We start from the raw sequence: 72,089 nt of genomic DNA on the forward strand, positions 1-72,089 counted from the left end.
TTCCATAAGTTTTCTTTTATTTTTACTTCTTTTTTTTGTAAGAAACTTTACTACATTGTAAGAAATTTTGGCTTTGCTCTAATAACAGGCAAGTCTGCAGAATCAGTTTAATGGAATTTTCTATGGCTTCTCTCAAAGCTTAATTCACCTTTGCTCTAAATAATAATTATAAATATGTTTAGTTTTATGTAGTTTGAACATTTTTCTTACATTATTGCTGAGGCATTACTGGGAAGTTATTAGTAGCTAGGTTGTATGGATTTAAAAGTACTAACCAAATAGTGGGTTACAAAAAAAAGATTCTACGCTCAAAGTTATTGAAGCTATAAGTTGGCTCATTTTTCCCGTAAAATAAATACGGTACATCAACTCCAAAAATATTAAGCCGAATAATAGAAATATACAATTAAATATCTCAAATATAAAAGAGACAAAATAATTAAATATTCTAAAATACGCTATTAGCTCATGTGTTCATACTCGAACCTTGGATTGATACGCTTAAAAAATAAAAGGATCATGTGCGCATTCTGTGCCTTGATACCTTTTAACTTCACAATAATTATGCTTTCACCATGTGTACATTTTCGTACCTTTGTTTAACATCCAACTTCAAAGAAGAATACCTCGTGTGCATACTGCATCTTGATGAAAACAGTTAATAAAATATAATAATTAATTAAGCGGTAGTAGGCAAACCACAACCAATAAATTACAAGAATAGCCATCAATTGATTTAAGCCTTACATAGTCAATAAAAGAGACTGTGCTAGAACCACGGGACTCGATGGGTGCCTTACACCTTCCCATTGGTCAACAGAATTCCTTACTCAGTCTTCTGTTTTCGTAGACCATAAATTAAGAGTCAAACCTTCCTTTTGAAAGAGGATTCAAATAAAAGGTGACCTGAAACACTAAAACTCAATTCCAATTGGTGACTCCAAATAATAAATAATCCCTTTTTAAAAAAGAGACATCAACTCTTTACGTTGCTCGAACTGTAGAGGGGTCTTACAATGTCAATGTGTATGTTAGCACAACAGTAGCAGATGATCAACCAGCTTTCACTTTGTCTTTAGTACTTTCTGCATTCCCGATGCTAAAGATACTACTCAATCCTCGTGTTTTGGCATGTCGCTCCAGTTCAATAACTCTGTTCTTAAGAAACTCAATCTCTCTACTCAGCTCTTCATCTCGCTGCTTCATTGCCTAGAAAAGCAAAGAATTTATGAATTAGTTTAACATGGAAATATAATAGGGGGCTGTGATATCCGTGATATTAGTTCCTTGCAATAGAAATTTTTAGTAACATATCTCCTCAATTAAGACAACATTTGTATCTCTGCTCATGAACCATGAGTAAAATGCTTAGCTCATTGCAGTATTAAAGAAAATAAGGTTGAAATAAGTGGCGGAGGGGGTTCAAAAAAAGGAAAAAGTTAAAGAAGGTTGTAGCCGGTGGGAATAGAACCAATGACCTTACAAAGGTTTTGAACCCCCTTGACCACTAAACTATGCTTCTGGGCTGTGTCAAGGGGATTCAAAACATAATATATAAAGGTAAAAAACAAATTTTGCAGTATAAGTTTTCGACGAAGGGAGTTCGATGAACACCCTTTCGCTCCCTAAATCCGCCCCTGGTTGAAACAGTAAATAAGGTGAAAAAAATAAAAAATAAAAACAGCTCTAAAAAGTTTCAAGTATAGCACACCACCAAGTGAAAAGGTAAATTCACATTCATTGATGGTTTCATTTATCCAGTTGAAAACTATGTAAGTTCAATATTAAGTGTTTCTGACTAGGTGCGGTGTGGAGAAAATCTCAAACAACCTAAACTTACGACAGGAAATTAAGTCGTTAACTCAAAATCTAATAATACGTCATAGTGAAGACACTCACCTAAACCTGATCTTATCCATGTGGAGAGCAATAATAATTAAATACGTGCTTATTTTTAGCATCTCAGTTGAGATGTTTCCTCTCGATCTTTAAATTCATTTCTATGAGTTCTATGGAGAATATTTTATCTATTTTCATAAAGAAAATAGGGTGTAGGGAGAGGGACGTGGTAAATTTTTCAGGCACAAGAAGATCATTGTTATGAATGTCGATATGCACCTCTAGTTCCTGCTTTCGAAGTTCCTCCTTTCTAGCTTCAGATCTGGAACTTCTTTGCACCTCAAAGATAACAGCAGCTCCAGCCACCTAATTAAACAGATTTTTAACAAAAAAGAAGCATAAGTTGATGGATTCTGCCTTTGGTGGAGAAAGAAGAGAAGACTGAACAAGGTAATCCTATCCACATTCTAAAAGGAGCAGCTACGACATTCTGCTGCAGATCAAGCAAATCCAAATTTCACTTTTCAGTTCACATCTATACACGTAGTGTTTTCGGTGATGCCAAATATGTATGGGAAACCAAAAAAAAGAGAAGGAAAACGAAGAAGGTGCCACACCAGCCCATCTTCAAGTTAGCTTCACTCAACCAAATCAAGCCATCTTGAGCAGTTGGGATTTGGATTCATAAATTGTAGGTTTCCATCGTACTAGAGAGGCAGTTTGATAACCCAACTACACGAGCTCCGTAACAGAAACAGAAACATACGATCACATGATGCCAGTTCAAATGCTTTCAAAGTTTTAGTTTGTCACTGGATATGAAATTTTCTAACGGATCAGATATCAAATAGTAACAGTAGATTCACAATTAGAAGGCACCATATTGATACATTTAACCAACACTTCCTCCGTCCCAGTTTGTGTGATTAGTTTGATTTGGCTCAATTATTAAGATAAAAGCTGAAACGTGAACCATTTACTATTTGTAAAGAAACATGTGAAGCCATTTTTAATTTTGTGCTGCAGAATAGTGGCCTAGATGAGCATGGACTAACGGTCAATGAAGCTGGAACGAGAACCATAGGAGCATAGGGTTCAAATCCTAACAGAGGCAAAAGGCACAGTGGTTTCTTCTCATTTGTTCAGCCTAAACCTTGACGGGTAGAGTTACTCACTACCTATACCGGTGGAAAGATGCAAGTATCAATATCTATATATTATATTAAAAGGAGAGGAATAAGCCCTCTCCTTAAGCCAAGTGACAGCCTAGAAAAAAGTCACATAGCATAAGTAGTTAATAATTAGTTATCTATATATTATTAAAAGGAGAGGAATAAGCCCTCTCCTTAAGCCAAGTGGCAGCCTAGAAAAAGCCACATAGCATAAGTAGTTAATAATTAGTTATTTGGTTAATAATTAGTTATTGGTTATTGGTTTTGAATTTAAATTTCTATAAAATAATAAAATAAAATATTTTATAATAAAAACGAAAATTAAAAAAACTGTCCATTCAAATTGGAGAGTAGTTTCAAGTTGGAGTTTTAAAATTATTTTAAAATAAAAAATTAAAATTACACAAAAAAAAAAAGAACTGCCAATTTAAAATTTCTTTGTTTTTTTTAATATTTTTTTTTTCTTTTTAAAAGGAGAGGAAAAGTCCTTCTCCTTAAGCCAAGTGACAGCCTAGGAAAAAGCCACATGGCATAAGTAGTTAATACTTAGTTATTTGGTTAATAATTAGTTATTGGTTATTCTTTTTGAATTTAAATATCTATAAAATAAGAAAATAAAATATTTTATAATAAAAAACGAAAATTAAAAAAATTGTCCATTCAAATTGGAGGGTAGTTTCAAGTTGGAGTTTTAAAATTATTTTAAAATAAAAAACTAAAATTACAAAAAAAATAAAAAAACTGCCAATTTAAAATTTCTTTGTTTTTTATATTGGTGGCCATATCCTTTCTTGGAACTTAACACTCCATGGGCACCTTTGTGGTATCTTGGTTTGGCTGCGGTCCACATCCCCTGTTATGGAATATATGCTCTGCTAATCAAAGCAAAGGGCCGACTGTTCTCGAGAATGTTTCCACAGACATTTCTTAGGTCATATTATTGATCTTCCTGCCGTTTATGAAAACGCAAAAAGGCCCAACAGCCCCTAAACTTGCATCAGATTTTAAAGCCGGAACATCAACTTTGGTCCTTTACTTAATGATTGAGTACTATTAAACACATATGACCTTCGTGGTGTTCAATTGCTACTGATGTGGAAACAGCCTCTTTGAGCCGAGGGTCTCCTGGAAACAGCCTATCTGTCCCTCGGGGTAGAGGTAAGGTCTGCGTACATATTACCCTCCCCAGACCCCACTTGTGGAATTACACTGGGTTGTTGTTGTTGTTGTTGTTGTTTTGTTTTTTATAAGTTTTGTTTTTCTTTTTAAAAATAAAAAGTTTATTTATTCAAAAAATATTATTGAGAATAATAGAATAAAATATAAAATAAAAAAAATATGTATCATCTATTATATTATAAAAAGAAAGTAGCATACAAAAATTAAAATAAAGTAACATGCTAATAAAAGTTTCTATTAACAATTCAATAATACTAAATATTGGATATATATTATTAAAAGGAGAGGGAAAAGCACAAGTTAGTTAGGTTGGGTAATAATTATTTTTTTTTATTAAAAAAATTGCAAGCAACAAAATAAAATTTTAAATAAATATCTCTATTATAGAAGTAATGTGAAAGTATTTTAATAACACTCAAAAATATTACCTGAATATTTAAATAAATATCTCTATTATATCTATATCTATATCTATAAATTATTAAAAGGAGAGGAAAAGCGCTCTCCTTAAGCCAAGTGGCAACCTAGAAAAAAGCCACATGGCATAAGTAGTTAAAAATTCGTTATCTAGTCTAGTTGAATAGTCAAGGTTAAGCCTGGACACCACCGTTATTAAAATGAATTAAAAAATGGCGGAGAAGATGATAAAATAGTACAGAGAGTTTAAAAACAAGGTCGGAATTTTGAAACTTTTTGCGGTATGTAACTATGTGTAATGTATTCAAAGTTTCTAATCAAAAGTGGAGAACATTTTCAGACAACTGAAAAAGGAATGTAAAGCAAGATTTTCGGTAGATGGAGCACTAGAAACTATATGAACGCACTTTAATAAATACTCCCTCGTTTTAATTTTTGTGAACCTATTTGACTGGGCACGGAGTTTAAGAGAAAAAAGAAGACTTTTAAACTTGTGGTGTAAAATGAGGCACATATATTTTGTGTGGCTATAAATCATTGCATAAAGGTAAATTGTTTCCAAATGAGGAAAGGGGTCGTTCTTTTTGACATGAACTAAAAAAGAAATAAGTTCACATAAACTGAAACGGATGGAGTATAACATATAACACAATTGAAACATAGCATCAAACACACAGGCCAAGGTGGAGGGCTGCCTTTTGGGATGACAAGTGGATAGGACATGGTCCTCTAGAAGATCAGTATCCTGATCTGTTTCTGACAGCATCAAACACACATGCAAAGGTGGAAGAAATAAGCGGACAACAGGGCTGTAATTTGAACTTCAGAAGGATGCTCAATGACTGGGATGACAGAGTTGCTGCATTGTTAAATCAACTTGATCATTTGCAAGGCCTCAGAGGATGCGAGGATTCCCTGGTATGGAAAGGGTCAAGTGCTAGGCTTTTCTCAGTGAATTCAGCTTACAAAAGTCAAATGGACAACATCCACATTGGTAGAGGCCGCCTTGGAAACAGATTTGGAAGGTAAATGTACCCTCTAAGGTGCTAGTCTTCGTCTAGTTAGTGGCTAGACAAGCTTGTCTGACACATGAAAAACTAATGAGGAGGGTTTATTATCTGAGTTCCAGATGTTATTTAAGTGAAAGGGAGGCTGAAGATAACTCTCATTTGTTCCTACACTGTGTGGTTACTTCTCATTTGTGGCACTTGTTTCTGAGTATAGTCAGAATGAATTGGGTCATGCCAAAGGATACAACTGACCTCTTGAGATGTTGGAGTGGTATGACTGATGGTGTTAGGCAAAAGAAATGGTGGCAGATGATCCCAACCTGTATTTGGTGGACTGTCTTGAATGAAAGGAACTCCAGATGTTTTGAGGAGTGCCCTATTTATGTTGGAAGAAAGAAAGTGGTATATTTTGGGGATTTTGTTGACAAATTCTCCAAAAGGCTACAGGGCTAGCAAGGAAAAATCTTATCTTTTGGTGGCAGAGCAGTTTTAATCAAAGCCGTGCTGCTTTCTTTACCTCTCCATGTTTTATCTGTGACTCAAGGGCTCACCCTGTTTCCAAAAATGGGCTGCAGGACAATCTCATACTTGGAAGAGAATTTTGGGGCTCAGAAAGGAATGTGAACAGTTTATTCTCCGGAAAGTTGCTACCGGAGATCTCTCCTTTTGGTGGGAGAATTGGGTGGGACTAGGCCCCCTAGCTCAATTCTTTCCTCATTCCTATAAATCCAAGAAAATTAGAGTGGCTGAATTTATGGAGGATAGAACAAGAAATTTGGCCAAACTACACGAGCATCTTCCTGATCATCTAGTGTCAAAAATTCAGGGGGTCACAATTCATGAAGAGTCTAACAACTTTCCAGTTTGGACACTTGACCAGCAAGGGCTTTTTTCTTGCAAATCAGCTTGGAAAACTTTGAGGAGGACCAAGAATGTCACTCTTTCTACAACCAAGATATGGCATCACAAAGTTCCTTTCAAAGTTTCCTTTTTTATGCTCAGATTATTATCCCATAAATTGCCTACTGATGATGTTTTGCCAAGGAATCATTGGACCTTCTAAGTGTCTTTGTTGTATAAATGCAGATACAAAGAGTATTGATCATTTATTCAATAATGGGGACCTAATTTTCTCTGGAACTTGTGGGGTTAGCTTAAATCAAAGTAGTATTAGATCAACTCTGATGAAGTGGTGGCTCATGAAACCAAAAAACAGGGTACAATCTTTTCTGCTCCAATGCTTACCTTCAGTCATCTGCTGGGAGTTGTGGAAAGCAAGGTGTAGCTCCAAATATGAGGATACAAGATGTACTCCAGGGAGAATTATAAATCAAGTTATCTACTAAATGAAATTACTGATTTCTTCCCAATTTCCTTCACTTGTATTGGATGAGCAATGGCATGTTGCAAGTGATCAAGTTGAAAAACTTATGCCTAAGCTTGATATTCAGTGTTTGAAATGGATCAATCCCAATCCTTTGATGTATAAATTAAACATTGATGGGTGCAGTAAAGGCAACCCAGGCAGAGAAGGAGGTGGTGGTATTTTGAGAGATGATAAGGGTCAGCTAGTCATGGCATATGCAAATTATTTTGGGGCATGTTCCAACTTCTAACAATGTGGCAGAGGCTCTAGAAGTGCTTATGGGAGTTCAATGGAGTATTAACATGGGCTGCTTGAATGTTATAGTTGAATCTAACTCTTTGGTCTATTGGAATGATTAACGGGACACATGCTATACCATGGCAAGTCAAACATATCATCAGGAAGATTTTTAGAGCTAAAAGTGCGAGGTAATTTTGTTTTCCAGCATTGTTACAGGGAAGTGAACTGTATAGCTGACTTTTTAGCTAACTTTGGAGAGCACACAATGCAAAGTTCATTCTTCACACAGGATTTAACTCTCCCTTTGAAAGCTAAAAACAATTTGAAGAATGGCATCAATGGCATACTAGTCCTTCAGATCAAAGCGCAAAGAAGAAACTTCACTTTTGATTACGGGTAGTTACAATAATATATTTCTATGGTTTTTAACTAACTTTAACCTAGAATACAAAGTTCATAGTGTAAAGGAGGAGAGTTCCTTTATTTTGTTGTATTCTGAACACTTATGTAATTGTATTGGAGACTAGGGTCTACATCCTCCTCCATGTACTCTTTTTATGTTATAATTCACTAGTCGGGGTGTCTGCCTAAACCTCCCCCCACCCCCACCCCCACCACCACAATGGTGGCTTTTGACAAAAAAAAATGCCCTGTAAATGATAGTGACTCCATACTTGACATCATAGAATCCTTGTAAGTTTTTGTTGTAGGGGGATTCTTATCTTTTTGTTTTTTCTCTTGGAGTATGTATTTTGTCACTTCTAACTGCACAATCTTTGTGCTGTTCTTTCTGAAATAAATAACATAATTGAAACATATATGCTGCCAGTAACATGACCATATTAGACATATAAAGTCAACATCTTTTACGCTTTGGTGCACATATATAAAAGAGACAACTTGGTTGTTACAACAAATCAATATTTCGGGTACTTAAGAGTTCAGTGATTTTGGATTATTCAGTGATACCGATTTCAGAAGACATCAGTGTTCAGATTTCAATTTTAAAAACTAGCTGCTTGATATATGAATTCTGAAGCATAAGATGCCATGCATTCTGCATTACACCTAGAATATTAAATTAAGTTTTGGATAACTAACATCCTGGCTACGGTCCACTATGAAAATATGTAAAAGAACTTGTTGGTTGCATCATAAGTGGAATAGGACATAAACAAGGGTGCTCAGTGCTCTCATCAGTAAATAAATCAGCATCTCCAAACACATTGTCATGATGATCAATAATCATTATCCCTACGAGAAAATATCTGTGCAATATAACAAATTAAGGACATAGAGACAACATTACCGAGAACACAAAGAGTTCACCTAGAAGATCAGCAGCAGCTTGAACTGCCTTTTCTTCATTTAGAGGGCGAATTGCAACATCAGTTGCATGACCATATATACGTCTTTGCAACTTCGTTGAGAATCTATGGTTTGCCTGGATTAAAAAGGGAAAAAAAGAAAGAAAGAAATCAAATATGCATATATTCCATGAATTTCCATTTCCAATTACCTTCATTTCTAATGGACAAGAGGAATTATATCAACTTAGATCACACATCCCGGAAAAATAATGCAACACTGAAGCACAACTCAAGGATATTAAGTTCCATGGATGTGACAATTTTGACTGTGTGCCTGCATATGTTTTTTCTTTTTTTTTTCTTGCTCTGACAGTATCTAAGGCCATCTTGCGAGCACCTCGACTATTCCACCGGGTACTTGCTAGTCGAGCTTTGTCTTTGTTTTGTTACAACTACTTTAGTACACCACTTAGTGTCTTTCGTGTGTTTTCGTCTTCCTAGACTTCTGCTATTACGTGATGTTGCCTTCGTTTTGGTTTTCTAATTGCAGTACCTAGTGTTAGTTTTGTGTTTTGGCTTGGTTTTCTAATTTGTTTGCTTGCCATTTCCCCTCCCCTATTATCTTTTCTGAGCCGAGGCTCTACCGGAAATAGCCTCTCTATCTTTTAAAGGTAGGGATAAGGTCTGCGCACAGACTACACTCCTAGACCATATTTATAGAAATACGCTTGGTTTGTTGTTATTGTTATTGTTGCACTGATTCTTTAGTATTTACAAGATTAGGATTTTATTATTTTTCTGTGAATAATACCACCGTGCAATGAGATAGTAAGATTAGATTGTTGAATGTCTTATTCCTTATTCCTACTGACTTATTACTTTTAAAATTGAGATCATTCATTGAAATTTTAATGCATTCAGAGTTTGAAGAGTGTCCTAGCTAGTTTCTAAAATTCTAAGTTTAACAGAGGTAATGGGTGACTCTGTCGGAAAGGTTTAGGCAGATGGGAAGAAATCACCAAGTATTTTTTTTCTCTGTTGTGATTTGCAACGTGGTTTCCAAGGTTTGCATCCACCTCATTGACTATTAAGCTACCCCTTGCATGCAATTTTAAATGTGTCTTAACAAGTTTATGGAAGCTAATTAGTTGTTTTACTTTGAGCGTATTGAAGAATACTGCAAACAAGAATTGCTTAACTAAGGTAGCAGCAATAAGCCATTCTTTTCCCTTTTTTTGGGTGTATATTGCTCGCGAGCAGAGCGACGGTAAGTTAAACCTAATACTATCATGATCAGCCTTCGACGCTTATCTCCTTGTCTTCAAATTTATAAACTATAACTTACTTTGACGTTTTCAATTTCCTATAGAATCATAATCCCTTTCCCTAGTCAAACAAGATGAACAAAAATGTATTTATCTATATTACAGTTTTGTATTTAACTAAATACACTTAGAATGCTTTTCTATTTGCTATTCTTTTAGGCCCTAGTGGTAAGAGCCATTGAGTGATGTGTAGTTAGGTGCACGTCATGAGTTTGAACCCTACACGTACAATAGTTTGGTACGTAAGTGGAGAAGGGTAGAATATAGATGGCCCATTATGCACGAGTTTTGAACTGCGGGCCACTGGTTGTCGGGGATTTGTTGGTTATCAAAAAAATCTTCGGTAAGTACTTTTTTAGCATCACCATTTTTAAGTTTCCTGATTCCAATCTATTAGGTAATTCCACCCGACGGTCAATTATTCATCCACCTACGATAATTATCTTCAAATTCAGGAAATGAGCTCAGTCAAGGAGACCTTTCAATCAAGTAACCGTTTGTGCGAAAGCTATGTAGTTTCACCACATAAGTAACCGCTTAAACTCAGAGTGATCTCAGTAATTATTAAAGGGGGATACTGTTTGACTCCTAAAATTTACATTTAATTTCTGAAAATCCTCCAATAATGAAAACTCCAGTTCTTTCTAAAAGTCATCTCTTTTTTTTTTTCCATTATCATCACTATTTACCATTGACCATTTGGTAAAATTGAAGGAATTGAAATTGAAGAAACGAAATAGAAACAAAACCTGGGCGATGTTGATGATGAAAGTTCGGAACCTAGGGTGATAGCCAGCCTCTTTCTTAATGCGACGGCCGATGGGTTTGCAGAAAGATCTGAGGGCAAGTGTCCCTAGCTTGAACACTGGTAGTATCATTCTTACTTCCTATATCTTCCCAAAACTAACAGAGAATTTTTGTAAAAGTACTGAAGAAATTGATGGAAACACAAGGGTTTTGATGAATGATGAGTCTCTGATTGGCACTCTCAATCATGGAAGGAAATGCTGACATGGGTTTTTGGAGAGACAATTCGTGCTTGGGGAAAAAGTAATCTGCGGGTTAAAGGCTTACAGCAAGACTTCTTTCTTTTTCACTTTTTTTCTTTTTATGCTAATGCGAGATTCAATTATTGGATTTAATAAATTCAAAATGTTTTATATAAATGCCGTTTGTCAATCCAAAAAAAGGAGGATATTTCAGATTTTACACTGTCCTCCCGCAGTCCCTCACTCAGTCGCAAATAGTATAAGGAAAGGTGTACACCTTGAACTAACCCTAAATTTGGTTCAAATTATTAGTATCCTTCCTAAATTATTTATCCCCTCAACTTGGCCTTTTGAGGGTCATTACCCCACTAAACGCTGATGTGGTAAAAAGTGTGGGTGCACTTGCCTGCCACGTGTATTTTTCTGTCTATGTGGCATTTTTCTGAAAAAATAAAATATTTTTTTACCTTTTTAAGAATATTACTTTTTTAGATAATTTTTTTCGAATAAAATTTATAATAAAACTTGGATGTAACTACATTATTTAGGCTAAATATTTTTCTTTGGCCAAAATTAATAAAGTTTTAGTTAATCTTTTTTTTTAAATTTGACCTGAAAATAAAGATTTATACAATTGAAATAAATAGTCAAGGTATCTAAAAAGTTATAAAAAAATGCATAGTTGAAATAAATTATCATTGCATCAAAAGAAGAAATAAAAGGAGTGTACAATTGCACTTGTAATTTCTTGCAATTGTACACTCTTTTTATTTCTTCTTTTGATGCAATGACTATTTATTTCAACTGTGTATTTTTACTTTTTTAGGTAAAATATATAAAATAAAAAAAATAGAGCACCGTAATTTAGAGCTATATAAAAAATTATAGCCAAATAACTAATTTCAAACTATGTATTTTTATAACTTTTAGATGTCTGACTATTTATTTCAATTGTATAAATCTTTATTTTCAGGTCAAATTCAAAAAAATAAATTAACTAAAACTTTATTATTTTTGGACAAATAAAAATATTTAGCCTAAATAATGTAGTCGTATCCAAGTTTTATTATAAATTGTATTCGGAAAAAATTATCTAAAAAATAATATTCTTAAAAATGTAAAAAAAAAATATTTTTCAAAAAAAATGTCACATAGACAGAAAAATCTACGTGGCAGGTGAGTGCACCCACACTTTTTGCCACATCAGCGTCTAGGAGGGTAATGGCTCTCAAAAGGACAAGTTGAGGGGGTAATTAAGACCGGGCATAGTTCGGGGAGGATATTTATAATCTGAGCCAAGTTTAGGGGTGGTTTAAGGTATTTTGACTATAAAATTCTATAGTGCATCATTAATGGAACAATTGATTTCCTTTTTTATTGTTTGTATTTAGTTTATCCACCAAAAAAGTAACTCTTTAAAATTGTAAAGAGACGTGATATACAAATAGCACGAAAAAGTGAAATTAAGCAAATTGCTTTAGTAAATGAAAACAAAAACTATGATAGTGTTTTGTGTATACACACTTAGGGAATTCATAATAAAATTGACTTTGATTTTTCTTAAAACTAAGATTTTGCTTCTTTTTTTTGGACAAATAAAAATATTTAGCCTAAATAATGTAGTCGTATCCAAGTTTTATTATAAATTGTATTCGGAAAAAATTATCTAAAAAATAATATTCTTAAAAATGTAAAAAAAAATATTTTTCAAAAAAAATGCCACATAGACAGAAAAATCCACGTGGCAGGTGAGTGCACCCACACTTTTTGCCACATCAGCGTCTAGGAGGGTAATGGCTCAAAAGGCCAAGTTGAGGGGGTAATTAAGACCGGACATAGTTCGGGGAGGATATTTATAATCTGAGCCAAGTTTAAGGGTGGTTTAAAGTATTTTGACTATAAAATTCTATAGTACATCATTAATGGAACAATTGATTTCCGTTTTTATTGTTTGTATTTAGTTTATCCGCCAAAAAAGTAACTCTTTAAAATTGTAAAGAGACGTGATATACAAATAGCACGAAAAAGTGAAATTAAGCAAATTGCTTTAGTAAATGAAAACAAAAACTATGATAGTGTTGTGTGTATACACACTTAGGGAATTCATAATAAAATTGACTTTGATTTTTCTTAAAACTAAGATTTTGCTTCTTTTTTTTGGCAATGGACGATTTTATTGATACAACAAGAACTAAGAGCTATTACAACGAGAGGTCAGTCTAGATAACAAAGTGCTTAGACCTCTCTTTCTAGTACATGTGAAACAAAAGAAGGAGGGGATACATAAGTATGCAAAAAGCAAAAAGTGCCCAAGTTACATCCATTCTTAGCTAATAGGCCGCTACTCCGTTAGCCTCTCTAAAGACGTGCTTCAAAGGTGGATCATTCACCTTCCCCAATAGGTACCTGCAATTGTCAAGCAAATTTTGGTAGAGACAGTTGTTAGATTTAAGGAGGCTTATTAGTTCCAGACAATCGGTCTCAATTACTATTGGGAGGAGGTTTTCCTTAAGAGCTAATTTAACACCATGTAGCAGGGTCAGGATTTCCATGTATATGTTAGTAGCGTGTTCAATTCTCATGTTAAAGCCCAAGGTCCGCTATCCCTAAATACCCCCTGCTCCTCCCACCCCCGGATTCCCTTCGCAGGATCCATCTATATTAAGTTTATAGAAATTTGTGACGGGAGTTCTCATTTTACAAGAATCGTTTTCTTGGGAAGTTTTATACCTAGGTTTTCTGCCATGTATATGAATTCAACAGTTTTGCTAATGTGATGGTCTACGGACGGGCGGGATTTGTTTCCTTGGAAGAGTATCTCATTCCTAAAGTTCCAGATATACCAAAGTAGGAAAGGAAGAAGGACTGCCCAAGGAAGGTGACTATTAAAAGATTTCTTAGATGCAAGCTATTTTTTTAAGTCAATTAAACTAGGAGTCTTTATCCAAAGAGTTTACAGGGAAGAGGTGGTCAATTCTCGTTTGTGACCAGATGGATCTTGCATAGTTGCAGCGGAAGAAGATGTGTTCAGAATCTTCTATCTCCCTATTGCATATGCTATAGATGTCGTCATGACATATTCCTCTTTTGGCTAGCATATGTTGACATATTCCTCTTTTGGCTAGCATATGTTTGGTGGGTAGCCTATTCCATATGACTGTCCATAGAAAGTATTTTAATTTGTTTATGGAATTAATTTTCCAAACAGGAGTAGTCCTTGGTGTTTTCAGGAAGTATTTTAATTTGTTTATGGAATTAATTTTCCAGATTTTGCTTGTACACAAGTGATTGAAGTCGACCTGGGTCTTGTCGTCACACAAACTAAGTTTTAGGAGGCAAAAACACCAAAGGATAACATTGTTTTTTATCTACTATATGTAGACCTTTTTAGTGTTTTAAAGATCCAAATTCTTCAAAATTAATGAAATGAAAATATACAATTATTTGTCTATATTTTAATATGAATACATGTGTTCTATTAGCTGTAGAGAAATTAGGCAGGCGCATGGCAAACCGGCAAAAAGCACTTAGAAAGAGAAGAAACACTGAAAATAGAAACAAATTCACATCCACTGTAATACAGACAGTCTGAAAGTGTAATAGGGTGATCGGGATAGCAAACCATCAGAATACACCAATTTATGGTAGTTGCACAACATAACGTGTAGAGAAAAACATACAATACACTAAATTCCATTTAAACCACCTCTTCTGAGAGAGTAGGTAGTGGAAAGCAAAAGAAAATTACAAGGCAAGAAATGAAAGAAACAATTCGATCGAGCTTTGATCCTTGAGAGTCTTCTTTTAACACCAGCAAGACATTATTTGGTTAATGGTGTTACTGCAGACAAAAGGAGCAACCTGGTCATAATCCAACTTCCATGACTTCAATAACCACTGCATTCCTGAAAGTAAGTAACATCCATCCACGGCTGATCTTGCGAGTGAATTTGCCTCAGAAAAGACCTTTCCATCCTCATCGGCAAAGTGGAGCCCAAGGCTCCATCAAGATCTGTATACCAAAATCAAAATATGGATCAGAAAAACAGCCCTCTCACTATTATATTATCTTCCATCTGTTACCTAACAGTCCAGAGGAAGAGGTGAAACTGACACTGTTACTATTGACTCCCATCATTATACAACACACTTAATGTTTGACAACCTCTAACTTACAACATGCAAAATCAACTGCAGATGACAACTTAAGTGGCAAGATTGTGGTCCCTAAACCTCAAGAACTTCAGTTCAACTCTCCCTATGAGAGGAGCAATAAAATGCATTTGTTCCTCCTTCAATACCATATGACACATGATCATATTACAAAATGCTGAAAAGTTGCAGTTGACATTACTAGCAATTGCAGGATGCAAATGGCAGAATAAAATACTACTCTAATTCTCGTGGCCTCATGAACTAACTGCATTAAATTGCAGTTGCCTAAGAGAGACGCTTCTAGCAATTGCATAATGCAAACAGAAGAACAAAACACTATACTCTTTCGTGCTGACACACATGACCTAACTGCAATACTTACATAACCCCCCCCCCCCCCACCAAAACACACACACACAAAAAATATATTGCAGGAAGATGCGCAACCTCAATGGTTTGTATTACACTGTACAAACGTTCTTCAGAAAACATTCAGCTTGTTCATCAGCTACCTTTCCTCCTATTGCAGAAAAAAGATCTTTTACATCTACAGACTAGAGTTTTGGTATTCAGGCACCACATAAACCAACAAAAATCTAATTGAACCGGCACTTGTTTAACCAAAAATCTGAGTCTTTGGTCAAAGCTAGAAAGAAATTCGAGTTACTGATAATCAGGAGACGAAAATAAAATATTTTTGAGAATGATGGTAAAGCAGTAAATAGTTTTGTATTTCAGTAAGATCTCAATAGTATTTCGTGTCCTTACAGATGTTGAGTCTCTCCCTTTTTATAGTTGATTCTAGGAGAAGATATAATGCTTTTGTCTTAATGAGACAATTATGAGCAATAAATGATATTTAAAAGAAACGTTACACAATCATTTCTATTTAATTCAGATTCTCTAACGTATTTGACATTTAATGCTGTATTTAAACTCTTTTACGTCATCAGATTCGTATCTTCAACTTCTTCTGATCTTTGATCTTTAAACGACTCGAATAGGTACGAGACTCGTACCTACTTTAGTAACGGTCCACACCTATGTTGCTTTCTTTTCCCCCTATCTGTTGTCGCCCGTGCCTCTTGGCTATTTATTGCGTTTTGACCTTTTGACCAGTCCACGTGTCATGACACGTCATCTTCAATATTCAGACTCAGTTTTTTCCCAATACAGATAGTCCCCACGCTTTCCATTTATTTATCCATTAAATATTTGGGAAGTGGACCTTCACAAAAAGGGAATTTTTTGCTGTAATCAATGCTATGACAGTACTGACGCCCCAGTTGTCTTTTCTATTTAATGCTCTGCACACGTGTCACCTTCCGATTGGTTTCGTAATTCTGCAGCCTTTTTCCAAGGTTTATTCATCCCTTATATTCACGAAGCGATAGTTGCCTTTATTATAGGCTTTCCATCATTACACTTCTTTGCTTGACGGTTGCTATTATATACATATATATACTGTTTCTCTTTGTCCTTTTCTTCATAAACCCTTAACAGATTCTTTACTCTTTATTTCTACTCCTTTCTCCTTGAGTTCATCCTTTTCTCTGCAATGGCATCTCCGAATCCTAACCCTAAAAGAATCCCAATTCTTGATAGCTTCCCCAATGCCCCTGTAAGACATAGAAGAGGAAGAGGAGGCAGGCTTCTTAGCCTAGGATCCGTTCGTGGTGGTACCTCTGGTTCTGTCATGCCTTCTTCTAGCTCCGGTACTATTTCCAGAGGTTCTATCACTAAGATATCTTCCTCTAAAGGTAAAGAACTTCCTGAGCCTCTTCAAGAGCCTTTAGTTGAGGAAATAGTACCCAACGACCTATCTTTTGAGAATGATAGGAAATCTCTTCGTGAGCAAGTTGTCAATTTAGAGAAAGCTGACACTTTTCCTTCTTTAATCACTGAACCTTTGGTTTCTATTGTTCGAAAAGATTGCAACTGGAGAAGTGATTTTCGTATAGTAATCCCTAATCCAAATCAAAGAATATCTTCTTTTAGGATTGGATTTTCTTTTGTTTATACTTACCCCTTCACTTTGGGATTTATTCCTGCTATTGACCCAGTCATACTTGATTTCTGTCGTTTTTTCAAAATTTGTTTGGGACAAATTGGTCCCCTTGTATGGAGAACAGTGGCTTGTTTGAGGTATTTATCTGTTAAAGCCGGTGTTGATTTTTCCTTTCCCCACCTTATTCATATTTACCACCCCAAGTTATTTCGCAATGGAGTTTTTACTCTAACTGCAAGAAGTAAAAGGGTCTTAGTAAGCCCTGAAGATGACAAGGACCGCGGGTGGTACACTCGTTATGTTGCGGTACGCACAGTTGATTTGGTGGGAGAAACAAATATCCCCTTCCCTGAGAAGTGGAACTTTGCACGTAAGCTTTTTTTTTTTACTTACCGTTCTTACCTCTTAAGAATTTCAACTTCTTTTCTAATTTCATCCTTTTTTGCTTTTCTATAGCAACCATGGGAGATGTGGAACCCGTTCCTAATTTCCGTGGTTGGGTAGATTTAATCATGAAAGTCGTGCCTATGGAGGCGAGAACGTGGAAATCCATTTCCAATTTACATGGTTGGAAAGTGAAAACTCACGGTATGCATCTCTTTATCATTTTTCGTATGACAAGTCCTTTATTTTTCCTAACTTCTTTTTTTTTAAAATTCTTCTTTTTGTCAGGATTTGCTATTCGAGGAATGACAACCGAAGTGGCTACTGCCCTTCGAGCCTCTTCTGGTACTTCTCTTTCTGTGGAGAGAACTCAAGCTAGGCTGTCAAAGAGGAAAGTTGTAGAAGAATATTCTGAGGACGATGAAGACAAAGACACCTCTTTGATAGCTAGACCAAGAGCCAGGAGACGCATAGTTTCCGAGAATGAAGTTGAAGTTACCCCTGTCTGTGCCTCTCTTACTGAACCAGTTCACATTCCCTCTAAAGATGAAACCTCTCCGAGGGAAACCAACGAATCTATTCATCGTCTCTTCGTTGGTGGTTTTGAAAGTGGAGAACTAGGTCCAGTTTTAGATGAAGTTCCTCTTTCTTCCTCTGTTCCCATTCCTTCTTTTCCTGCTTCTTTACCTACTTCTGCTCCCTTACCTGCTTCGAGTCCTATGACTCATGTTATTTTCACTTCTTCTACCACTCTTCCTTCTATAGTTCCCCCTTCCTCTGTTCAATATGCAGAGGGGGGTTCTAGTAGCAGAAGCTTGTCTATGAGGAGCATTACGCTTGAAGTTCCTGCTAACAACAGTCTTTTAAGGAAGTCTGGTGGAGCAGATGACTGGCTTAGGCCTTTGATTGGAGATATTGAGAAGAAGAAGATGGACAGCCATAGCTGCTTAACTTTGATGAATGACATTGTTCATTCTACTTTGAAGGTATTCTTCCTTCACTTACTAACAAGTTTTTTTTTTTTTTAAATTCTTATTTCTATGAATTGTCACTGCAGGCTAACCTCATTGGTACAAAATTGATGGGAAGAATTTCCCTTATGGAAAAGAAAGCCCGTGAGTCTGAAAAATCTATCCACGAGGCTGAGGAAATAGCCAGGGGAGCACAGCTAGAAGCAGCCAATTGGAAAGAGCAGTTTGAGAATGCTCAGGGAACTATAGAAGAATTGCTAGATAGTAGAAATCTCCTGGAGCAACAAAAGCGAGGTTTGACTTCTGAGCTAGCAGTTGCCAAGGCTTCTTCAAGCCAATTTGAGAAAGATAAGGAGCGTTTTGAGTGTTCATTTTCAGAACAACTATCAAATTGTAGTGAAGAGATCAGAGAACTTAAGGTACTCTTGGCCAAGAAAGAAGAGTATGCAGGGGAGTTAGTGCAAAGCTTGACTCAAGCTCAAGCTGATTTAAAAATCTCTTCTGATAAGGTACGTACCTTAGAGAGTTCTCATGCCTCCCTTGAAGCATCCCTTGAATCCTCTTTAGCTGAAAATCAAGTGTTAAAGAATGATCTTGCTATGTGGGAAAGGGAGTATGAACTTCTTGAGGAGAATTTTAACATAGAGGTGAGTTGGGCTTTTCTAAACTCTCGTCGTGATGCTTTAATGGAGACCAGTCAAGAAAACTTTGATTTAAACTCAGAGTTGGCCAAAGTTTTAGAGACCATTGAGAGAACCCAACAACCACTTGACTTTCTTTCTCCGTCAATTGAAGCTCCCGTGACTGAAGAACCTTTAAATGAAGAAGTCGTTGCTATGGCAGTTGAAGTTGAAAATGTTGCAATTCCAGCTTCAGAGGGTGAAACTTCTATGACTCAGTCTGTGGAAGTTGAAGCTTCCGTGACTCTTGCTTCCCTCGTTGATTCTAACATTTCAAGCTCAATTGAAACCATTCCTGTTGCTGCTTCTTCAGAAGTTGCCACCGTGCTTGTGGCTAAAAGTGAAATTAATATTGCAACTTCTGATGTGCTAACCCCTTCAATTGGACGATGGTTTTATCCGTTAGCTTTTAAGGGATTTTTTGGTGAAAGTCCCCAGTTATCATAATGGGGCACTTGTATAAACTTTTATTGACTAAGTTTCTACTTAGTCTTTTTAATTATATTAAGAAGTTTTGTTAGTACTTCAATGTGTTCTATTCTTGCCTTTTCCTTACTTATTTAGGACTTATAGAATAGTTTAGCATTTTTATCCTTTGAAAATGCTTTATGATTCTTCTCATGACTTATTAACATGAGGTTTATAAAAGAGGGCCCTTTTATTTTATCGACACTTAATGAAGAAGACGTCTCAACTTCACAATGGTGTTATAATACGATGAAAGAAATAGGAATACACATGTTTTGTATGAAACAACTGTGATAAGTTTTATTCATGAACTTTAACAAGTTTTTTTGACTATTACATGTATTAAAATCCATCTATGACTTTCTCATAACTGTTTTTCTTGTAACAGATTTTTACAGCGGTGAAATAAACAAGGTTTTTCTTCATAACCTGTTTTAGTACATAGCCTTTATGAGTTTGAGAGATGACTCTGTTGTTCTCATGGGAAAAACATTATGATGAATGTCTTGTGTTTGTTGAACATGATGATGAATGCTGAAGACTTCGTAACTTTTTCTCAACACTTGTCTCTTTGTGGTCGACTTTTGTTCGATTTCGTATCTGTTTATCTACACATATTTGTGTATAATATGTAGTCCCCCAAGTGTTTGAGCGGTGAAGTATGAAGCCTCGAGCACTTGTTATTTCTTTCTATTTGGTCCTTTTCCTGAAACAGAAAAAGATACGGGACTCGGAGGTGTGATTATAGATGAAGACTGCCTAACTCGTGTGTATTTCCATCAGATTAATTGTAACCCTGGGCTTGGAATTTTAGAACACTCCATTTTGCCTTGCAGGTCGTGACTCATCATTTGGCACGAGTTAGGGTTTTTGCCTAGCATCTAAAATCGTTAGTAAAACTTTAATAATTCAAAAGAAAAAATTTTAACATGGCGATACCTGACCGTGGGTACTTTTTCAGAAGTAATACCTCTTTAAATGGACGGCATTCCAATGTGAGGGTAAAACTTTGCCGTCCATTGTCTCCAACTCGTATGCTCTTTTTCCCGCAATGTCACGAACTTTGTATGGTCCTTCCCACGTTGGACTTAGCTTTCCTGAATTAGCAGCCTTTGCAGATTGGAACACCTTTTTAAGCACGAAGTCCCCAATTTTGAAAAATCTGAGGCATGCTTTCCTATTGTAATATCTTTCAATTACTTGCTTTTGTGCTGCCATTCTTATCAATGCAGCTTCTCTTCTTCCTTCAAGCAAATCAAGGTTGACCCGCATCTCTTCATCATTAGATTCCTCCGTTGCCCGAACGTACCGTGTGCTTGGTTCACCTATTTCAACTGGAATTAAGGCTTCCGCACCATAAACCATTGAAAATGGTGTTTCTCCAGTGCTTGTTTTTGTCGTTGTACGATAAGCCCATAATACTCCAGGTAATACCTCAGGCCAATTACCTTTTGAATCCTGTAACCTCTTCTTCAAGTTGTTGATAATGACTTTGTTAGTGGATTCCGCTTGTCCATTACCCACGTGATAGTATGGCGTAGACGTTATCCTTTTAATCTGCCAACTTTGAAGAAATTCTGTGATTTGAGCTCCTATGAATTGTGGTCCATTGTCACACACGATCTCCTTTGGTGCTCCAAAGCGGCATATTATATTTCGTCATATGAAGTCTTTAACTTCCTTCTCTCGTACCTGTTTAAATGCTCCTGCTTCTACCCATTTAGTGAAATAATCTGTGAGTACAAGTAGAAACTTTACCTGACCTTTTGCTTATGGAAGTGGACCTACGATATCCATTCCTCATTTCATAAAGGGCCACGGGGCTATAACAGGGTGTAGTAACTCAGCTGGTCTGTGCATATTGTTGCCGTATCTTTGACATTTATCACATTTGGACACGAAACAGTTTGCCTCTTCTTCCATCTTAGGCCAATAATATCCTGCTCGAATCAATGTTCTTACCAGCGACCTTCCCCCTGCGTGATTTCCACAATGTCCTTCGTGCACTTCCCTCATCACATATTCTGTTTGAGAGGGTCCGAGACACCGTGCTAGTGGTCCACCGAACATCTTTCGATAAAGATTTCCTTGATAAAAACAATATCGAGCGGCTTTTTTGCGAAGCGCGTGAGCCTTCCCTTTGTCAATAGGCACGGTTCCGTGCTGTAAAAAAACAATAATTTCGTTTCTCCAATCCCATGTTAGATGATTAAAATTTACCTCATTCTTATCAGGTTCGAGAACGGAATGAAATAAATGTATGACTGAAGCATTTGCGTCGTTTGCTACGTCAGCTGCAGATGCGAGATTAGCTAAAGCATCTGCCTCCATATTCTCATCTCTTGGGATCTGCATTACCTTCCAAGTTTGGAATTGCTTAATTAGTTCCCGTACCTTTTCGAGATATTCTTGCATTCGAGTTTCCCTGGTTGTATAAATCCCCAGCATTTGATTGACCACGAGTTGAGAATCACTCTTGATTATAATTTGTGTTATGCCGAGTTCTCTTGCCAATTCCAAACCTGCAATTACAGCTTCGTACTCTGCTTCATTGTTAGTTATAGAATGACATTTTATAGCTTGCCTAATAATTTCACCCATAGGTGGTATGCGAACTATACCTAGACCTGCTCCTTTTATATTGGATGATCCATTAGTGAATAAAACCCAAGTCCCTGGGTTTGCACCATTAAAAACTTGTAATTCTTTTTCTGTTTCTAAATGCATCCCCTGACTTTATCAGCCACGAAATCAGCTAGTACTTGAGATTTTATAGCGGTCCTGGGTTGATAAATGATTTCATATTCACTTAATTCTATAGCCCATTTTGCTAATCTTCCTGACAGTTCGTGTTTATGCAAAATATTTCGAAGCGGAAAAGCAGAAACTACAATAATGGGATGACATTGAAAATAAGGTCTTAATTTTCTAGATGCCATGATCAAAGTTAATGCTAACTTTTCTAGCTGTGGGTATCGTGTCTCAACATCTAATAAGGACTTACTTACATAATAAATAGGAGATTGTTTACCTTGGTCCTCACGGACTAAAACAGCACTTACCGCAACTTCAGATACAGCCAGATAAATGAGAAGCTTTTCTCCCACCTTTGGTTTTGCCAATAACTGTGGTTTTGACAAATAAGCTTTCAAATTTCTAAGGGCTTGTTGATAATCTTCATTCCATTCAAAATGATCTTGCTTTTTGAGTGCAGAGAAAAACTTAAAACACTTTTCTGAGGATTTGGAAATAAATCTCCCCAAGTCTGCAATTCTTCCCGTTAATCTTTGAACTTCCTTTTTATTAGTAAGGATATCAGGGATTTCTTCTATTGCTTTGATCTGAGAAGGATTTACCTCAATACCACGGTTAGAAACAAGAAAACCCAAAAACTTACCTGACGCAACTCCAAATGCACATTTTTCTGAGTTGAGTTTCATATTAAATTTTCGCAAAATTTCAAATGTAACAGATAGATGAGAAATATGATCATGAGACTGCTGGGTTTTGACGAGCATATCGTCTATATATACCTCCATTGTCTTTCCTAAATGTTCTTGGAACATTTTGGTGACCAACCTTTGATAGGTTGCCCCAACATTTTTGAGACCAAAGGGTATTACTTTATAACAGTAAGTCCCCCTGTCTGTGATGAAAGAAGTTTTTCTTCATCACTAGGGTCCATTTTAATTTGGTTGTACCCTGAATATGCATCTAAAAAACTTAAAAGTTCATGTCCTGCAGTTGCATCAAGTAATTGATTTATATGCGGTAAAGGAAAAGAATCTTTTGGACAAGCTTTATTAAGATCTGTATAATCTACACAGACTCGCCACTTACCATTTTTCTTAGGTACAACAACTGTGTTGGCTAACCAATTAGGGTACTTTACCTCGCGGATTGACCCAATTTTTAATAGCTTTTGGACCTCATCTAGAATCACCTGGTTTTTGAAAGCCCCTTGCTTTCTTTTCTTTTGCTTTATTGGTGTAAATGATGGGTCTTCGTTTAATCTGTGAGTCATCACATCCGGTTGTATCTCTGTCATGTCAGCATGGGACCAAGCAAAACAGCCCACGTTAGATTTTAGAAATTCAATTAACATGCCTCGCATGTTTGAGTTTAAATTAGCTCCAACATAAACTTTCCGTTCAGGCCATTGCTCAAATAATATCACAGCCTCGAGTTCTTCGATGGTTGTTTTGATATTTTCATTCTCCTCAGGTTCTTGAATTGTATCAGGTCTCGAGTTTAAATCTGTTTTCTCTCGCTCAGTTGAGGTTTGATTGCTGACATCTTCAACTGTTTCCTGTAATTGCTATTTTTCTTTGTTTACGGTGCTCGTATCTGTTACAGTATTGATACTCCTCACTGTTTGCTGATCCCCTCGAATTTGACAAATCCCCCACGGTGATGGAAATTTAATAACTTGATGTAGAGTTGACGGAACAGCATCCATATCATGGATCCAAGGCCTCCCCATGATCATATTGTAGGCCATTTCCATATCAACTACCTGAATTTAGTTTCTTTAACAACACCTGCAGCAAAAGTTGTTAGAATTACCTCTCCTTTTGTTATCACACTTGAATTGTCGAAGCCTGACAAGGTATGCGCCTTGGATATCATTTTGTCTTCAGCTTGCATTTCACGTAATACCCTTTAGTAGTATAATATTTACGGAACTCCCTGGGTCAATCAAAACTCGTTTTACATTAGTATTATGTACAAGTAAAGATATTACCAGTGCGTCATTATGGGGGGTGATCACTCCTTCGGTGCATCATCGAATGAAATACTTTCATTTTCTAAAACCTACCGTACTCGTTTCCCGTGTGTAATTGTTACTTTAGAAACCTTGTTGGAAACTGTGTAGGTTACGCCGTGAATATCTTCTCCCCCACTTATCACATTCACTGTTCTCTTGGGTGAAGGAGGCTTTGGTGGCTCTTGCCTATTTTTCATATAGGCTTGTTTACCTTTTTCACTAAATAACTCAGTGAGGTACCCTTGCTTCAATAGATGATCCACTTCACTCTGCAAGAATCTACATTCTGAAGTTTTGTGCCCGTGATCATTGTGGAATTCGCACCAATGATCTGGATTGCGTCTATTTGGATTTGACCGCATCTCTTTTGGCCACCGCACCTTATCTCCCATACTTCTCAAAACAGTCACGAGCTCGGAGGTAGTGACATTAAAGTTATATCCGCCGAACCGTGCCTTTAATCTTCTGTCATCATCTCGTGACTCTTGTATGTTCCGATCATTTCTGAATTTCGATGAAGAACCAGAGTCCCTATTCTTCGATTTTTGATCATATTGCTGGCTATCTTGTTTTGACCGTGGGTCTTTTCCTACAGGTCCCATATATGGATCGTACCTGTTTTTACCTGATCTTTTTTCGGTTTCTGATCTTCTGGAACCACCCCTTTCTTCATGATGAAACTTAGGTACGGTATCTTCTTCAATTCGCAGCTTCGTACTATACCTGTTGTAAACATCATTCCACGTGGTTGCAGGGAATTCTCGAAGGCTTTCTTTGAGTCTTCTCGTGGCTTCAGAACTTTTGTCATTTAAATTACTTGCAAAAGCTATTGCAGCCCAGTTGTCAGGCACACGGGGTAGAGTCATTCTTTCACGCTGGAATCTATCAACAAAGTCTCTGAGCAACTCTGAACCTCCTTGTTTGATTTTGAAAATATCTTCCATTCTTTTCTCAACCTTTTGTGCTCCCGAATGTGCTTTAATAAAAGAATCTGCAAGCTCAGCAAAAGAATTTATAGAATTTTCAGATAAAAGAGAATACCAGGTTAATACACCCTTGGTGAGTGTTTCTCCAAATTTCTTGACCAGTACTGATTCAATTTCTTGTTTGGTCAAGTTGTTGCCTTTTACGCCTGTTGTAAATGCAGTCACGTGGTCACGTGGGTCTGTAGTACCATCATATTTCGGGATGTCAGGCATTTTGAACTTTTTCGGAATTGGAAAGGGAGTAGCACTTGGCTTCCAAGGTTGTTGTGAGTATTTGTCCATGTCAACTCCTTTTATTACAGGCGGAACTCCAGGGATTTGCTCAATACGTTCATTTTGTTCCTTAATCTGTTTCTGCAAGGTTAGTACTAAATTTTGCAAATAGGAATTATTTGAATTACCTGGTTCCCCTTCTTGTGGTTCACTGGTGATTCCTCCATTTCCAGAATTAACAAGACCAGAACGGGGATTCTCCAATGTATTATTATTAGGAGTTGGTGTGGGTAGTGCAGCAGGCAATCGACTAACTAGAGCCTGAAGAGCTTTGCCGACCTGTGCATCAATTAGCTTTTGTAAAGCTTCATTTGTACCACCTTCAAAGTGTTCAGATTGTTCTTGTTGATCAGCACGAGATTCAGGAGTGCCTTCACGAGATTGACGTGGTGAATTTTGAGGGGAGGGAACCACTTCAATGTTATGTAAATCTCCTTGATTTTGATGGATTTGATTTTCAGGGTTTCCTAAAGTGATTTCATTGTTATTGTTGGTGTTGTTGTTTGACATGGTGATAACAATGGACAAGATGTAGCTTAAAAGAAAAGATTATCAGATTCCCGGTAACGGAACCAATTTGTTTAACCAAAAATCTGAGTCTTTGGTCAAAGCTAGAAAGAAATTTGAGTTACTGATAATCAGGAGACGAAAATAAAATATTTTTGAGAATGATGGTAAAGCAGTAAATAGTTTTGTATTTCAGTAAGATCTCAATAGTATTTCGTGTCCTTACAAATGTTGAGTCTCTCCCTTTTTATAGTTGATTCTAGGAGAAAATATAATGCTTTTGTCTTAATGAGACAATTATGAGCAATAAATGATATTTAAAAGAAACGTTACACAATCATTTCTATTTAATTCAGATTCTCTAACGTATTTGACATTTAATGCTGTATTTAAACTCTTTTACGTCATCAGATTCGTATCTTCAACTTCTTCTGATCTTTGATCTTTAAACGACTCGAATAGGTACGAGACTCGTACCTACTTTAGTAACGGTCCACACCTATGTTGCTTTCTTTTCCCCCTATTTGTTGTCGCCCGTGCCTCTTGGCTATTTATTGCGTTTTGACCTTTTGACCAGTCCACATGTCATGACACGTCATCTTCAATATTCAGACTCAGTTTTTTCCCAATACAGCACTCTTTTATGAAAAAATGTGATGAAAAAGTAAACGGCCGTCTTAATAATTATATGGTTGTGCTTCTCTCCAACCAAGCATAGTAAAAAAAATATATTTTGCATGCTCAAAAACAGGCAATGATAAAACCTCAGATGAAAAATTGTAGTCATGTCATAGCCACTCAACAAGTACGTTTCACCTTCTGGGAGAATGGTCAAAACATACATGAGTAATAAATGTAATATGGCTGGAATATAGGTCAAGTCAATGCTCAAGAATGGATATGACATAAGATGGAAGTTGTACATGAGCATAATATAATTCGAAAAGTCTTATTACAAGCATCTCAAAAAATGACAAAGGTCTGAATTGGCACGCAATAAGACATGCATGGCCTCACAAGCATTGGACTGGTACTTGCCAACCAATAAGGCAATAAAAAAAATACGTCCAAATATAAGCAGAAAACAAACCAAGCTTACATACTCTTTTCACCAAACAATCCCAAATGATTAGGAAAGCAGCACCACTCATCACACAAAAATTCATTTCAACTTGGCAGCTCTAGCTAGTCACAAACGCTCATAATAAACAAAATCACACACTTATGAAACAAATTTTGAACGTAAATCCAAGCGAACTCCAAGAGGAAACTAGCACAAACAAATATGGAACGTAAATCCAAGCGAACTCCTAAAGGAAACTAGTACCAAGAACATGGAAATTTCAAGCATAGTGCACAAAAAGAAAGCAAAGTTTATTCATTATGAGAAATTTTTTTCCCTTTGAGAAGGAAGCGAAGTTGATTCATTAGTACCACATTTCTAGAAAAATTCCTACGAGCATATAAACGGAAAAGCTAAACGACCAGGCCCTTATGTAAATATGAATATGGAGCTTAAGTTACACTATCAAATATTTTAATTACCTATATTTAATAAACATTGATTGATAAGTTAAGTTACACTACCAGTGTAAAAATTTAAAATTGATTAAATCATGTAACTTAAATCCATATGAATACGAGAGATGTTAGAAAATGAGGCATCATACCATGATGACATCATCCACTAGAGCTGGGCCGAGCCCCGCTAGAACCACGCCGGTTCATGAAATCCACCGAATCAGCCTCCCCAAATCCCCTCCTCGTTCGCTCATACCCACCTCCCGATTTGGGCCTACCGTTCTCTCCGAACCGATTAGGTGACGACCCAAGATGTCCCCCCTGACGATGCAGCCCAGGCCCAACCTCCGGTCTGGCTCTCACTCCCTGACCATCCGGGACCGGTTTCTCCTCCCGGCCCACAAATCCCGGACTAAGATGTGGCGGCACGAACCTGTTCGACTTTGGCAAAGGCGATTGCAAAGGTGAAGGGGGGTTCACAGGAGAAGAAGAAAGTGTTGTAGTGGGCCCGGAACCAGTACGACCCTGTGGACGAAGCGAAATGGAGTCCGATTCAGCTCGGGTTTGATCCGGTGGGCTTTGTAACTTCGGCTGTTGCTGGATCGGAAGAGGCTGAGGCTGGGGTTGCGGAATGGAGATGGGCTTGGGAGTGGGCCGGCTCAGGACAAGCATGTGTCCATGAATACGAGAGTTAGAGATAATAGTCTTATTGGGACCATTAAAAGAAGATGATGAAGAAGAGTGCGGTCTGCCGGAGGCGGCGGAGCTGCTGCTAGTGGTTTTCTTTTCGTAGATGTCGTTGAAGTTAAGGGAGGTATATTTATTGGTTCTTGCCATCCACCGACCGCCGCGTTCCGCCGTAGTAGGAGGAAATTAGGGTGGAGAAATGTCACGTCCGGTGATCGGGAAATGAAATTAGGGAGCTAAGAAATATTTACGATCGAGTCTTTTGGATCTGTGAGAGGAGGAAGGCGAAATAAAGTGTGGGGAGGTGCACGGTACTTATGTGGAGTCGGTGAGGAGGTTGCTTGTTACGGGCAATTTCTGACGTGGCAATAACTTTGACGTTGATTGGTCTGTATTGAAGTGCCTAGATCTTGTGCCACTTGGCACTTTTCTTTTCTTTGGGTGTTTGTGGCAATCTTGTTCTTCTCTTCTTCTTCTTGTTCTTTTTTTTTTTTTTTTTTTGTGTGTGTGTGTTTTTAGAAACTGTTTTTGGTTAGGAACACTTGGAGTCATTTGTCTCGTTTTAGTTGACTTTATAGTTCCTTTCCTTACAATTCAATTCAAAATAAACTTGATCCTAAAGTTGGGCAACAGTAAGAGGCGTATGTATTTAGTTCACTGGCCGTTGGTATTATATTATATTAATGTGTTTAAGGGTGACTAATATTCTTTTTATGCCAAAAGACAGCATAACTTGTTGCACTAGAGTCTAGAGCTAATGGATAAGGTTTGGATAACTTGAAGTGTAACTAGTCTGAAAAAAACTTGATTAATTGGGGGTTTATTTCCTAAATGTTGACCTAAGAACAGTAACCTTAAACCTGAATATTGAGTGTGTTTTGGTAAAACATACTGACTCAAATCAGTATAAAATTCGATGAATTAGGATCCACTTTGAATCGATAATTTCATAAATAAACAATCTAAGTCAAACAATCAACAGAAATAATAGTTAAGGATTCAAGAGTGTTGTAATGGAAAATGAGAAAAGCTCACATTAAATGTGGATATGGAGTTATTATTATTAATTAATGAAAGATGACAAAGGTGCTTTCATCAAGTAAAGTCGGAGCTATTGGACATCCTATGGCAAATATAAGTATAGATGCTTGGTTAAGTATCTTTCACATAACTTAATAGCTAAATTATTCTTATACGAGTATAGTTATATGAATTTATGAAATGTCCAAAGTTGGTACTTGGTACTCCCTCTGTCTTAGTTTTGTTTTCTTTTCTTTTATCCAGAGAAAATATATCTAAGTTTGAAAGCTAAATTGCACTATATTCCGTTTAAATTAAAATTTAAACATTCAAATATTTTACTTCAAAGTAGTCCACTGCTCATTAGCTAGTGACAAGTGAGAGGACAACAAATGAAACTTAGCTATGAAGTAGTGCATAATATTTGACCAAAAAAGTATGGGACCTTTTTGTTAAACTAATTAAATAAGAAGATAGAGGGTAAATTCTAGTTAAGGATAATTAATTCTAGATCTGAGATGAATAACATGAATAGAAAAATATAGTTGAGTATAAATGTTGTCAGCGTTTTGGCTAGATTTAGTAGTATGAAAAAGATGCATTAAGTAACACTAAATGGCAATAAAATATAAATAAAGGAAAAGATTCACTCAATCTTGAGTGAAGCGGATCCTCTTTCATTTGATAAAGATGAATAATAGACAAATACAAGAATCTTAGGATCCTTTTCGGATCTGATGGAGGATATATGATAACAGATAATCTAATCTCTTTAGAGAGATGTGTTTGTATATTTTCTAGAGAGAGAGCCTGTTTGTATATTTGCTCAATCTAATCCATTTTCATTCTTCTCGCATACCCTTTATATGCGATATCCCAAGGAGCCCTAAACAGTATAATTAAAGAGAATACTGAATATTCCCTTTAAAGATTCCAAAGCAAAACGAGATGTTACTTCTATATGTACTGCTCGACCTCGGCCTTGTTGTTGATCACTGCTCGACCTCGGCCAGACAGCTCAATTCGATTCGTAAGTTGCTCATGACAATTGTCTCTGCATGTCGAATTTCTTTGATTTGATTTTGACCCATACAGTTAGTCCATCCACTTATCGAGGTCGTCTTTTGGTCGAGTTCGGTGAGCAGACTTCATTAATTGCAGTTCAAGAAATTCGGATGGGGAGGTCGACTAGTGAGGATCACGGCTGAAGGTGCTGATCTTCAAGTCAAAGTGGTATCCCCGCGGACTGAACTTGAGCAGAGTTCAATCAGGGCCAATGACTCGAGTGATGAGTTGATCAAGAAGACAGTAGAGTTGGAGAAGGCTGACGAGTCTAGGATGGCGGCTTTGGCAAGGGGTGGCGGCATCGGAGGAGGTCATCCGCGTCCTTAGATCTGGACGGGCGATTCGGCCCTTGTAAGATGCCTTTTTCTGATACTTCTTTTAATTTGGAATGCTACTTTTGCTGCTTATTTCTAATTATATTTTTCTTTTTCTTGAACGTTTTCTTCGATTAATGGTTTCAAAGGAATCGTTGGTAGGCGTTAATTCGAACGTGATCAAGTGTCTTTGATTAGTCTGAGCGAAGTCAAACATTGCCATATTTAAATCGAACGAGGTCTAGATGTGAATCAAGTTCGAGCTAAGTCGAATGTGAGTTGAATTCGAGCGAGGTCGAATGTCACTCAACTAATTTGGACTGTCAAATGTGTCTTAATCAGTTCGAACGAGGTCGAGTGTGAGTTAATTCGAGCGAGGTCGAATGTTAGTTAATTCGAGCGAGGCCGAATGTTAATTAGCGCGAAGAGGCTGAATGTTAATTAGAGCGAGGAGGCTGAATGTTAATTCGAGCGAGATCAAATGTGATTCGAGTGAGGTCGAATGTTGATTCGTGCGAGGAAGTCGAATGTTAATTCGGACGAGGAGGTCGAATGTTAATTCAAGTAAGATCGAATGTGATTCGAGCGAGGTCGAATCTTGATTCGGGCAAGGAGGTCAAATGTTGATTCAAGCGAAGAGACTGAATGTTAATTCGGGCGAGGAGTAGGGGTGGGCATACATCGGGTAAAACCGATAACCCAAACCGTTAATTATTTATTGGGTTAACGGTTTGGTAACGGGTTAAAAAAAATTACTGGGTTATCGGTTCGGGCTCGGTTTGGCAATTATGTTATTGGGTAAAACCGATAACCCAATAAGGATTAACTAATTTACTAGGTTACCCTTAGGTATATACATACTAGGGTTTTATAATTCATAGTTCACTCTTTGATTTCCCTATTCTTTCTTAGTTTCTCTGCCTCACGCCCTTACCAGTCAGCCCGTCAAGACTCAGGCCGGCTTAGTCATATCACGCCATCACCATTCAGCCCGTCAAGACTCAGGCTGGCATCAGTCGCATTTCTCAGCTTTTTTCTTTCACTCTTCGGTCGCATCTTCACTTCATTTCTCAGATCCATTAGATTCTTCAGTCGCATCTTCACTTCACTCTTCAGTCGCATTTCTCAGTCGCATTCTTCAGCTTCATCTTGATTCTTCGTGTAAGTTTTTAGTTGCTTCATCTTCATCTTATTCTTAGTTTGTTTGAAAACATTCTGGCTCTGAATTTTTCTTAGTTTGTTTGAAAGCTGAAGTGAAATTTGTCGTGTGCTTTAATTGTTGAGCTGTTACAAAATTGTCTTATGTCAGTTATTATAACATTTGTATTTCATAACTAATAAATTTTTTAATCTATATACATAATTTTGTACTAGAGTAAAAAAGTAGATATCAATGTAAAAAGAGTTACTGCTAGTCGTTTGAACAAAGAAGATCTTAAGAACACTGATTTTACCGAAACTATTTTATACATTGCAAATCTTATAAAACTGTTTTAGCAAAACGGTTTTATACATTGCGGAATTATTTTAGTTGTTTTATCTTATCGGGTAAACCGACAACCGAACCGATAATGATCAATAACTGATTAACCGATAACCGATAACCAATATCTTATCGATTTGGTTATTGGGTTATGATATTTATAATCCGATAACCGATAGGCAAAACCGATAATATTCATAACCAAACCGAACAGACCGATGTCCACCCCTAGCGAGGAGGCCAAATGTTGATTTGCGCAAGGTCGAATGTTGATTTGCGCAAGGTCGAATGTTGATTAGAGCGAGGTCGAATGTTAATTCGGGCGAGGAGGCGGTATGTTAATTCGGGCGAGGAGGCAGAATGTTAATTCGGGCGAAGAGGCCGAGTGTTAATTCGGGCGAGGAGGCCGAATGTTAATTCGAGCGAGGTCGTATGTTGATTCGAGTGAGGAGGCCGAACATTAATTCGGGCGAGGAGGTCGAATGTTGATTCGGGCGAGGAGGCCGAATGTTAATTCGGATGAGGAAGCCGAATGTTAGTTAGAGTGTGATCGAATGAGAGTTAATTCGAGCAAGGACGAATGTTAATTCGGGCAAGGAGGCCGAATGTTAATTCGGACGAGGCCGAGTATTGGTTAGGGCGAGGCCAAGTGTTGGTTCGGGTGAGTCCAAGTATTGGTTTGGGCGTGGCCGAATGTTGATTCGGGCGAGGCCTAAAGTTGATTCGGGCGAGGAGGCCGAATGTTAATTCGGACGAGGATGAATGTTAATTCGAGTGAGATCAAATGAGAGTTAATTTGAGTGAGGTCGAATGTTAATTCGGGCAAGGAGGCCCAATGTTAATTTGAGTGAGATCGAATGAGAGTTAATTCGAGCGAGGTCGAATGTTAATTCGGGCGAGGAGGCCGAATGTTAATTCGGGCGAGGAGGCCGAATGTTAATTCAGGCAAGGCCGACTGTTAATTCGGGTGAGGCCGAGTGTTAATTCGGGCGAGGTCGAGTGTTGGTTCGGGCGAGGGCGATTGTTTGTTCGGGCGAGGCCGAATGTTGATTCAGACGAGGCTGAATGTAACTTGTGTAATTGATGCAGCGTCGCTTTGGCGAAAATGCGGGTGAGCTTTATGCACTTATGCTTTGCTGACACATATTAGAGTGATTTACATGTTTTCTGGTCTGGCAATCCAATCCCAGTCTATATAGTCTCTTGGCGTCTTAGGATTATTTTTTTTTTATATGATGGCGATCATTCCCTGTCCGCGTATCTGGGAGAATGCTCCTGCCTCTCAGTTAAACCAAATGAAATCATTCATTGCCTCTATTTGATTGGTCGGCAAGTGGGGAGGAGTGACCACGTTCCCTTCTCCGGTTATGCTTTTAGTGGCCGCTACCAGTTTGGCAAGGCTGTCTTCTTCGATATTCTGTGCTCGAGGGATTTGGTCGAGCTGACATTCGTCGAACTCGGGCAACAGCTTGAAAATCTCACCCTGGTATTTTTGTGGTCTCTGTTCCTCGATTTGAAAAGTCCCTGTGACTTGATTGACAACGAGTTGAGAGTTGCACCGTAACACGACTCGTTTTGCTCCGTACTCGAGTGCTAGCTTTAGACCTGCAATCACGGCCTCGTGCTCGACTTTGTTGTTAGTCATATTTGGGCATTTTTTTGGATTGGCAAATTACTTCGCCCGTTGGGACCTCAAGTTCGAGTCCCATTCCCGATCCCGACGTAACTGTAATCTAATCCAATCTTGAGTGCACAAAACTAAATGATACGTAAGCCATACCATAAACATAAAGGTAGGACAAGTTTATCATTTCAAAAGAGTCACACAATAAGCTATCATCCCTCTCTAAAAGAGAGAGCAGTATATATAAGACATAAATTGATGCCTAGCATTAACATGGCAACAAAATTATGGACATCCTTAATACATAATGGCCATAATCTTACACTAGCAATGACATACCAAAGCCACTATTACAGCAAAACGTAGTTTTCATACTGATATCAAACATAATTTAATTTCTCGTTTTTACAAAATCTTCATAAGTCACAACCTTGTTCCATTTAGCATAAACAACATGTTTTCCAGCATCATGCAGCAACAATGTAATCGACTAAAAACTTGTAATACATTTCATACATATATATAAAGATCCAATCTTGATTGGTCTAATTATTTCAAGAGCTTGTCTACAAATTTCTCAAGTTCGCAATAACGAAAGCATGAAGCTACAATGAGCAGAAAGTGAAACTAGAATTGAATTTAGATCTAGAGGAAACTAAAATTTTAACTAAAAAATTCCCCAAACGGCACCAAATTGTTTGACCAAAAAAGTATGAGACCTTTTTGTTAAACTAATTAAATAAGAAGATAGAGGGTAAATCCTAGTTCATGATAATTAATTCTAGATATGAGATGAATAACATGAATAGAAAAATATAATTGAGTATAAATACCGGCAGTGATTATGGCCAGATTTAATAGTATGAAAAAAGATGCATTAAGTAACATTAAATGACAATAAAATGTAAATAAAGGAAAAGATTCATCCAATCTTGAGTGGGGAGGATCCTCTTTCATTGATAAAGATGAATGATAGACAAATACAAGAATCTTAGGACCCTTTTCGGATCTTATGGAGGGTATGGGATAACAGATAATCTAATCTCTTTAGAGAGATGTGTTTGTATATTTTCTAGAGAGAGAGTCTGCTTGTTCAGAAGTCTCCCCTTTTCATTCTTCTCTCGTACCTTTTATATGGGATATCCCAAGGATCCCTAAACAGTGCAATTAAAGAGAATATTCAGTAGAATATTCCCTTTAAAGATTCCAAAGCAAAACTAGTTGTTGCTTCTATATGTACTGCTCGACCTTGGCCTTGTTGTTGATTACTGCTCGACCTCGGCCTTGTTGTTGATCACTGCTCGACCTCGGCCTTGTTGTTGATCACTGCTCGACCTCGGCCTTGTTGTTGATCACTACTCGACCTCGGCCAGACAACTCAATTCGATTCGCAGGTTGCTCATGACAATTGTCTCCGCATGTCGAATTTCTCTGATTTGATTTTGACCCATACACATAATAGGGCAGGGCAGCCGGTGCATAAAGTATCCCGCATTCATACAGTCTCCGGGAAGGGTCACACCCTAAGGGATATTTTATGGACAACCCAATCTAATACAAGCATTAATACCTGCTTCCACGATTTTGAACTCATAACTTATAGGTCACACGGAGACAACATTGATCGAAGTGTGCCAATAGTTACTTTTAAGCCCGCTATTTAAGATATATCCATAATTTACAATATATTTAAAGATTAGCCAATTTGTCCAAACTTCAGAACTAAGTATCCTGAATTTTTGAGCTGCTAATTTGGAATTCAGGACTTAGTATCATAAATTTTTGAGCCACTAATTGAAATTCAGGACTAAGTGTCCTGAATTTTTGAATTTCTAATTTAAAATTAAGGATATAAGATTCGAATTTTTGGACACGATTTTTGAACTTTAAGACACAATGTTCTAATATTTGAATCTTGAGGTTTAAACTTCAGGTCGTTGTGTCTTGAAGTTTGAGCGAATTGGCTAATCTTTAGATACGTTGCAAACTGTGGATATATTTCAAACAACATGTTTAAAAATGGCTGTCACACCTCCTTTTTACATACCCGAGAGGGGGTGAAGGAGTTTTTCCAATTAAAGGACAATCGAAACGGGATTTGTTTATTTATTTCAGAGTCGCCACTTGGGAGATTTAGGGTGTCCCAAGTCACCAATTTAATCCCGAATCGAGGAAAAGAATGACTCTGTTTAACAGTCCGCGAACCAGAAATCCGGATAAGGAATTCTGTTAACCTGGGAGAAGGTGTTAGGCATTCCCAAGTTCCGTGGTTCTAGCACGGTCGCTCAACTGTTGCATTTAGCTATTATCTGATTTTTACATGAATAACTTATGTGCTAATTCTACTTTTTATTGCTTTTACATATACATATTTATTCGAGAGAGTGAACGCCGTTTAAGGTATGTTTTCAGATTGCGCCGCATCAAATGAACCCGCAATCTTAGGCACACCCTATTCAACGTCTTAGGATTTGGATTCGGGCCGCATAAAATGCCCACCCACATTTATGAATGTAATTTACTAAAGCCGCGCCTAAAGATTCTAGCGCGTTATTATCTTTTGGGAGGGCCGTGAAATTCGCTAAACGGCCCTTCCGACTTCTAAAAAATTCTTAAACCTTTAATGTGGGTCCTGCAATTTTTATTTATTATTATTATTTTTTTTGTTTTTATTTGACGAAGCTCGTCTCATTTATTTATTTATTTATTTTTTAAAAAAAGGAAAGTAACTACATTTCTATTTTTTTATTTTTGTCCCTAAATAAAGAAAAATCTTGTTAAATACATGCTAAAAAAACCGTAGCTTATTTAATTAATAGATTACAACAGATGCTAACGAAAATTGTACTTGAACTTAAAAATGGAAAATTGTTTCGCGCCTTATTCCATAAGCTAATATTACTAAAACTGGAATTATGCATATAAAAAAACGTACAAGATTGACTAACGTTACTATAATTAACCATTTTTAACTGTGGTGAGGTTAACTAAAACTAACTAAAGATATGCTACTTATCATGATTTACCCCATTAATCTAACAAAATTGAAAGGTTCATGTTATATCAGTGCATGACCATTTATACGATTCCTTCTTTTTTCAGTTCAATTATACAAAAAAACAAAAATTAAAACAGTTCACAAAGAAAAAAAAACAAAATAGACCAGATTGTCTACTATCTACTTTATTGAAGCGGTTGGATTTTATTGTTGCATTTTAACTTCAAAGCTTTATCACTACAAGATTCGAATGTGTACCTGGAATTCGAATTACAAATAGAGAGAAAAGAGGTCAGGAGTAACAATGTACAGCAGTAGCACAACAACAGAATCCCACAGCAAATAACAGCAACAAAAACCAGCAATAACCAGTGTAACAATGGTCAGAACCAAACTGAAAAACCCCGGAAAGCCTGACTGAAAATCAGTAACACTAAACGCAATCCACAGAGGCAGTAACAAAGTTCTGATTTCAGTAGTAAAGAAAAGGACCTCACTTTCAATTTTTAGCTCTCAAAGACTGACTTTTAATTCGGAAAAATTAGCCTATTTCTCACTTTGAAGTTTCTGAATTTTTTTTTCTTTAAATTTCCAGTCCCCTTTTCTATATCAACTCCTCCTATTTATAGGCTAGAACTAAACATTATTTATTCAAAGTTTTCACTTTCAGCCTGTATATTCCCTCCCATGTGCATCTATACACTTTTATCATTAATCTCATACTTATTTTCTGATTTTCCACCCTTAAAGATACCAGACATGGTGTATTCTGCACTACTAATTCCCTTTTCATTAAATAATTCATTAATTATACACTAAATATTCAACTGGCAGACTACTAACACTAAACATTTTAAATCTTTTAACACCCAAAAATGCCCCTGAAAATCCCCTATTATTATTGCCTTGCCCTCACTCTTAGCAATCTGTATTTAAACCTCTCTGATTTACAACTACACCAAATTACTACACAGCTACAACCAATCCTTAAGTCAAATCACACAAAAGATTCAAGCATCAAAACAGACCTAAGAAGTGATTCATGTTGTATTCGTCCAAACAAAGCAATCATAAACTAACTATTCGACGAAGTTGTTCAAATCGAAGGTAGCTTATAACGCACACTCAAACAAACAGAAGAAAAACCTTGACCAAATAAAAGGTCTTGAAGAAGAAAGAGAACTAACGAACAAGACAAGATTTACAAAAATAAACACTTTAAACAAAGATTCAATAATCCGAAAAATAGAACGAACAAAACAAGATTACGAACAACACTTAAAACCAAAAACCCTAACGGAAAATAAATCAAAGGAATAAATAATCTTGAAAAAAAAATCTAAAACTTGAACGAACCCAAGTCGAACTCGGAGTTGAACTATTGGAAGTCGAACGGACTGTTTTGTGGACGTTAAAAAAAACGAAGCAGCAGCTGGACGTTTTGGACTGGCAACGCAAATGGAGGGACGAGGGTGGTGATCGTGAGGGGGACAGTAGCGGCAGCAGCTGGACTCGCTGCTGCCATGGTCGACGGGGCAGCAGCAGCGACAGGTCACGAGGAACAGTAGCGACGACAGGTCATGAGGAGCAGCGGCAACGGCAGTGGTCGTGAGGAGCAGCAGCAGCAGCACTGCTCGCTGCATGGTGGCGACGCGACGGGGAACAACAGGGTGGTGTCGAGGTCGACGGGGGCAGCGGGGTTTGGTCGAACAGCTGGAGGTAGGGTCGTTGGTTATGGAGATGGCGAACGACGCAACAGCAGTTGCTGCTGCTCGACGGGGGGGGGGTGAGCCTTTTTGGTTTCGTTTCTTCTTCTTCAAAATGAAGAAGAAGATGAACAGTTGCAAAACTCCTTTTCTTTTCCTTTGGTCCGTGCATGTGCATCCCTCTTTTCCTTTTTTACAAACGTGTAAGTCCCTTTCCCTTTTTTTAAAAAATTGTTTGCTTTTAAAATTCTTTCAATCCTTTCTTTTCTCACGTTCTTCCCCCCTTGTCAAAAAATTTCAGCCTTTTAAATTTCCCATCCCCCATGTGTTTTGCCTTTGTTCAAAGGACATGGACCCCACACGTGTAGGGGTCCAAGACATGTGTCCCCCATGCGCGGTGGGGTTCCCCGTGTATGGTGTTCCGTCCGTGTTCCCCACGCGTGTCCCCCATGTGTGGTGGGCTCAGATTATTATAGGCTAAGTCCGAAAATTAGGCCTAAAAACGGGTAGTTTGAACCCAAATATTATTCTTTTGCCCAGACCCGAAAATAAAACACAATGTTATTCAATTAATCCTATGCAAGCAAAATAATTACAAAAATAAGACTAACTTTTAAAACAAAACTATTTCTTTTTTTTTTTTAGTATTTTTTCAAGATTAAAATAGCTACAAAGCATAAATAAAACTATTTTTGTCATTTTCGTTTTTATATAAAGAAAAATATAAAGTACTATTTTTTGTATTTTTCAAGATTGAAATGGCTACAAAACGTTAATAACTCTTCTTTTTTTTTAAATTTTCGAAATTATACAACGATAAAAATATAAAGTACTATTTCTATATTTTTTAAGTTTAAAATGACTACAAAACATTAATAAAACTATATTTTTTATAATTTTTGAAATTATATAAAGTATAAAAATAAGGTACTTTTTTTTGTTTTGTATTTTTCAAGTTTATGAGAAATACATAAGTTAAAATTTATATATATATTTTTTGTAATTTTTCTTTTGCGACGAAATAAAGTAAAATAGTCAAAATAACTATATTAGACCCAATTTAAATATTCACGCTAAAAATGTGAAAATTCCCGGGGAGGGTCAAAAATCACACGTCTACAGCTGCCCCTCTTTGACTGGAAACACGAAGAGTTTTCCGACAAAGAACGACTAGACGTGTTTTTGCTATTTTTTGTGACTTTCATTTTTGTAAAACAAACTTAATTAAATACTAAACGAAAATGTGATATATTTTATATTTTTATTAATTAAAACAAACATGCACTCATAAAAATACAAATAATTATACAAAAATACCACAAAAATAACAAAAATTGCACACAAAGGAAAATTATTTTATTTTGAATTTTTGGGAGTAATTCTTTCATAGGGAAAAAATCGCGTGCTTACAGCTGCCCTCTTTGCCCGAAAAAACGAAGGGTTTTCGTGCAAAGATAAAGTGAGCGGTTTTTGCCCATCCGAGTACTCCACGTGAAGCATTTTTGAAAGATTTGACCGAACCTTTGCTTCAGAGGTTTCCTACATATCCTGGGCTAAACAGGAATCAGGTCAATGTAGTTCGGGAAGTCTTGGTAGTTGGGACTACCGGGGAACTGTGGTTCTGCTGTTACTGCTGTTGTATACTGGTACCACTGCCTTACTGATCTCCTTATTACACCGTATCCAAAAGAAAATAAGAAAATCAGAAGCTAGGCTAGCCTATGGATCACAAGATCTTATCTATTTTCAACTTGTCTTTGCTGTCTTGCTTTCTTGTCGGATTGTGTTTCTTCCGGCGCTTCCTTCTTCCGAAAACTTGGGGATGGCACTGGCCTTTTTCTTTTCTGAATCCCAGTTCTCACTATCTTGTTCGGTTCGCTGGGATATGGCTTCCTTCCCTAAATATTCAAAGGTTTCTCTGGGGATACGACTTTTATTCATCAGATTTGTTATGCTGGGATCAATTGAGGTTCAAAGGCCGCTTCTTTTGAGATTTGTCTTATTTTCCCTTTGACTCATGCGCTTGAATTCGTGCTGGACTTCTCGTTGTAACATTCTGCCTTCTTTCTGATTTCTGAATTTGGACTATGCTAGGACCTCTTGTTGCAACCTTCTGCTTCCCGGTGTTGGGGATTTTTATTATTTCCTGCTGGGGATTCCTGTTGTAACCTTCTGCCTTTCGGAGGGGTTACTGATTTCAAGACCTGAAGTATAAGACTGAAAAGTATTCCTTTCGTTATACAGGTGGGCGCCTGATACACAAAATGTAAAGACTGAAAAGTATTCCTCTCGTTATACAGGTGGGCGCCTGATACATAAAATGTAAAGACTGAAAAGTATTCCTCTCGTTATACAGGTGGGCGCCTGATACATGAAATGTAAAGACTGAAATGTATACCCTCATTATATTGGTGGGCAACCTAGGACAGGAAATGAAAAAATGCATACCCTCATTATACTGGTGGGCGACCTAGGACATGAAATGAAAAAAATGCATACCCTCATTATACTAGTGGGCGACCTAGGACATGAAATGTAAAAACAGAATTGTATACCCTCATTATACTGATGGGCGACCTAGGACAGGAAATGAAAAAATGCATACCCTCATTATACTGGTGGGCGACCTAGGACATGAAATGTAAAGACAGAATTGTATACCCTCATTATATTGGTGGGCAACCTAGGACAGGAAATGAAAAAATGCATACCCTCATTATACTGGTGGGCGACCTAGGACAGGAAATGAAAAAATGTATACCCTCATTATACTGGTGGGCGACCTAGGACATGAAATGTAAAGATGCATACCCTCATTATACTGGTGGGCGACCTAGGATAGGAAATGAAAAAATACATACCCTCATTATACTGGTGGGCGACCTAGGACATGAAATGTAAAGACAGAATTGTATACCCTCATTATACTGGTGGGCGACCTAGGACAGGAAATGAAAAATGCATACCCTCATTATACTGGTGGGTGACCTAGGACATGGAAAAAATAAAAAATGCATTTGGATTTGTTTCCTCGTTCCTCTGAGAAAGTTTTTTTAACAACGGCAAAAAATTTTCTGCCCCGGTTTTGGTGACCTTCTTTGTGGCGTGTTTTTCTGCCATCATCAACCTTTGTTTTCCTGTAAAAATCAAAGAAAACTTTGTTAGTTTTAACATGGTGAGTGATGATGTCACTCCTGCTGGGGGATGATTTTTCCTTTCCCTTTCCCTTGCTCTGTGCTCCCAAAACTGGTTGGGGATAAAGTTGCTTGCTGGGGATGATATTCCTTCTGGGGATGGTATTTCATTTATCTCTTCCCCGCTTTTGTTTCAAAACATGCTGTGGGAGTTCTCTTCAACTCCAAAGCTACTCCCTTAAAAGTTTATTTTTCTCCCGGCACTGCAGGGCATAAAATGTTATCATCTGGGGATAACGTTATTGAGGATAACACTGTTAGGGTTATCTTGTTGCGGATTAATTCTCTCTCCCTCTTTCCCCCTTTCTGTTTTGTCTTACCCCCTTGGACCTTGGTCAGTGATCTATCGAAGTTCTGTCGGGGATATTTTGGAACTTGGTTCATAAGTCTTTAAACCTCTGATTCCCGCTTTTCTTCATGTTCCCCTTAACTTTCCAGGACATTTTGTCATTTTTTTTTGCAACAAACGCCTTTTGTCTTATTGTCTTGACTTTGGCCTGTCCCCTTCGTATTTTGCTTTGTACCCTTTCGGCCCCCGGTAGTAAACTCTGAAAAATCCTTTTCGAAACAAATTTCTGGAAAAAAATCTTTTTAGACAAAGAAAATGAAAAGATAGAAAAAGAGAAAAAATCTTCCTGAGCAAACACTGGGGGAGAAGAAAAGGAAAGAACTTATCTGGACGGTATGACTAGTCTCAACGATCATGTCATGCATTACGGATTAATCAACCCGGTCTATTTATATCAATCAATCTTCCTGATGGCCTCACTTGATGGGGATAAATAGGTGCTCACCTCTTCGCAAATCCAGATCCTTTTTGCCAATCTATCTTGTTGCCTTATATTGCCCTTCAAGGGGTTTTCACTAATAAGACTCTCTCCTTTCCCTCAGCTCCTGTCGCCTAATGGTGTCTGTGAAGGTTTTCACCGATAAGACTCTCTCGTTTCATTTCTCTCATCCTTTGTCGCCTTATGGTGTCTGTGAAGGTTTTCACCGATAAGACTCTCTCATTTTATTTTTCAGCGGGGAATTGGAGTGTTGCCGATATGACTCTCTCTTCTGGAGATTTTTTCGGCTATCAATTCATTTCCAGTTTATGATCCTCTTCTTGCTGGGGATTAGCGCATTATCCTCGGCTTTCATTTGCCTGACTGGCCACCTCTCGGATATTGATCGGGAGGTCTTTTTTGGACATCGATGTTGGTTTCGGCGTGGGGCTAAAAGAAAGGCTATCAAAAATTCAAAATAACTTTGATGGGTGAACTACAACAACTCTTGGAATCAAACCTTTTTTTTTTGAAACTTTAAAATCTAACTTCTGCCCCAGTTTTCTTTGCTTGGGGGATTTTTTTTTTTTACACTATGTTGAATTATGCACACTGCGACCGAGCCGTGAGGCGCCTGCGTATCCTCTTTGAGGAATCAGGTCAAACGTAGTTCCCTCTGCTTTTGTTTTTCTTGTGATCTTTATCTTTTTCTTTTTCATTTTTCTTGTAATTTCTTTTTTTCTTCTTATTTTTCATATCTTTTCCATTAGTGATTCCAAAAAAGGGGTATGAAAGAATAACTTAAGGCTCAAAAGGGGGAAACAAGGGTTAAAAGTGTTTGGATAGAAGAAAGAATTGTCTCCGTCATTTCATTATCCAATAAGTACCAAATACAAACAAACGAACCAATAACTACCATAATCAAAGAAATTACGCATAATATCTTTTGACTGCATCAGAATTGATAGCCATGTCGACACATCTTCCCTCGATATCTATTAGACACAAAGCACCGTTGGACAACACTCTGGTCACGATATAAGGCCCTTGCCAATTTGGGGAGAACTTGCCTTTTGCTTCGACCTGATGCGGGAGGATCCGTTTCAATACCTGCTGCCCTACTTCAAATTTTCTGGGGCACACCTTCTTATTGTATGCCCTTGCCATTCTCTTCTGATACAACTGACCATGACACACTGCTGCCAATCTTTTTTCGTCTATCAAGCTCAACTGCTCCAGTCGAGCTTTGACCCATTCATCATCATTAATCTCGGCTTCAGCGACAATCCGGAGGGACAAAATTTCAACCTCCGCTGGTATTACTGCCTCAGTCCCGTATACCAACAAATAAGGAGTTGCACCTATTGAAGTACGAACAGTAGTGCGGTATCCCAACAATGCAAATGGTAGCTTTTCATGCCATTGTCTGGATCCTTCAACCATTTTCCTCAATATCTTCTTTATGTTTTTGTTGGCTGCCTCAACCGCTCCATTCGCCTTGGGCCGATACGGGGTGGAATTACGGTGTGTAATCTTAAACTGTTCACATACTTCTCTCATCAAGTTGCTGTTAAGATTAGCACCATTGTCCGTGATTATTACTTTCGGGATCCCAAATCTACAGATGATATGGGAATGGACAAAATCCACCACTGCCTTCTTGGTTACTGACTTGAAAGTTTTGGCTTCAACCGACTTAGTGAAATAATCGATGGTTACCAGAATGAATCTGTGACCGTTCGAAGCTGCCGGCTCAATAGGCCCAATGACATCCATGCCCCATGCCATAAATGGCCATGGTGCTGACATTGTGTGTAATTCCGTTGGTGGAGAATGAATCAGATCTCCATGTATCTGACACTGATGGCATTTTCGTACGAAACTGATACAATCATGCTCCATAGTGAGCCAATAATATCCCGCTCGCAGAATCTTCTTTGCCAATACATATCCACTCATATGGGGCCCACAGACTCCAGCATGTACCTCTGTCATCACTATCGTGGCTTGACCCGCATCAATACATCTCAGCAATCCCAGATCTGGGGTTCTTTTGTACAACATTCCTCCACTGAGGAAAAATCCATTTGCCAGTCGTCGAATGGCTCTCTTTTGATCTCCGGTTGCCTGCTCCAGATATATCCCCATCCTGAGGTATTCCTTGACATCATAAAACCATGGTTTTCCATCCACTTCTTCCTCTATCATGTTGTAATAAGCATGTTGATCACGAACCTGAATATGCAACGGGTCAACATGGATCTTATCTGGATGGTGCAACATCGATGCTAAAGTGGCCAAGGCATCGGCAACATCATTGTGAACTCTCGGGATGTGTCTGAACTCCACTGATCGAAATCGCTTGCTCAGATCGTGCAAGCATTGTCGATATGGTATAAGTTTTAAATCTCGTGTTTCCCATTCACCCTGGATCTGATGTACTAGGAGGTCCGAGTCTCCCAAGACCAAGACGCCCTGAACATCCATGTCTTCAGCCAATCGTAGTCCCAAAATGCATGCCTCATATTCAGCCATGTTGTTGGTACAATAGAAACGTAGCTGAGCTGTAACAGGATAGTGATGTCATGTTTCCGAAATAAGTACTGCTCCTATTCCAACTCCTTTTGCATTTGTAGCCCCATCGAAGAAAAGCTTCCACCCTGGTTCCTCTTTCAGTTCTAACTCCTCTATATGCATCACTTCTTCATCTGGAAAATACGTCCTCAAAGGCTCGTATTCTTCATCAATAGGATTCTCAGCCAAGTGATCGGCCAATGTTTGGGCTTTCATGGCCGTCCTAGTCACATAGACAATGTCGAACTCTGTGAGTAATATCTGCCATTTTGCCAATCTTCCTGTAGGCATAGGCTTCTAGAAAATATACTTCAAAGGATCCAGGCGTGAAATAAGGTAAGTAGTATGTGACGACAGATAATGCTTAAACTTCTGTGCTACCCAAGTTAGAGCACAACATGTCTTCTCGAGTTGAGTGTACTTATTCTCATAGACTGTAAACTTCTTGCTGAGATAATAGATGGCTTGTTCTTTCCTTCCTGTGATGTCGTGTTGCCCCAACACGCAACCAAACGAGTTCTCCAGGACTGTCAGATAAAGAATTAATGGCCTCCCTGGCTCAGGTGGAACCAATACAAGTGGATTGGACAGATACCCTTTAATCTGGTCGAAAGCCTCTTGACACTCCGCCGTCCAGTCTACCGCAACGTCTTTCTTCAACAGCCGAAATATGGGTTCACAAGTCGCCGTGAGTTGAGCGATGAACCTGCTGATGTAATTTAGTCTCCCCAACAGACTCATTACCTCTGTTTTGTTCTTTGGCGGTGGTAAATCTTGGATGGATTTGATCTTGGATGGATCCAATTCAATACCCCGTCGACTGACGATGAATCCTAACAACTTTCCTTATGGAACCCCAAAGGCGCATTTGGCCGGGTTGAGCTTAATATCATACCTTCGAAGTCTTTGAAAAAATCTCCTTAGGTCTGCTACATGGTCTTCCTGACGCCAAGATTTTATGATCACATCATCTACGTACACTTCAATTTCTTTGTGTATCATGTCGTGAAACACAGTAGTCATTGCTCGCATGTACGTTGCCCCAACATTCTTCAGTCCAAACGGCATGACCCGGTAACAGTAAGTCCCCCGTGGTGTGATGAAAGCTGTCTTTTCTGCATCTTCTTCGTCCATTAAGATCTGATGATATCCTGCATAGCAGTCCACAAAGGATCCGATCTCGCGCCCAGCGCAATTATCGATCAGGATATGGATGTTGGGCAATGAAAAATTATCCTTAGGACTTGCTTTGTTGAGATTGCGGTAGTCGACGCATACCCTGATTTTCCCATCCTTCTTCGGCACTAGTACCACATTGGCCAACCACTCGGGATATCGAATAACCCGAATGACCTTCGCCTGCAGCTGCTTAACCACCTCTTCTTTGATCTTCACACTCATCTCTGTTTTAAATTTCCTTAGCTTTTGCTTGACCGGAGGGTATGCCGGGTCAGTGGGCAATTTGTGAACCACTAGATTGGTGCTTAATCCCGGCATATCATCATATGACCATGCGAAAACATCTTTGAATTCCACGAGGGTTTTGATCAATTCCTCCCTGACATTTGGCTCAATGTGGATGCTGATTTTGGTTTCTCTGACATTATCTGCGTCCCCTAGATTTACAGCCTCAGTGTCGTTCAGATTAGGCTTGGGTTTCTCTTCAAATTGGAATAGTTCTCGGTTTATTTCTTCGAAGGCTTCATCCTCGTCATATTCAGACTTATTGTCACGATCGACCTCTTATATCATTAAGTCGGAGTTAGATTGATTTATTAGACTAGGTCGAAGATCCGCTGTGCATGCCATGTCATTAGAACCAGTAAAAAGAGAATTGTTCAGAAAGAAAAAGAACAAAACAAAAATCAAAATGAGGCAAAAAAAGAATTTTATTAAAATTTGGTATAACAGGGTTCACACTTTTACAAAAAATAAAAAATGAAATCTGGATTACACCCTGGAATAATCCGAAACAAGAAAGCAAAAATCAAAGCCTACTACTAGGACTTCCCCCGGATAGGCGGAGGGGTAACCGTCCAATTGTTGGTTTTGGCCTCAGGCCCCACAAACTGTATGTCTGCTCCGCTGGAACTCTCTCCAACTTCTACCATATTGACATCAACGAATAGCCTCTCGAAACTCTGATTCAAATCCCCGTCCATCCCAATCAATGGTCCGATAATTTTTGGGACCGGTGACCCCTTGGCATTTGCTCTAACAAAAGATCTTGAGAGGCGTGGCACAGGTTTGGGAAGAAACCAAACTTTCTTCTTCATTTTCCGCACTCGCTTTACATCTGCCGCAGTCGGTTTGAACCCCAACCCAAAGGTCTCCAAATTCTTGGGCAAGGAAACATGTTGGACAATCCCCTGAAGCTCAACTCCCAGGCCTTTTCCCGGCACAAACCCATTACCCAGCATTTTCGAAACCATCATGACCGTAGCGGAAGCTACCCTAGGGTGCTGAATGATCTCACCCTTGGAAATCTTGTTTGCCGACACTGCATCAAAAATCTGGTAAACCCAGGGACCTTTGTCATAATTGGTCTCTATGAAGGGCATAATGGCGCTTCCCATGGTGCACGCAGTGTCCTCGCCGTGCAGTACGACCTCTTGTCTATCCCACTCGAACTTGACAATTTGATGCAAGGTGGAAGGCACTGCTTTAGCTGTGTGGATCCACGGTCGTCCCAACAGAAGGTTATAAGATACCGCGACATCTAATACCTGGAACTCCATGGTAAACTGGACTGGACCGATGGTCAATTCAAGTACAATATCCCCCACGGTGGCTGTTCCATTTCCGTCAAATCCTCGGACGCAAATGCTATTCTTGTGGATTCTTCCGTGGTCGATCTTTAACTAGTTCAGGGTGGATAATGGACAAATATTGGCACTTGAGCCGTTATCCACCAATGCCCGAGTAACTACCGAATTTCCACATTTGACAGTTAGGTAGAGAGCTTTATTATGCTCCGTGCCCTCCACTGGCAGATCATCATCTGAGAATGTTACCCTGTTCACCTCGAAAATTTTGTTGGCAATCGTTTCCAGATGATTTACAGAAATCTCGTTGGACACATGAGCTTCATTCAGTATCTTCATCAGGGCCCGATGATGTTCATATGAATGGATCAGTAATGATAATAGCGAGATCTGGGCCGGTGTTTTCTTCAACTGTTCGACCACGGAGTAATCCTGCACTTTCATCTTCTTCAAGAATTCTTCAGCTTCTTCTTCTGACACAGGTTTCTTTGTTGCGGCTGGGTTGGGTCTTCTCAACTCCACTGGAGCAAAACACCGTCCTGATCGAGTTAGTCCTTGCGCCTCACAACTATCCTCCTCCACTGGTTTTCCTATGTACATCACCACTACCTTCTCATACTTCCAAGGCACGACCTTGCTATTAATCATGGGCAATTGGACTACCGACTTTATGGTGACCAGTTCCCTGCATACCCCTTTCAACACAACTGCGGGTGTGGGTGGTGTCCCTGATATTACCAATTTGGCTGGCTCCGGTTTCTTTGTTGCGGTGGACAGACTCTTTCCCAATATCACCACTGGCTTGACACCTTCCCCTTTCAAATGTACCACTGGTCTTCCGCCGGTCGATTCTTCTTTCGGAGCGGCCTGGATCATCATCACTGTCTGTGAGGGCTTCCTCGGCTCTCCTCCCTCATACACCAACTCGATCATGTGAGCCTCGTGGTGTGTTGGCAATGGGTTCTGGTTGATGTTAGGTGCCTCCGGCGTCTGGACCTCGATCTTGTTGGCATCAATAAGATCTTGTATTGCATGCCTCAATCTCCAACATTTTTCGATATCATGCCCCAGCATCCCTGAGCAGTACCCACAGCTTATCGATCGGTCCAAATTTTGGGGTAAGGGATTTGGCAATCTAGGCTCAACAGGATTTAATAAACCCAACTGCCTCAATTTGTGGAACAAGGCAGTATAAGTTTCTACCAACTCAGTAAAGATTCTTTGCCTCTGCAGTCTTTCATTTCTGGAAGCCGGATTTCCCTTGAAACCCATCCCTGGAGGGTTCCTGTAGGCTCTTAGCGGTGGATAGGTGTTTTGCGGTGGTGGGTAGGTATTATGTGGAGGTGGGTATGTATTGTGGGGAGCTGGCGTGCGCCATTGTGGGCGAAAGGGAGGTTGGGTGTATGTCTGGGCTTGATGGACGGTGAAATGTGGTTCTTGAGGTGGATAGTAGTGCTGTGGTGGGCTGTATGGGTAGTTTGGCCTGTGGGGTCTGGGTTGGTTATAGTATGGTTTTCTGGACCTGGACCAACTGCTTGCCTCAATCGTGGCAATTTCTTCTTTCTTCCTCCTTCCCAGCGCACCTCCCGTGCCGCTCTGAATAGCCTGGGTCGTTGCCTTGAGCGCCGAGTAATTCAGGATTTTGTCAGACCTCAGACCCTCCTCTATCATGACCCCTATCTTTACTACTTCATTGAAGGATTTTCCAACCGTCGTCACCAAGTGACCAAAGTAAGTTGGATCCAGTGTTTGCAAGAAGTAGTCCACCATTTCTCCCTCTCTCATGGGAGGATCAACTCTGGCTGCTTGTTCTCTCCAGCGGAAACCAAACTCACGAAAGCTTTCCCCAGGCTTCTTTCCGGTCCTCAGCAATGTGAAACGGTCAGGGACTATCTCGAGATTGTATTGAAAGTGACCCGTGAAAGCCTGCGCCAGATCATCCCAAGTGTACTATCTGCTGGAATCCTGCCTGGTATACCATTCCAGTGTCGATCCACTTAAGCTTTGACCGAAATAAGCTATCAGTAGCTCGTCTTTGCCGCCTGCCCTTCTCATCTTGCTACAAAAGCCCCGCAAATGTGCCATGGGATCACCGTGCCCTTCATATAAATCAAACTTAGGCATCTTGAACCCAGCCGGGAGTTGGACGTCCGGGAAAGGGCATAGATCCTTGTAGGCCACGCTGACCTGGTTGCCCAATCCGTGCAGGTTCCTGAAGGACTGCTCCAGGCTTTTAAACTTCCTCATTACCTCATCTTGTTCTGGGACCTTAACCGGCTTTTCAATCTCTGCCGGTACCTCTAAGTGCGGATTGTAGGTATGGGGTTCTGGTGCATGGAATGTAGGCTTAGGGGGATAGTATTGCGTATCGTGAGCCTGAAACAACGGCTCGCTGGTTGATCTTTGCAGGGTGGCTGATGTGGGTCCCATAAAAGTGGGAACATTTGGTGTTGGGAGAGGTTGATGAGGTGGTGGAGCTTGGGAATCATGGGGGCTTCTCTCCTGAAGATAACGGTGATTCGGGAGGCTTGTTGAAGGGCCAAAGTGAGGGTATTCCGGCATATGCCCCAGTGGTTCAAGGCTCTTTTGTGCTTTGGCCAGAGCTAACTGCATTGCATTCATCTCTAGTCCCATCCTTTCTATTTTCTCCATCGCTTCTTTTAACAACTGGCTCAACGGCCTTTCTTCCCCGATACTATTTTCTGAAGTAGTCATGCTCGTTGTCACCGGTCCTTTGGATCTGGTTTGGTAAGGGTGTGTTGCCAGAATGCTTTAACAACTAACTATCTGGTATTTGTGGAAAACAACAAACTTGTTAGCGTTAGAGTTTAACAGATTTGATGATAGCACATTGGGGATGCAATGCTCCTAGGCAGTTAACCATTTCTAACATACTTTTGGTCTGACCGCATGCATCATTCCGGCTTATTTTATTTGGTGCCTCTTTCGAATTTTTCAAGGACCTTCCTTTTCTTCTACTCTCTCTCTCTTTTTTTTCTTTTTTTTTTAAATTAAAGTCGAATCCTATATAGATTGCCTACGTATCGTGACCCCGCACGAATCAGACCAGGCGTAGTTCATGCATCCGTAAGATAAATACCCAATTTTCTATTACTCAAATATGTTATTATAAACTGTGATTTGAAAGAAAACAAACGAAATACTGACTCTACATTATTAACAATATTTGAAGAGAACATAGGGGTAAACAACAGACTCTGAAAAACAAACAAGTGCAAACTTGAACTACGGACATATTAAAGATTTCAACTTAGGTACTCGCGAGGCATCATTCGGCCTTTTCGCGGGTTTTGGTGTAAGACCCCTCTGCAAGCTCTTCAACTCATTCATGATCCGGTGGACGTAGCCCATGATGGAGGCAAGAAGGGTATCACGAGGTATTTGCTCACATGTTAGGCATCTCATGTAGATGTAATGCCCAATATCATCAATCCTTCCCCGGATGTTATCCCTTTCCCTGAACAGTTGTTCTATTTGCCGGTTCTTTAGCCCCAACATTTGAGCATTGTCAGCGAGTCGATCCTGAAATCTCTCCATTCGTTTTTCCATTATGGCCATCAAATCATAACAGCGCCTTCTGTCTGCCCAGGCATCTCGGGCTTGTTTAAAGACCTGCTCCTGAAGAGTGGAGTTTGTCTCTCTTAATAGTCCCATGCTTATTTCAGAATCCCCTATGACTTGTTGTAGATGCTTCCTTCGTGCCATTGTCCCTTTTTCCCACCTGACCCGCATTCTTTCTATGCAAGCCTCGGATCTCTTCAAGTCCTCTCGGATTTTGCTGACTTGATTTCTCAGCTCTGTTATCAACCTTTCATCGGAGCGACGTTTCTGTCGGTCGTTGTTACTCTTACTGACTTGGCGAATTCGGGCTTTTAGTGCCTGGTTTTCTTTGGTTAATTTATTCTTTTCACCCTGTTCCGAGGCGACTTGCACATGGTTCTCAAATATAAGCCTTTCAACTTGTTGCTTCAGCTTCCCGATTTTAACCCGGTAACCTTCTTCTCTTGCCAACCAACCCCACTGCTCTTGCGAATCATCCGTAAATTGTTGTACATGAGCTCTTTTAGCAGGTCTCGGATGAATCTGAAACCTTTTACCGAACCAAACATTGTATTTTGGGTCTACCTCACCCTTAGCCAATTCTCGAACCATAGTCTTGGGCTCCAGGAATCTACATTCGTGCCACAACTTTCTAATTTTTTCTTAGAGGAATACGACTCCTGGGGTTAATTCAATGGCGTGCTTGCTTAGATCTTCATCAGTGGGAATTACCTGAAATCTTCCTAGCTGGCGCAATACCCGATGAGGAGTATATGGTTGGATACTACGCACTCCTATCAAAAGAATGTGACATTCCTCGGCCGACATGTATATCACCTCAGTATCAGGCAACCACCCAAATGCCCATTCAATTTGGTCGGCCGTCATTGAACTTAATCGTGCAAGCCATGCTTCGACACCTTCGGGGAATACAACGCCTATCATCTGTTTCTCACAACCACTGATACAGTTTTTTCCGGTCAACCCGTGATTCATGTATCCTGCTCGGTGACAGAGGTGCTCTTGCATCCACAACTGGAGTAACAAATTGCATCCCTGGAAGAAATTGCCTCCCTCTCGGCATATAGTCAAGGCTCGGTAGATTTCGGACAAAACCAAAGGAACCACAATACTGTTAATTTTTTTTGATTGCAATATCAGCCATCCCTACAAGGCCTATCTCTATTTTCTTATCTTTGCGGCGACAAACCATGATTCCCAAAAAGGCTGTGATGAATGCCAAAGTACGTCTTGCCTCCCACTTGTTTCTGTCCCCACCATGAGTTAGTCCAAGGTTTGGTTCTTCGAAACCCTGAGGAGTACCATACCGCTGATATAAGAATTGAAGAGCACAATAACCTTTCGACAAATTGTCATCTTGCACCTTCCGACTAATGTGTAGCAAATTCAAAAACCCATGTGGAGACACTGGTCTAGGAGAAAGCAAATATTGCCCCCTCAATTTTCCATCCAAACCTGCATAACCCGCAATCTCCTCTAATGTAGGTGTAAGCTCAAAGTCTGCAAAGCGGAATACATTACGGGTTGGATCCCAGAATGGTATCAAAGCTTCAATGACGTCCGTCCTTGGCTTGATATCTAACAGACTGACGAGGCCTCCCAAAATTCTTTCCACTATTTTCTTACTATCATTTCCCAAATCATTCCACCACATGTGGAGCTGCAGAGGGACCTTGCTAAAGACTGAGAACGGTTCGTTTTGATTTGTGCTCATCCTGCACATTTATTAAGGTGATTAAGAAAGAAAAAAAACTTTTATTCGACTCAAAAATAAAACTATTTATATGTTGTTTTGTGTGTTTTCAAATTGGAAAAAAAATAAAAAACTTGATTTTCAAACGCGGCCTTTCAGCACTTCGGAAGCGAAGATTTTTAAGGCTGTGTGGGTCAACTGGACCAAATCTTAAAAAGAATGACCCAAGAGGTGGCTGTTTATGCAAAGTCAGCCTTCTGGCGTCCCTTTCGGGAACATTCGGCTATGTTTTGACAAAACAGCGTCACCCGACTTCTTTATGACAGAATTAAAATTTTGACAAGTTTTTTTTATTATTTATTTGTTTATGGCTATTTTAGCAAAGGTGGGGTTGGACCCGATGAGGGTTGCCTACGTATCTCACATCCGGTGAGAATCAAACCAGCGTAGTTCGGGCGAATTAACCGCACTATTTTAAAATAGGACTCTTTTTCATTTTCATTTTTGACATTTCATAAAAATATATAAAAAACATTACTTTTAAAACAAAACACCTTTTTTTTTCTTTTTTTTTTCAACAAACAACCTATTTTCCAAAAAAAAAAAATCTTCTTTTTTTTAACAAACAATATAACAGCCTATTTTTCGAACCAAAAAACAACCCTTTTTTTTCTTTTTTTTTCGCTCTTTTTTTCTTTTCTTTTTTAGTAAAACAAACCAAAAAATAAAACTTTTTTTTTATTTTCCAGAGTTTCGACAGTACTTGGGCATTGTTTTTTTTTTCAAAACCATTAGTTAACTCTCCAACTGCTATTTTTCTCTTTTTCTTAATTTTCTAACATTTCCAAAATTCAAAAAAAAAACGGTCAACATCCAGGCCAGAGCAAATAAATGCACAGAAAACAATTGGGATGCATCAGGATGGTCTTTCCGTTTCAGGTTGCTAGCCCTAGACGGACCCAACCCATGTGTTGAGTCCCCTAAGTCAAAATGCACATGAAGCAAACAAACGTTCCTACTAGGGATCTGGCATGAGACTGAGTTATTCTAGGTTCAAAACGTGGGTGTTTGTTCTAGACCTGGCTTACCCGAGCGGACAACTCGAGCCGAGGTGGAGGTGGCAGTCCGGGAATACAGAAGCTTAACTGGCTTTGCGACTTATCCAAACCTCGTTCTAAATTGGGACTTGACACTAGATAGAAAAGAAGTCGTACACCGTACACCCTTCTTCACAATTCAAAAGACTCAGAGAGGAGATGGGTTTCAGTACAATTTATATACAGTTCACAAAATATCAAAGCAGTAAAAGCAGTTAGTTAGCACAGTATGCACAGATTATGTAACAAAATTTGATAAAGCGAATACAACAATTATTCCAAGCTCTAATTTTGATACGTTGCAAACTGTGGATATATTTCAAACAACATGTTTAAAAATGGCTGTCACACCTCCTTTTTACATACCCGAGAGGGGGTGAAGGAGTTTTTCCAATTAAAGGACAATCGAAACGGGATTTGTTTATTTATTTCAGAGTCGCCACTTGGGAGATTTAGGGTGTCCCAAGTCACCAATTTAATCCCGAATCGAGGAAAAGAATGACTCTGTTTAACAGTCCGCGAACCAGAAATCCGGATAAGGAATTCTGTTAACCCGGGAGAAGGTGTTAGGCATTCCCGAGTTCCGTGGTTCTAGCACGGTCGCTCAACTATTGCATTTAGCTATTATCTGATTTTTACATGAATAACTTATGTGATGATTCTACTTTTTATTGCTTTTACATATACATATTTATTCGAGAGAGTGAACGCCGTTTAAAGTATATTTCAGATTGCGCCGCATCAAATGAACCCGCAATCTTAGGCACACCCTATTCAACATCTTAGGATTTGGATTCGGGCCGCATAAAATGCCCACCCACATTTAGGAATGTAATTTACTAAAGTCGCGCCTAAAGATTCTAGCGCGTTATTATCTTTTGGGAGGGCCGTGAAATTCGCTAAACGGCCCTTCCGACTTCTAAAAAATTCTTAAACCTTTACTGTGGGTCCTGCAATTTTTTTTTATTATTATTTTTTTTGTTTTTATTTGACGAATCTCGTCTCATTTATTTATTTATTTTTAAAAAAAAAAAGGAAAGTAACTACATTTCTATTTTTTTATTTTTGTCCCTAAATAAAGAAAAATCCTGTTAAATACATGCTAAAAAAAACCGTAACTTATTTAATTAATAGATCACAACAAATGCTAACGAAAATTGTACTTGAACTTAAAAATGGAAAATTGTTTCGCGCCTTATTCCATAAGCTAATATTACTAAAACTGGAATTATGTATTAAAAAACGTACAAGATTGACTAACGTTACTATAATTAACCATTTTTAACTGTGGTGAGGTTAACTAAAACTAACTAAAGATATGCTACTTATCATGATTTACCCCATTAATCTAACAAAATTGAAAGGTTCATGTTATATCAACGCATGACCATTTATACGATTCCTTCTTTTTCAGTTCAATTATACAAACAAAAAAAAATTAAAACAATTCACAAAGAAAAAAAAAACAAAATAGACTAGATTGTCTACTATCTAGTTTATTGAAGCGGTTGGATTTTATTGTTGCATTTCAACTTCAAAGCTTTATCACTACAAGATTCGAATGTGTACCTGGAATTCGAATTACAAATAGAGAGAAAAGAGGTCAGGAGTAACAATGTACAGCAGTAGCACAACAACAGAATCCTACAGCAAATAACAACAACAAAAACCAGCAATAACCAGTGTAACAATGGTCAGAACCAAACTGAAAAACCCCGGAAAGCCTGACTGAAAATCAGTAACACTAAACGCAATCCACAGAGGCAATAACAAAGTTCTGATTTCAGTAGTAAAGAAAAGGACCTCACTTTCAATTTTTAGCTCTCAAAGACTGACTTTTAATTCGAAAAAATTAGCCTATTTCTCACTTTGAAGTTTCTGAATTTTTTTTTCTTTAAATTTCCAGTCCCCTTTTCTATATCAACTCCTCCTATTTATAGGCTAGAACTAAACATTATTTATTCAAAGTTTTCACTTTCAGCCTGTATATTCCCTCCCATGTGCATCTATACACTTTTATCATTAATCTCATACTTATTTTCTGATTTTCCACCCTTAAAGATACCAGACATGGTGTATTCTGCACTACTAATTCCCTTTTCATTAAATAATTCATTAATTATACACTAAATATTCAACTGGCAGACTACTAACACTAAACATTTTAAATCTTTTAACACCCAAAAATGCCCCTGAAAATCCCCTATTATTATTGCCTTGCCCTCACTCTTAGCAATCTGTATTTAAACCTCTCTGATTTACAACTACACCAAATCACTACACAGCTACAACCAATCCTTAAGTCAAATCACACAAAAGATTCAAGCATCAAAACAGACCTAAGAAGTGATTCATGTTGTATTCGTCCAAACAAAGCAATCATAAACTAACTATTCGACGAAGTTGTTCAAATCGAAGGTAGCTTATAACGCACACTCAAACAAACAGAAGAAAAACCTTGACCAAATAAAAGGTCTTGAAGAAGAAAGAGAACTAACGAACAAGACAAGATTTACAAAAATAAACACTTTAAACAAAGATTCAATAATCCGAAAAATAGAACGAACAAAACAAGATTACGAACAACACTTAAAACCAAAAACCCTAACGGAAAATAAATCAAAGGAACTAAATAATCTTGAAAAAAAAATCTAAAACTTGAACGAACCCAAGTCGAACTCGGAGTTGAACTATTGGAAGTCAAACGGACTGTTTTGTGGATGTTAAAAAAAAACAAAGCAGCAGATGGACGTTTTGGACTGGCGACGCAAATGGAGGGACGAGGGTGGTGATCGTGAGGGGGACAGCAGCGGCAGCAGCTGGACTCGCTGCTGCCATGGTCGACGGGGCAGCAGCAGCGACAGGTCGCGAGGAGCAGCGGCAACGGCAGTGGTCGTGAGGAGCAGCAGCAGCAGCACTGCTCGCTGCATGGTGGCGACGCGACGGGGAACAACAGGGTGGTGTCGAGGTCGACGGGGGCAGCGGGGTTTGGTCGAACAGCTGGAGGTAGGGTCGTTGGTTATGGAGATGGCGAACGACGCAGCAGCAGTTGCTGCTGCTCGATTGGGGGGGGGGGGGTGAGCCTTTTTGGTTTCGTTTCTTCTTCTTCAAAATGAAGAAGAAGATGAACAGTTGCAAAACTCCTTTTCTTTTCCTTTGGTCCGTGCATGTGCACCCCTTTTTTCCTTTTTTACAAACGTGTAAGTCCCTTTCCCTTTTCTTAAAAAATTGTTTGCTTTTAAAATTCTTTCAATCCTTTCTTTTCTCACGTTCTGTCCCCCCTTGTCAAAAAATTTCAGCCTTTTAAATTTCCCATCCCCCATGTGTTTTGTCTTTGTTCAAAGGACATGGACCCCACGTGTGTAGGGGTCCAAGACATGTGTCCCCCATGCGCGGTGGGGTTCCCCGTGTATGGTGTTCCGTCCGTGTTCCCCACGCGTGTCCCCCATGTGTGGTGGGCTCAGATTATTATAGGCTAAGTCCGAAAATTAGGCCTAAAAACGGGTAGTTTGAACGCAAATATTATTCTTTTGCCCGGACCCGAAAATAAAACACAACGTTATTCAATTAATCCTATGCAAGCAAAATAATTACAAAAATAAGACTAACTTTTAAAACAAAACTATTTCTTTCTCTCTTTTTTTTTAGTATTTTTTCAAGATTAAAATAGCTACAAAGCATAAATAAAACTATTTTTGTCATTTTCGTTTTTATATAAAAATAAAATATAAGTACTATTTTTTGTATTTTTCAAGATTGAAATGGCTACAAAACGTTAATAATTTTTTTTTAATTTTCGAAATTATACAACAATAAAAATATAAAGTACTATTTCTATATTTTTTAAATTTAAAATGACTACAAAACATTAATAAAACTACATTTTTTATAATTTTCGAAATTATATAAAGTATAAAAATAAGGTACTTTTTTTTTATATTTTTTTTCAAGTTTATGAGAAATACATAAGCTAAAATTTTTATATATATTTTTTATAATTTTTCTTTTGCGACGAAATAAAGTAAAATAGTCAAAATAACTATATTAGACCCAATTTAAATGTTCACGCTAAAAATATGAAAATTCCCGGGGAGGGTCAAAAATCACGCGTCTACAACTATCATACACAATTAAACACACATTAAAACAAAATTGCATAATTTGACATTAAATGCTAACAATGCAAAATATTCCTATTTTTGTGACTTTCATTTTTTGTAAAACAAACTTAATTAAATACTAAATGAAAATGTGATATATTTTATATTTTTATTAATTAAAACAAATAAACATGCACTCATAAAAATACAAATAATTATACAAAAATACCACAAAAATAACAAAAATTGCACACAAAGGAAAATTGTTTTATTTTGAATTTTTGGGAGTAATTCTTTCATAGGGAAAAAATTACGTGCTTCCAATGGCTAATTGATGTTATTTCCACGACAACTTTACCATTGCTCTAAAGTTCCCTTCCCCACGCATAATAGATGCTTGATTCCATCAATTGCAACAATGACATAAAACAATTAATGGAGCAACCTCGATCTCCAATTCAGTCTTGGGCCACAGGTATCGAATTTAAAGTAGTCCAATACTCATTTAGCCCTTGATAAGTGAGAGACCAACAAAGTTGGGCTTATCAATCCCCAATGCTACATGGTTTAATGTATGGGCCAAGACAATTATCCTACCACCTTCTTTAACAAAAAAAAGTGCAAGACTTCAACAATTGGACTCGTTTGATGATAGGATTGATTAGTGTAATGACTACTGCAAGTGCTGGACCACAAGCCTTTGGAATAGGAAGGAACTGACTGACAAGTTGCTATCCTTATTTCTATCAATGAGAATTTATTCATATGAGAGAAATGAAGATAAGAGAGAGTTCAAAAGGTAACTTCTAGTATGTTGGTACGCACTAACCCAAAAACTATGTCCCCTATTCTTTTAAAACCTGATAGCTTTTCGGATCCTTTTTATATAAAATATTATTAGGAATTCAAAAACTTCTGGCTGATCATTCGTTGAAGGTGTGATCGCTATCAATCTAGTTTCACTGTGTTGATTGGTTAAGGACTATGAAGTTTTGACTATGTTTATAACAGTTAAAGTCACTTACTGGAAATGTTTGCCTATATTTGGAATGAGATCTAGTCTAGGAGACAATACTGATACAATATTTTGCTATTAAGAACAAAAATCCAATTTTATCATGCAATGCTCTTAACAAACTGTTTAAACGAGTACTAAGTTCAAAGTAAATATGAATAGATTCATAGATAAAATTGCTATGGCTATTTTCAAACCCAAGTGGCTGGCCCCAAGACTTGCCATAGTGGCATCTTGTCTGTAAAAGTATTTCTAAGTGGGAACCCATACTGGAAATCACAAAAGTGTTACTAATAAATGATCACAGGGGATAAAGACATTCCACAGAGAATATGGACCTACCTACAGGATGACAAACTAAGTTGCTCTGTTTCTTAGTTGACATCCAGTAAGTTTTAGCACCCATGTCGCATGCCATGTTATGCCACTCTGTCAAAATCTTTATCATCTCATCTTCGTATTATAAAATTCACATTTCAGCTGTGCAGTTGGTAATGCAACTTGGGTTAATTGAATCTGTACTTTTCAGCTCTAGCCTGGCCTCTTTTTAAATTCTTTTTTTTTTTGCTCTTAGAGTCAGCTAGATCTTTTATTGCATTACTATACTAATTCCAAGCTCTTAGTCTTAATTAGTTGACAGAGATTGGATTTGTACACTTTAACTATTAGATTAGCGATTAGAGCATAAGGGAGTGAAATGTAATCTTGGACAATTCTTACATCGGCTAATTTTAAAATTGAGTTAGGTCCGAAGTCCATTTTTTCTTTACGCAATATCAAAGCTATATTCATGCTGTTATATTTCCTATTGTTGGACCCAAATGTTATGTTATTCACACTCTACTTGTCCAGGTTAAGGAGTGTTAAAGTTTCTACATTGATTAAAAGAATGAGCTGGTTTCTCCTTGTATCGTCGGCACTCTGCCCAACGGCTATTTTCTTAACATTAGGATTATGGAAAACAAAGTGTGTTTTGGGGTTTTATCCATTGTTGTTTTTTGAAAAACTGCTGATGGAAGTAGTTGCTCCTCTATTACTATTTGATGCTATCTTATCTTTCCTTTTTCCTTATTGTTTTTTGTCTTCCTCTTTCCCCTCTTTCTTCCTCTTCATCCCTTTTCTTCCTTACCATCTTTTCTTGAGCCGAGAGTCTATTGAAAATAGCCTTTCTATCTCCCCAGATAGGGGTAAGGTTTGCGTACACACTACCCTTCCCAGATCACATCTGTAGAATTATACTGAGTTTGTTATTGTTGTAAAGTGTGTTTTGGGGTTTATAATCATTGATATATTTTATTCTTCTAGTCTTTTTATTGGTTGTTATATTTTCGCTATCAAATAATATTTGTCTTGATTCAAGTCCATAGCCAGCTCATTCCACCCAGGCTTACCCCACAAAGCTTATCCCATAAATTCCCACAAATTTCTTCTATTCAATCCATCTAATCAACACTTCCATTTCCCATATTCTCTATCTCACACTTCTTCTCAAACCATGGCTCAACTCATTTTTCTATCTTTAATCCCACTTTTCTTTCTTCTTTTTCCACAAATTCAAGCTCAATCTCCAACAGCTCCAGCTCCAGCACCCACAGGACCAATAGATATTTTTGCAATTCTCAAAAAAGCAGGACAATACAACACATTCATTAAATTCCTTAACGAAACACAAGTAGGAATGCAAATCAACAACCAAGTCAACAATTCAAACCAAGGTATGACTGTTTTTGCACCATCAGACAATGCATTTACCAATCTCCCAGGTGGTACTCTCAATAAACTCAATGACCAACAAAAAGTACAACTCATTCAATACCATATACTACCTAAATTTTACAGCTTTGATGATTTACAAACAGTTAGCAATCCTGTTAGAACACAAGCAACAGGACAAAAAGGTGAGCCTTTTGGACTTAACTTTACTGGACAAGAATAATCAAGTGAATGTCTCATCTGGAGCTGTGGAAACAAATATTTATAATGCTATAAGAAAAGAGCCTCCTTTGGCTGTTTACCAATTGGATAAGGTTTTAATCCCTTTGGCATTTACTGATGCTAAGACTCCATCTTCTGATAATGCACCTGCTCCTACTGATGATTCTGCTAAAAGTGGTTCTACTGCTGATAAAACTAAAGCTAAAGAACCATCTCCAGCTCCAAATGGTGCTAAAAAGATTAATGTTGGAGTTTTTGGTTTGATTTCTGGAGTTTTCTTGTTTTGCATGGGAGCACTTTCTTGAGGGAAACTATAATTTTTATAATTTATTTGCTTATAAAATTCATTCTTGCCATTTGTATCTCCCTCTTTTCCTTTTTCTTATTCAAGTTTGATTGTTGTTTGTTAATTTTATTTCATTCTTTTGTGCTGTAATTTCTTCTTCATATATATAAGTACTACAGTTGTACACAATCTTGAAAATACAGTTGTGCTTTCTTTTATTATTTTATTTATTTCTTTTTTATTTTTAGGTGGTAGAGGGGGGGAATATGATGCTTTGAAATATCTTGATTTTTCTCTATCAAATATTGACAAACATGTTTTGATTTAAAAGAAAATCACATGCAGCCTTGACTTGGAGAACTAAAAAATGTCATTATTTGGTTTAGTTGGTACATGAGAGGGCCATGAACTTGGAAGTCAAGGCGGATTCACGATTTCAAGAAGATGGGTGCAAATTTACAAAGATGTGAAATTAGAATTTATATTTGACGAGTTCAACCTTAGTTTATACCATGAATTCATTATCATTTAAAAATTATAGGTTACAATCAGAAATAATTTCCTACAATTTTAGTGATATTTAATAAAAACATTTATATCCATATCAAAAATGCTGGAATCATTGAACCATATTATATCATTTGCTGTTGTTACTTTTAATTATATAAAATTTTGCGATGATAAAGGGAGATTAAGGATTTCGATAATGTGTTAGATATGGGAATTTTGAATGAATAAAAAAAGAAGAGAAAAAGAAATACTTAATTATAACATAAGAGGGACACTGAAGATGCCTACAAACTGAGATTTGAACCTCTAATTTGAACCTTTAATTTCACTTGTAAAGGTGCACCAAATAATCATTGCACTATAGCACTCTTTGAACTTGGGTGCACACATGTGTATTTAAAGAATTTTTAAGAAGTATAACATTATCATAAATAGTATCGAGAGAGGATCATAGGTTCACATGTCCCATGCTCAACACATAGATATGCCCCTAGTTTAGACTTAGGAGTCATTTGGTTGGGAAACAAGTTATCCCATAATTAATTATTCTGTGATTAGTTATTTGGAGATTAGTCATTCCACCCTCCCACGGGGATAAAAAATTCTACAATCCCGGGATAACTAAATCCTGTAATCAGTTATACTACGATTTTATCTCAATCAAACATGGGATAGACTCCTCTCAAATTTAATTCCGGAATTAATTATTCCGTGTCAAACGAGCCCTTGCAGATCAAACTGGTCTATACACAAATGGAAATTTTAAACTATATTTTTGCTGGCTTTTTGTCAACTCTTATTCTTGGCCTTTGGAAGATCAATGAGTCGGCTTATATTTTTTTTTTTAACCTATTCCTTTAATAGGCGCAAATAAAATATGCACTTTAACTCAAATAGAAAAGGGCCGAATTGACTGATGAATATTTTTTAGCCTCTATTTAAAAGGCTCTCTTGTGGAGCTAACATGGCTTACTATCTATGTCTAGCTGGAGTTCAAGTTCAAATTTCGTCGAAGATATATAACCCTTGTTTTACTTTGTATATTACTCAATATTCTTCTAACTAGCAAAAATATTTCTAGCAATAATATGTCTTCAATAACTTTTTTCAAATGATTCAACATAATGATCATGATAAAAGCTTTTCGGGAAACAAAAGGGAACAACATATAACAATAGTTGCGTCCAGTGGCCATGTGGTCAAGATTTTCTTACTAATAAATCATATCTAAATTTTTTTGTTAAAAGAAAAATAGTGAATAGTTAGAATCCAGAATCAAAATGTGGTTCTTTTGGACTCAAAGTACATAAATAGGTGGTAAAAAAAAAGTTACATTTTTATATGTAGCGCCACATTACCTGGCGCTATACATTAACAGTAACGGCACCGTTAATGTATATCGCCAGATATTGTGGCGCTATACTGTAAAATCTGACACGCCCAGGTATAGCGCCACAATACCTGGCGCTATACATACATCATTAATGTATAACGCCAGGTATTGTGGCGCTATACATACATTTTTTAAATCCCTTCCGTCTTCTTCGTCGATTCATCCTCCATTATTTTAACCTTCCCCTCTCTTCTTGGTCCCCCACCCCATACCCGCTTCTGCCTTCATTTTAAAAAAAATAAATTTTGCCCCCCCACCCCACACATAAAACTTGAAGAACGTAGGTCCCACATTCGAGTAGAGCTTCGTGTTATTGTTGATTCACACTTCCGGAGTCAAAATTTTAATCTTTTTGCTTTCCGAAAATTCTAAATCGAGGTATTTCGATTTATTTTAAGTTGAAACATTTATAATAATGCATATTATTTGATTTGTGTTATAAAATAAAGTCTATAAAGTAAAGACAAGTATAGAGAGAAACTGATATATTATTCGAATTCAAACTGATATACATAATGAACTGAAATCTCTTCTATTTATAGAAAAAAGGAAGCTGTTGTGTAAGCTGCTACTATACCAGATATGGATAATCTTCTACTGAGAGCACTGTTTATCCATAACGGAGTACTGAAAGGATAAGCTTATTATACCCGATATGGATAATCTTCTACCGGGGGTAATGTTTATCCATAACTGGGTACTAAAAGGATAAGCTTATTATACCCGGTATGGATAATCTTCTACCGGGGATAATATTTATCCATAACTGGGTACTGAAAGGATAAGCTTATTATATCCGGTATGGATAATCTTCTACCGGAGGTAATGTTTATCCATAACTAGGTACTGAAAGGATAAGCTTATTATACCCGGTATGGATAATCTTCTACCAAGGATAATATTTATCCATAACTGGGTACTGAAAGAATAAGCTTATTATACCCGGTATGGATAATCTTCTACCGGGGGTAATGTTTATCCATAACTGGATACTGAAAGGATAAGCTTATTATACCCGGTATGGATAATCTTATATCGGGGATAATATTTATCCATAACTGGGTACTGAAAGGATAAGCTTATTATACCCGGTATGGATAATCTTCTACCGGGGATAATATTTATCCATAACTGGGTATTGAAAGGATAAACTTATTATACCCGGTATGGATAATCTTCTACCGGAGATAATGTTTATCCATAACTGGGTACTGAAAGGATAAGCTTATTATACCCGGTATAGATAATCTTCTACCGGGGGTAAAGCTTATCCATAACCGGGTATCGAAGTGATAAGCTTCTTCAGGAAGCTTATTTCTAATAGAGTACTTAAATAGATAAACATATTTACGGTGGAGTCCCATATGGATAAGTTTCTTCAGGAAGCTTATTTACAACGGAGTACTAATGAACATCCATAATATAATATATTTATAACACTCCCCCTTGGATGTTCATTAAAAAATAATGTGCCTCATTAAAACTTTACTAGGAAAAACCACGTGGGAAAAAATCCTAGTGAAGAAAAAAGAGTACACATATTTAGTAATACGCATTGCTGGCTGTCTCATTAAAAACCTTATAAGAAAAACCCTGTGGGAAAAACCTTAGTAAGGGAAAAAGAGTACATCGCGCATTTTACTCCCCCTGAAGAAAATCTTATTTCAAATATTTGAGTCTCCGCATTTCAATCTTGTATACCATATTCTCAAAAATTGATGTTGGTAAAGACAATCTACTGGATTGTCACTTAAACTAATTTGATGCACATCAATGTCACAATTTTCCTGAAGATCATGTATGTAGAATAATTCTGGTGAAATGTTCTTCGTTCTATCTCCTTTTATAAATCCTCCCTTTAATAGTGCTATGCATGAAACATTGTCTCCGTATAATATTGTGGGTCTTTTATCACATTCCAACCCATATGTTTCTCGAATGAATCACTGATCTCAATCATATGCACTCCCTGCTTGCCGGTTTGAAATCGAGCTTTATGGGTATCAGATAAATAACATGCATCTGCATTGTCAATACGATCTGCACCACTTTTGTTAGCATTAGCAAAATAAATAAGTGCACCATCTACACCGAGATAGAGTATTTCAGGACCAAGGAGCTCCTCATCCTCTTCTAGAGGTTGGAACGGATCCTTATTCACTTCAAAGTGATTGAATATTCATTGATGTACTTAATGGGTACACTTTGTCCATGTAAAAGTATTTTTAAGACCCTCTTGGAGCTCTTCCGGAGTTCCAATAAAAGTTATGTCACCAACATGAACAACAAGTGTAACAAATTTTGATGACATTTTCTTTATAAAAATACATGGACAAATAACATAATTTATGTAAGTTTCTTTCAGCAAATATTTACTGAGGCGATTATACCACACGCGCACAGATTGCTTTAAACCGTACAAAGATCTTTATAATTTGATCGAGTACATTTCTCAAGACTTTGAATTATATGCTTCGGGCATTTTCAATCCTTCAAGGATCTTCATATAGATTTAGGCAAATAAGTCATATAGGTTAAAACTTGTATCTAAATGGTATGACATCTTCAAATGTCTGGACTGCTAGTCCGATCCTCACAATCTTTTACAATATTGTGCACTATATTGTATTAAATATATCGCCGACGATCATTTTGTGTCAGTTCCGAAGCGACATAACTTGTGGAGATCTCATCACTTTCTTTATTTTCAGGTACCTGAACTTTTTCGGGAGTTTCATGAAATGTTATGTCGTGGGCTCTTCTAGAGCTTATTTCCTCCTCATTATGATCATTTTGATCATTAGCTCCTACTATTTTTCAAGGATTGTTACCTTTGGAACCGATTGGTCTACCACGCTTCATGCGTACAGTAAACTCTATCCTTCAGGGACTTTAATTTTAATAGGAGCATTTGCAGCTGAAATATGATATTTAATTTTGGATCAGCAAATGCTTCTGACATTCGACTTGAATTATCTTCTAAGTGAGGATCATGATAATTCGATTCATATAACATATTTTTCAACTGTTTATTCCATCCCCCAAATGTTAGAAGAACTAACATATATCCCCAATCATCTTTGGGAAACATATCTTGGTGTATTATGGTAGAGAAATTAATCATATACCACGCAACAAAAGATAGTAAAAATATTTGGTTTCTGATCCTAAACCAATTGTGAAGGGAGGACTTATCATATATTGTTGATCTGATGCATACAAGTGCTGCTATATGCAATTTAGAAAATCTTAGACCAACACATGAAGCTTTGTTCTCATAAGCAATGGTTTAGCCATTAATAGGAGGTATTCAATGCTAAACCAGCTTGGATACAAACCAGCATTATCAAGATGAACTCTCTTGATTTCATAATCTGAAAATTATGCTCTTAATCGAGAAAAGTAATTCCAAATGCCAAACTGCAGGTTGACAATAATTACACATGTAACCATCTCATATATGCACCTATAAGTGGTTCACATGATAGGTGAACGATCCCATATTCACCTTTTATATATTTCAGAATCAGGGGTCTTAGTCCCAACTTTAGCTGGTATAATCAATTCATTATGAGAACAAGCAACACATGAGAATTCCTGAAGAATCTTCTAGTTCTTTAGTATATGCTTATCTGAATTCTCAAATAGCTCATTTAAAAATGGCAAATGAAAACTTCAAGTTTATCATGTCATGTGCTATCTCTTAATAAACTTCTGTTTACTATGGCGTAAACTTTTGCATTAGTAAACTTCTAGTTTACTATGATACATGATATAGTACAAATCAAAGAATAAGGCGGGTAACTTCTCACATACATATTATTTTACCCCCTATGATTGTGGAAACATGAAGATTATCAATCTTCCAATCATTTGTAGTCTCAATATTATAGCCATTTGTATTAGTAAACTTCAGGTTTACTACAACATATGTTTTGACCATAATCATATAATATGAATGACATATTTGTATATAAGCTCTTCGAGAGCCTTCATTTATTATCCACAATCTAATATTTATCTGGCACTACTGGTGTCATGTATTCTTTAGGCAAACATTTAGCTCTTCAGGAGTTGTTGATACATTTTGTACTATCAAATATTGCTCAGACACTGCTGGTGTCATGAGAGAAAATCACAATCAAATAAACAATGTAAAACAATTGTTTAAGCACACGAAAACTCCTCTTATAATATTTTTCCACTCCAGGAGGCAATTTCAATTGTGTTACTTCTTCAGGAGCAAATTTAAAATACGAAATACTGAGTATATATTCTCTCAATTATATTAACTCTTCTGGAGGTGAATTGTAATGTATTCACATCAAGAGCGCGTTCATATTTACCCGACTTATTAGTATTGTCACATTCACTTCAGGGAATGGATTAATATTATCAAAAGTTCTCATCCTTCAGGAAATCGAACATAATTATCTGAATGCACATTAATCACATCAAATTGTGATGCCTCAACCTCTTTTAAAATATTTACTACTTCAGGAGCAAATCGAGGCGTGCATTTAATATAGAGAATATTTATGTAGCTTATCTTCAATTATAACCATATAAATCCTAAATTATCACTTCTGGTGATCATAGGCATATACCACTTCTGGTAGTTAACAAAATATAATTACAATGAGATATACGAAATATAACCACTTCTTGTGGTTGTATATTTCTTGCAAACTCTGCTAGAGTTTAAGTTGATCAAATAATGTTATCCATATTTTTCAAAATGACATAAATAAGATATATTATAGTAAACATCATTATCAAATCATAATTTTTCTTTATGTACAACAATTACATAACCATACTATCTATTACAAATAACAAAAATTAAAATATTTACATTTCTACAGATTCACCACCGATTACATGACTTGTTTCTCCTTCTGGGAGTGCAAGGTAATCAGTTACATCCAAATGCATGAAGTCTAAATTATCTTCAGAAATAAAATTTGCTTCAACATTTTTCTCTGTCTTCTTTAGGGAGGCTTGATAAAGCTCAACCAGGTGCTTTGGCGTACGACATGTACGTGACCAATGCCCTTTTTCTCCACATCTATAACATGCATTTTCTGCATTTGGTGCTTGCACCGCTTTATGCTTTTGTTCCTTCCTTTTCCACTGCTGGTGGTGAGGAGTGTTCTTTGGTGCATTATTATTACCATGATTAGAGTTTCTTTCCCGACCACGACCATGACCACGACTGGGGCCACGACCTTTTCCACGTTTAGCCTAGTGGAAGTTCGTCTCATTCACTTCAGGGAATGGACAAGAACCAGTAGGTCGACATTCATGATTTTTCATTAATAGCCCATTATGTTGCTCGGCTATAAGAAGATGTGAGATAAGTTCAGAATACTTTTTAAATCCCATCTCTCGATATTGCTGCTGCAGGAGCATATTCAAGGCATGAAAAGTGGTGAAAGTTTTCTCCAACATATCATGATCAGTAATATTATCACCACATAACTTCAATTGGGAAATAATTCTGAACATAGCAGAATTATACTCACTGATAGATTTAAAATTTTGTAGCCTTAGATGAGTCCAATCATATCGTGCCTGTGGAAGAACGACCATCTTCAGGTGGTCATATCTATCTTTCAAATTATTTCACAGTATGACTGGATCTTTAACCGTAAGATATTCCATTTTCAGGCCCTCATAAAGGTGATGGCGTAGGAATATCATTGTTTTGCACGGTCTTGGTTTGATGCCTGATTTTTGTCTTTGATGGTGTCTGCCAGACCCATCACATCAAGATGAATTTCAGCATCAAGCACCCAATACATGTAACTTTTGCCCGATATATCCAGGGCTACAAATTCAAGTTAGAAAGATTTGACATTATTTAGGAAAAGAAAGTTCTTACCTCAGATACTCTCAAAATATTTGCTCGAGATGGCAGAGTCTCATGCTGATAACGTGTTATAAAATAAAGACTATAAAGTAAAGACAAGTATAGAGAGAAACTGATATATTATTCGAATTCAAACTGATGTACATAATGAACTGAAATCTCTTCTATTTATAGAAGAAATGAAGCTGTTGTGTAAGCTGCTACTATACCAGATATGGATAATCTTCTACTGAGAGCATTGTTTATCCATAACGGAGTACTGAAAGGATAAGCTTATTATACCCGATATGGATAATCTTCTACCGGGGGTAATGTTTATCCATAACTGGGTACTAAAAGGATAAGCTTATTATACCCGGTATGGATAATCTTCTACCGGAGATAATATTTATCCATAAATGGGTACTGAAAGGATAAGCTTATTATACCCGATATGGATAATCTTCTACCGGAGGTAATGTTTATCCATAACTGAGTACTGAAAGGATAAACTTATTATATCCGGTATGGATAATCTTCTACCGGATATAATATTTATCCATAACTGGGTACTGAAAGGATAAGCTTATTATACCCGGTATGGATAATCTTCTACCGGGGGTAATGTTTATCCATAACTGGGTACTGAAAGGATAAGCTTATTATATCCGGTATGGATAATCTTCTACCGGGGATAATATTTATCCATAACTGGGTACTGAAAGGATAAGCTTATTATACCCGATATGGATAATCTTCTACCGTAGGTAATGTTTATCCATAACTGGGTACTGAAAGGATAAGCTTATTATACCCGGTATGGATAATCTTCTACCGGGGATAATATTTATCCATAACTGGGTACTGAAAGGTTAAGCTTATTATACCCGGTATGGATAATCTTCTACCGGGAGTAATGTTTATCCATAACTGGGTACTGAAAGGATAAGCTTATTATATCCGGTATGGATAATCTTCTATTGGGGGTAATGTTTATCCATAACCGGGTATCGAAGTGATAAGCTTCTTCAGGAAGCTTATTTCCAATAGAGTACTTAAATAGATAAACATATTTACGGTGGAGTCCCAAATGGATAAGTTTCTTCAGGAAGCTTATTTACAACGGAGTAATAAATGAACATCCATAATATAATATATTTATAACAATTTGTATGTGTTCTATTTCGATTTGTGTTTTTTTCGAAAGTAGCATGTTAAATTTATCCGGATTTAATATTAGTATTTTCTAAAAAATATAAATTTGTAAAATAAATTTGTCTGTTAATATCCTGATTTATATATATGTGTTTTCATGCCGTTTTGTATTTTATTTGCAATTAAATTTATTTGTTGTTTATGGTTAGTTTAGATTATTTTTAGCGTAGTAAAATCTAGACCTTTTTAGCGTAGTAAACGTAGACCCTTTTAGCGTAGTAAAATTTAAGCCTTGTAGCGTAGTAATGTGTAGTATTTTAGCTTAGAATTCCTTTTGTTTAAGTATCTGATACTAGTTGTTGAAAATGCAAACTTTGTACAATTAAGTTAATAATTGTATAAAAACACACACATAATTAGTAATTTGTACAATTAAGTTATTAAAAAATATGAATTTAAATTATAATAAAAACACATAATTATTAATGATAGTTTGGTGTCACTGGTCCTCAAAATATCGAGCCCTGAACCCATATATATATATATATATATATATATATATATATATATATATATATAATTTGTACAATTAAGTTATTAAAAAATATGAATTTAAATTATAATAAAAACACATAATTATTAATGATAGTTTGGTGTCACTAGTCCTCAAAATATCGAGCCCTGAACCCATATATATATATAATTTGTACAATTAAGTTATTAAAAAATATGAATTTAAATTATAATAAAAACACATAATTATTAATGATAGTTTGGTGTCACTGGTCCTCAAAATATCGAGCCCTGAACCCATATATATATAATTTGTACAATTAAGTTATTAAAAAATATGAATTTAAATTATAATAAAAACACATAATTATTAATGATAGTTTGGTGTCACTGGTCCTCAAAATATCGAGCTCTGAACCCATATATATAAAATTTGTACAATTAAGTTATTAAAAAATATGAATTTAAATTATAATAAAAATACATAATTATTAATGATAGTTTGGTGTCACTGGTCCTCAAAATATCGAGCCCTGAACCCATATATATATATATATAATTTGTACAATTAAGTTATTAAAAATATGAATTTAAATTATAATAAAAACACATAATTATTAATGATAGTTTGGTGTCACTGGTCCTCAAAATATCGAGCCCTCAACCCATTATATATATATATATAATTTGTACAATTAAGTTATTAAAAAATATGAATTTAAATTATAATAAAAACACATAATTATTAATGATAGTTTGGTGTCACTGATCCTCAAAATATAGAGCCCTGAATATATATATATATATATATATATATATATATATATAATTTGTACAATTAAGTTATTAAAAAATATGAATTTAAATTATAATAAAAACACATAATTATTAATGATAGTTTGGTGTCACTGATCCTCAAAATATAGAGCCCTGAACCCATATATATATATATATATATATATATATATATATATATATAATTTGTACAATTAAGTTATTAAAAAATATGAATTTACAGTTGACGACATGGACGCGACTATACATCCCGGCCCTCGAACGTTGGATCTATTAGCCCTACAGCCCCAGCATAGATCCGAGTATATATGAGACGGACAGTTGCTTACGCAGACTTTCCGGGCTAGGAGAGTGGATCTATTGTGGGAGTTTTTGAGTCCTCCCCGCGTTCTACATCCC

The 72,089-nt window shown here is 37.3% G+C and overlaps 2 protein-coding genes and 1 pseudogene across 4 annotated transcripts; 1 reads left to right on the forward strand and 2 right to left on the reverse strand.

The window, feature by feature from the left end:
- Positions 1-645: 645 nt before the first annotated feature.
- Positions 646-10,954, reverse strand: LOC107772012 (OPA3-like protein). The gene is made up of 4 exons (XM_075223282.1): positions 10,608-10,954; positions 8,533-8,667; positions 2,119-2,205; positions 646-1,209 (listed from the first exon to the last, which is right to left on the reverse strand). The coding sequence occupies exons 1-4, from the start codon at positions 10,734-10,736 to the stop codon at positions 1,054-1,056; spliced, it is 507 nt and encodes a 168-aa protein (XP_075079383.1). The 5' UTR covers positions 10,737-10,954; the 3' UTR covers positions 646-1,053.
- A 3,445-nt stretch (positions 10,955-14,399) lies between these two features.
- Positions 14,400-28,552, reverse strand: LOC107790001 (uncharacterized). Of its 3 annotated transcripts, XR_012695722.1 has the most exons (3): positions 27,718-28,552; positions 25,323-26,007; positions 14,400-14,859 (listed from the first exon to the last, which is right to left on the reverse strand). XR_012695722.1 is itself a non-coding variant. In XM_075223283.1 (2 exons), exon 1 carries the CDS (start codon positions 28,403-28,405, stop codon positions 27,728-27,730), a length of 678 nt encoding a protein of 225 aa, XP_075079384.1. In that variant the 5' UTR covers positions 28,406-28,551; the 3' UTR covers positions 14,400-14,859; positions 27,718-27,727. The 3 variants fall into 3 exon arrangements, 1 of the variants encoding a protein (XP_075079384.1); XR_012695721.1 differs by lacking the exons at positions 25,323-26,007; positions 27,718-28,552 and adding an exon at positions 19,943-25,315; XM_075223283.1 differs by lacking the exon at positions 25,323-26,007 and having other exon boundaries at positions 27,718-28,551.
- Positions 28,553-60,671: 32,119 nt separating this feature from the next.
- Positions 60,672-61,697, forward strand: LOC107830666 (fasciclin-like arabinogalactan protein 9; annotated as a pseudogene).
- Positions 61,698-72,089: the final 10,392 nt, after the last annotated feature.

This window comes from Nicotiana tabacum, chromosome 10 (genome assembly GCF_000715075.1).
Source record: "Nicotiana tabacum cultivar K326 chromosome 10, ASM71507v2, whole genome shotgun sequence".
NCBI lineage: Eukaryota > Viridiplantae > Streptophyta > Magnoliopsida > Solanales > Solanaceae > Nicotiana > Nicotiana tabacum.

What these genes read in the sequence shown, in the direction of transcription:
- LOC107772012 (XM_075223282.1), bottom strand. Translation starts at nt 10,736, where the DNA reads ATGATACTACCAGTGTTCAAGCTAGGGACACTTGCCCTCAGATCTTTC. An exon ending in GTGAACTCTTTGTGTTCTCG is followed by an intron (nt 2,206 to 8,532) that starts GTAATGTTGTCT and finishes CTGTTTAATTAG; the next exon opens with GTGGCTGGAGCTGCTGTTAT. An exon ending in TTCGAAAGCAGGAACTAGAG is followed by an intron (nt 1,210 to 2,118) that starts GTGCATATCGAC and finishes TTGCTTTTCTAG; the next exon opens with GCAATGAAGCAGCGAGATGA.
- LOC107790001 (XM_075223283.1), bottom strand. Translation starts at nt 28,405, where the DNA reads ATGGCAAGAACCAATAAATATACCTCCCTTAACTTCAACGACATCTAC.